Raw genomic sequence first — 72,089 nt, 5'->3', positions numbered from 1 at the left:
CATATTTCTGTTTTTCTTCATAAATAAACGAACGTAATATCTAAGAAATTTTACCACTAACATGAAGTAAAATATGTCATGAAAAAACAATCTCAAAATCAGCAGGATCCGTTAAAGCATTCCAGAGTTATAACCTCATAAAGTGACAGTGGACAGATTTGTAAAAATTGGCTCGGTCATTAAGCTGCAAATTGACTCAGTCACTAAGGGGTTAAATTTGTTTGTGATCTGAATCATTTAAGTATGACAAACATGCAAGAGAATAGGAGATCAGAAATCTATGCATGTGCCACCTCCGTTGTACATGACAAGGGGTTACATACAAAATAAAAATTCCGGTGAACAAACTAACAAAGACTGGTAAAGAAGGAAAGTAGTAAAGAAAGTAGAGTGCCCTGCCCCTGCTGGCTTACATTTTACAGGATAATGGGAAAGGAGACAGTAGGTTAGGGGATTGCGGCAGCTTGGGTGGTGGTGAGGTGACGAAGGGTCATTACAGGCTATAAACTTTTTTGAAGAGACAGGTTTTCAAGCTTTGTCAGAAAGTTCTGAGTGTGGCAGATAATTGGATGTGTTGCAGCACAGAATTCCAGAGAATGGGGGATACTTGGGAGAAGTCTTGGAGGCGATTGGGTTAGAAACATATAGGTATGGAGAAGAGATGCATGTCATGTTAGGACCACACATTGCTTGTTGAAAGATATCGGAAGATTAGTTCAAAGATACTGTACATGTAGTAGACATCTAGATTATGGATGGCTTTATAGGTCAGTGTTAGCAGTTTGAACTGCATACGTTGGGGAACTATGAGCCAATGAAGGGATATTCATAGGGGATAAGCAGAGGAATAGCTTGGAGAGAGGGGGATTAGTTGGTCAGCAGAGTTAAGGACAGACTGGAGGGGTGTGAGAGTGTTAGCAGGGAGACCACAGAGGAGGATATTGCAGTAGTCAAGGCAGGAGATGATGAGGGCATGCACTAACATTTGATTAGATTCAGGATTGAGGAAAGGACTGATTCTGGAAATAGTTTTGAGATAGAGGTAGCAGGAGGTGGCAAAGACGAAGGTTACTCTGAGGCAATGGACTTCTAGTACTGCAGAGAGTTTGGTGTCATTGATTGTGTTAGATAGATTGGGTTAGACAGTTTGGTGAGATAGAGGAAAGATAATGAGTTTAGTTTTGTCCACATTGAGTTTTATGACGTGAGAGGAGATGAAGGAGGATTTGACTGATAAACGCTCTGTGATTTTGGATAGCAGAGAAGTGACATCTGGTAATGGAAGCCATGGGACCATATGAGTTATCCCAGGCAAAAGGTGTAGATTAAGAAGAATAGTGGTCCCAGGACAGAGCCTTGAGCCTTGAGGGACATCAACAGAGAAAGGGCAGGATGAGGAGGTAGTGTGGGAGAATCTTTCTAAATGTACATTTTTGGGGTTTGTTTGAAATTATGTCCAATTTGCCTCTTTTTCTCTTTTTTTATGTTGCTCCAATACACTGAAAGGAAATAAGCATGTGTCTATCAAAATGTGTAATTGCAATAATTTTCTGATAAAAAATACTTCATTTTCTGCAGCAATTTTCAAGATTGCCAACACTTTCGGCCATGACTGTATAATATACTAAGGTTCAAGGTAATTAAAAAAAGAAAATAAAGTAGAACAATAAATATTATAGCAATAACAAATATAAATACAAATAATTATAAATATTACCAAAATGACTGCAAAAAAACAAGAATGGATGCTAAAGGAGATTATGAGGGTATGTGATAACCCCATGCATATTGTCACAAGTGTAACTTCCTCAGGGGTATTGCACAGTATTGCAGTATATAGTATGAAGCTAAGCAAATACGGTAACTGAGTGATTTAAATAGTAAGACAGCAGTGATCAGCTAGGACCAAGCGTTGCTGTTTCACGCAGCTGCTATATTTGTATTAAGGCTGAAAGCTGCCCTGGATGGAGCATGCATAGCTCCTTAGCTGGGTACATACATGCGTACTTTGATTGTGACGTACAGCTACGTGATAATTAATGTTACAATATCTGGCATTCTGATTGATGATGATTTGTCAAAGAATGCTACCAATGGGATAGAATGATTGGACATTCTATTCTTCGACATCTGCAAAGTAGCAGAGCAAATGGGTAGGCTACAACTGTATCTGCACAAAGGTTAAATGCACATAACACGAAAAACGCTAATAATACACATATTCCACATTGTGGTTTACCATAGAAAGTTAGCAGTAAAATGTCAGGAGAAACTTTTTTCATTCATGCTGGATCCTTTTTTTGGTAAATGGGAAATAAGTAAAATGAAACATAAAGACTCTGATGGTGAATTGTTTTAAGGTACCTTCACACTAAGCGACGCTGCAGCGATACAGACAACGATGCCGATCGCTGCAGCGTCGCTGTTTAGTCGTTGTGTGGTCGCTGGAGAGCTGTCACACAGATGGCTCTCCAGCGACCAACGATGCCGAAGTCCCCTGGTAACCAGGGTAAACATCAGGTTACTAACCCAATGTTTACCCTGGTTACCATTGTAAAAGTTAAAAAAAAAACACATACTCCCATTCCGGTGCCCGGCGTCCGCTTCCCTGCACTCCTCCTGCATCCTGTGTCAGCGCCGAACATCTCCGGCATCTCCCACAGAGCAGAGCGGTGATGTCACTGCTCTGCTTTACGGCCGGCACTTACACAGGATGCAGGAGGAGTGCAGGGAAGCAGACGCCGGGCACCGGAATGTGAGTATGTGGTTTTTTTTTTTACTTTTACAATGGTAACCAGGGTAAACATCGGGTTACTAAGCACGGCCCTGCACCGATTCAGCGATGTCAGCGGGAGATCCAGCGACGAAATAAAGTTCTGAACTTTCAGCAACGACCAGCGATCTCACAGCGGGATCCTGATCGCTGCTGCCTGTCAAACACAACGATATCGCTATCCAGGACGCTGCAACGTCACGGATCGCTAGCGATATCGTTTAGTGTGAAGGTACCTTTAGAATTCTGGCATTAGACTTCCTGTGCTTGACAATTATTCAAGCAGAAGTAAAACGTTATCCCAGAAGAGATTTTTTACGAAGATGATGTGGATTGAATCGAAAAACTAGGTCAAAGGATCAAGTCAGTTTGCAGAGATTCTAAGAAAGAAATGCTTCTTTTGTGCTGTAGAAAATATTTATTTAAAAGAAGACATACGTAAATGATCATGTACAGTCATTGTAAAGCTTCTTAACCTGAGCTTACGCTGCCTTATGGAAGCAATGCTACTGCACTCCATTACTACAATGCATGGTACGAGTCAGCTATCCTGTTAAGCTTAAAGGGTAACATGTTATGAGGATTAGTTTTATTTACATAAGGGCCTTTATCCATGTCCTATTAAAGCTGAGCTAATAAGTGAAATACATTTATTAAATGGTTCTAGAAGAATCCATCATGGAGACTGAGGATGTAATGCCAGAGTTGCAATCTAAGCTTCTGCTCGAAACTGCTCTCAACATAATCATTCATGGTATCACATCATAGTTTTCTTTCCATTAAGAGTGCAAATTTATGTGAAGTGTTAGTGTGCTACCCAATTTTTTTTTTAAGTGTGTCCTATTCTGATCCTTAAAATTGGATCAGAACAGATCATGCTCTAAGTTTCATGGATCTCATGCTCGGATCCGTCGTTTTAACCATGTCTGAATAAATCCACGAGTCCGTGTGCTCTCCGATAAAAAATCAGGCAGCACTTGGACATTTCAAATGTTGTGTGAATGCTGCCTTAGGGTGAATAGTCAAATTTTAAGTGTGGCATGATTGTGAGTAGAAAAAATGTTAGGTAGGTGATGTATATTATATTTGGTTCAACTTGACACCGCCATTTTCCAATAACCCGGTCTATGAGCTCTTGGTACATGTACACTGTATTTATGACTTAATTTCCACTTCCTTGTTCATTAAGAAAGCAGCAACTGTGGTTCTTACTATCAATAAAAATCTAAATAAGACCAATCAAATAAGTCCTTAAGAGGCTTCATAGACAAGGCATTGGCTTTTCTTTGATACATAATATGGTTTAAAAAAAAAAATAGAAACACTGAATACTAACATCATTGGGAAAATAAGATCGGCCAGGACTAGGAGGTGAAAGCAGCAGTAGTACTCAGTAAATAGAAAAAGAGACAATATAATAATGAGAGAGAATAAATTACAGCAGTCATCAAAACTGTCTTTATTTCCAAAATAAATGCATATCATGGGAGAGAGTTACCTGGTGAAGGGCTGGGGAACAGTCGTTCTGCGTTCACTTCAACTGACCCAGGGATTTCACTGAAGCATGCTTGACTATTTTTCAAACTGCAATGGACACTTGTTGACTTTCCATTGACTTTGTCCTTATACAAGAGCTTTTTCTTTATATAGGTCTATTGAACATTTATCATAGATAAAATTTTGCCCTCAAAATTCGGTATTGACGTAATTTGCTAAGTTCAAGAAATCCAAAACAAATGTACAGTTGATGTACTTTATATCATAAAAAGGAAAAGATGAGCACTAGCACTAATATATACCCATGGACAACATGAATTGAACATAAAACAACCAAAAAAAACATTGAGTTGTGAGCTGCCCCTTCTGGTTTTAAATTAAATAGTTAATACAGTAGATTCACCCCTTTGTTATGCAATTGTGCACAGAGAAAAGGTCTAGAAAATTGCATTTATAAATACGAGTGGGATAAGAAAAATTACTTTTTTTGGTAATAAGTGACCTGACAATTCTCCATAGAATGTAAACTCAAATACACTACTTATTTTATTGTCACGCTGCTGTCAGGTCACCAAAATGTAATATAATAGCTCGGCCTTAGTCCAGGAATCATGATAACGAAGTTTTGAGGTCCTAAAGCATCTCAAAAATTTAAACTATAAAAACTACTAGCAATGTGAATGCCTGCTGTTTACTGCACAGGTGTAACATTTCAGAAAGACACTTCAAGGGAAGCTATCATCAAAAAAAAGACCTATTCTTTATATCAGGCTTTTGTGATTGCTAGTGATGAGCAAGTGTGCTCGTTACTCGAGATTTTCGGGCATGCACGGTTGATCTCCGAGTATTTTGGACATGCTCATACATTATGTTTGTGTCGCCGCCGCAGCATGATTTGCGGCTGGTAGACAGCCTGAACACATGGATGGTTGTTTGTTAAGCAATCCCCACATGTATTCAGGCTGTCTAACAGCCGTAAATCATGCAGCTGTGGCGACACACACATAATCTGCAAGCATGCTCAAAATGTTCGGAGATCACCCGAGCATGCTCAGAAATCCCGAGTAACGAGCACAATCGCTCATCACTTGTGCTTGCATTTCATGTATTTTTTTTACCAAAAAATTGTTAGTCTTTTTTTCAATGTCATGATCGTATTAAAAAAAATAAAATTTGTAGCCTCACAATTTTCACACTGACTTTCTTAAACTCATATTTGCTGTCATTTCGAGAAAGGTTTACAGCAAGATATAGGAAAACAATGACTGGTAGCACCGAGATACTCAGCTGATAACAAAGGATCCACCACTCACAATAGGTGATTTTATGCCTAAGGCTGGAGTCACACTAGCTTTCCTGCAAAGTTGCAGGAGTGTAATGCAAGTGTCATGTGTTTCTCATGGGAGAACAAAACGATTTTTAACACCCAGCATCCAATTTACATCCGAATGCAGTGCGATTGATATCTGATTGCAATGCGATTTTAACATTACTTTTCTAAAAAAAAATGTAGTGGGCTCCTGCATACTTTTCTTAACCAGCAGAGCCAAAGCTGACAGCTGGGTGCAGATGTTGAAAGTCTGGGAAGGGGGTAATACCCATGGAGCTTCACAAGCTATTAATATCAGCTCACAGCTGTATAATTGGCCTTTACTGGCCATTAAAATGGGGGACCCCCAAATGACGTAGGGTTCCCCTATAATTAGACTGTGCAGACAACTGTCGGCTAATATTAATAGCCTAAGAAAGGGCCCTTGATACTGCCCCCCAGGTTAAAAACATCAGCTCTCAGCCACCCCAGGAAAGGCAAATCTATAAGATGTGTAAATTCTTGCACTTAGCCTCACTCTTCCCACTTGCCCTGCAGCAGTGGCAAGTGGGGTGATAGTTGGGGGAGTTGGTGTCACCTTTGTATTGTCTGTATTGTCATGTGACATCAAGCCCCAAGGTTAATAATGGAGAGGCATCTATAAGACACCCTCATTACTAACCCAATAGTCATATTGTATAAACACACACACACACACACACACACACACACACAGAAAAAAGTCCCTTAATTGAAAGAATGACACAGACTCCTTTAATAAATCTTAATAAAACCATACTTACATCATTGCTCATTCCAGAGACGCTATTGTCTCCTGCAAAAGAGTTAAAATAACAAACAACAATATTCCTCACCTTTTCGCAGAGAAGATGATAATCCAATTGTCCCACAATTGGTCTAGGTCTGCTACATCTAGATGGAAGGCTGCATGGCTGCATGATAAAACCATACAGCCTGCCATCCAGCAGAGACACTAAGATACCGCTGCCGCGTGTCTCCCTGTGAACTCCTATTACTTGTCTGACTGCACCACAAGCGTGAGAAAGTTCTCATGCTCACGGTGTCATCAGAAAGGTTCTGGAAGTTCACAGCCAACAAACTCACTTCACCTATCTCATGTCAGCACGAGTGCCGTGGGAAAATTTCTGTTCTGAGTTTGTCACTCCCAGCAGGTATAAGAACCATCCTTCTTGCTTCTGACTTTGCCAGTGATAGTTACCACTACCTAGTCTGAACTTGAAGGAGAGAGTTCAGTGTTTGGAGTAATCAACAAGTAAAGTATCACTCTGTATAATTAGCCTTTACTGGCTATTAAAATGGGGGACCCACAAAAAGTGACGCAGGGTCCCCCTATAATTAATAACCAGCAAAGACTATGCAGACAACTGTGGCTAATATTAATAGCCTAGGAAGCGGCCCTGGATACTGCCCCACAGGCTAAAAACATCAGCTCTCAGCCACCCTGGGAAAGGTGAATCTATAAGATGTGTCAATTCTGGCACTTAGCCTCACTCTTCCCACTTGCCCTGCAGGGGTAGCATAACCTTTGTTGGTTGTTAATGATAGGTTAACCCTACATCATTTTTTTTTAGGGTCCCCCATTTTAATAGCCAGTAAAAGGCTAAGTATACAGTTGTGAGCTGATATTAATAGCCTGGGAAGCTCTATGGGTATTACCCCCTTCCCAGGCTATAAACATCGGCCCCGGGCCATTGGCTTTCCCTTTGCTGGTTACGAATATTGCATGGGAACCCACACCATTTGTTTTCTAAAAATAATATTTTATTAATTAAATACATGTACAGCAAGCTGCACAAACTTTACTAATTGTATTTGTCACATACATCTGTATATCTACCTATTCTATTTGTATTTATTGTTTGTAACCCATCTATTCTATCCTGTTGGCTCCTGCAGTGATTTTACACTACGAGGCTGCTGAATTGCCGGCTTTTCTTCTATCTATCTATGTAATATATATATACATATATATGTGTGTGTGTCACTGACATTTATATATCTATGTAGTCTATGTGTATACATCTATTCTATCTATTCTATTGTAACCTGTCACTCTGTGATTTTACTGAACGTGGCACATGAATTGCTGGCTTTTATTCTATCTTTTACCGAATGTTACCGACTTTTTCTGATTTTATGAAAAATGCTTGTGTTATCAATCACGAATCCGAATGTACCATATTTATGACAAATTTATGCTTGGCTATCATTTTCCGAACATATTAGCTCATCTCTAGTCCTAAGTAGAGTTGAGCGAATATGTTCGGAATCGGTCTCCAAATCTGAATTTGCCATATTCATGCCATATTGGTACCCTATTCATGCCAAATTTATATTTGACGATCGATTCCAAACATATTTGTTCATTTCAACTCCCATTGACTCCAATGACGTTCAGCTGTGTTCGGTGAATATTGCAAAAACAATATTCTCAGCCGATCGTAATCATAAACAAATTTTGATAAATTCGCTCTACTCTAGTCCTAAGGCTATAATATTGGGCTTTGATGATGGCCTTTACATAGAGTTAATTGAAAGGAGGTTTCAATAATTTCTTCTATCCCTAAGTAAAGAATTCAACATGCAAAACTTATGCTAATAACATTAGACATAATGTTAGAGAGATACTGCTCCTTGGGAGCTTACAGTTCTTTAACACACAACAACCTTAAATTAAACAACTTTTACAAAAAGAAGAGAAAAACATAGTAAGATTGCTCTCCCTTAAATGCACTGTATAAGGACAAATAATCTTTATATGATTGAACATAAAGCTTTTGAGAGCCTTGTGCGGAAATAATACAGGTGGTACACTTAAATTGCAGATACGTACATTTTCTCAATGGCTACTGTAATTTTACTTCAGCAGAAACAGGAAAATACTTAATTATTTTCTTTTCTATGTGCATGCTGTTGTTTATAAGAGCACAACAAGTGGAGAATATGGCTTTGATTTACAGATACATTTTTTTGTGACTTCTTATTGATAAAAAAGTGGACAAGTGAGCTTTTATGTACTTAAAGGGAATTTTCCACCTAAATGCAACAATTTTATATTTAAAGCTAATTAATTTGTTCTAAAAGTAATGCTTCATTTTATCTTTAACATATTTTAAAATTTGGGTCTCTTAGAACCGACTGGTAAGTCCTTCACAATTTACATTATGGTCTTGAAGTTGGACAACAGAAATTTTCTACAGAGTGCCTTAAATAAGTGACTAAACAATAATGTTCCTGCTGTGGGGCATGACGTGAATATCAGCTTCCTTGAGAAGTAAAGTGTTATCTCCAAACATTGTTATTTAAGAGAATATTCAAGTTGCATTAAAAATGGAATCAAGTCTTTTTCAATTAATGTTACCACCTTAACTTTAACAAAAATGAAATGAAAATTAAAGGTACTCATATTATCGTCTTAAGTTATTAATAAAAAATAATCTGATTGTTAGTTAACTGCCTTAATCCCAAGACTTAAATACAGAATGGAAATTGTAATTTAATGTTCAATTTATTATTTCATATACTAATACATACGGCTGTGTGTTGTATTAAAAGTTAAAACCAAACAATTTGTACTAAGTAAAAAAAATTATATGTGTAATGTATAAAGTTTTTCCAACACTGCTTACTTTCACTCTAGCTTGTTACGTAGGACAAGTGTACGCTACCTGCCAATTGTATATGTACCTGTACAGACATGGTCAAAGGTTTCAAGACTGAAACAAATTTTGGTTTTCACAACATTTGCTGCTTTAGTGTTTCAATGTTTTGATCACCGTGCCACTTAGTTATCACTTTTGCCTTGTGATATGGTCTCCATCATGCTAGAAAAAGCATTGTTCATTACCACATTCCTACTAGATTGTTGGGAAAAGTTGCACTTGGAGGAAGCCTAGACACCATTCTTCATCCATAGCAGTTTTCCTAAAGAGAACCTATCAGCACGATTTTGTAATGAAAAGAAAAGACATGGCTGTAACGGTGCTGTTATACAGATTACTTTGAAACCTTTGGTGAAGAAATCCATTTTGTTGTTCTTCTTTAATGCAATTTCCCCAGCTCATCTGCCTACTCCCGGTCTGTGTCTGATCTGCCTCCTCAGTGTGAAATCTCAGCACTGACCTGTCATGCAAAGACCAGAGGCAGGTAGAGGGGCTGAGGACTCATAGACAGGGAGGAGAATACCGAGTGCAGTGTGCGGCAAAATCTAATTAGAAGAAAACTTCAAATGTTGATTAAAGAACAACAAAGCGGACTTTCTTCACCAAAGGTATCAATGTAATCTGTATTAAAGCCATGTCTTTAATTATCATAACAAAATCACACTGACAAGGTTTGTTTAAGCAAAATTGCAAGTGAGCCCAAGCTATGGACCCTCCCCCACATGAGTGGTGTCAGGATTTTTTACTGCTGGTATGACTCGGGATTTATTGTAGTGCTCACCTTTTCTTTTCTGGACAATGATAATCCTTCCAAATGTCTTAAGAAGTATGAAGGGGACTTCATCATATAAAATGCATTTACCCCAGTCCTCTGAAATCCCTGTTCTTCCAGAAAAGTTATTTTTTTTCTGGTGAAGCCCCCTTCAGACTGTTTGGAACATCTGCACAATTCATTTTCCAGAAAATAAAAGGTGAGTGCTGCCATGAGTTCTATTCCAAGCCAACAGAAAAGCATTCGATTCCTGAGACCATTCATTGATCTAGGAGAAATTTGATGATGAACAATGTTTTTACCAGCATGAAGGAGCACCAAGTCACAAGGCAAAAATCATAACCCGGTTAGTCAGGGAACAAAACATTAAAATATTAAGTCCAGAGCCAGGAAAGTCCCTAGTTCTTAATCCCATTGAAAACCTGTGACCAATCCTCAAAACATTGGTGGGTGAACAAAAAACTACATCATTCAAAGATGTGTGTTCTTAGTCATGGCTACCATCACTAAGAAAGTTGCTTTTGAAACATGTCATTTATTTTGTCTGTATACTCATTTTAATGATGGGGTTTTAAATTAAAATTGGAATAAATTTTATCCTCAAGATCTGGAACTTTTTCACTTTCCCTCTTGCTGTGAGTTAAACTTGATCACTGCAGGCTCTGTTAAACTGAGGCTTACATCGTATACACAATGAAAGTGAGCTGGTTATGTGCTCCATTTTTTCTTTTGGGACAAACAAAAACACAGATATTGTAAAAACCTTCAAGCACTGATTAGGCAAAAATGGGTTGCCATCAGACAGGATTTGGCCTATTATCTGGTATTTAGCTGCAAAGGGCCGAAGTCTTGAAAAATAAGAGAGAACACTATAAATCTTGAGTCTTTGCATAGACTTGATGTATTTGTCAATACGAATGTCAGATTCATGAAATACTTGTAATTGTACATCGGTAACCATAGCAGCATCTGACTAAAACATCTAAAACCACTGAAGCAGCAACACTTGTGAAAAACAAAATTTGTGTCAGTCTCAAAACGTAGACATCACATCACTCTCGATATTGAAGTGAACGGTGTCGGCATAACAATATAAGTACTATATGAATCTCAGAGTTGCCTCCTTTTCGTAAAAAAATGTATGTACTGCATACAACCTTAAAAAAACTGTCTACTCATGTTCAGTAATTGCCATGCATGTATGTCGTGGGTCTTTGTTTTTTATAAAATGTGAATGCTATAATGAATTGTTTTATGTTGTACGGTGACCCAGACTGTGTATACTTTAATGACTATGGTGTCATTGATTGACTAGTCTCAGGATGCAGCACAGCAAAATACTGATGGGGCAACCACTCACAAAGCTACCAATTCATGGAGGGGTTGGTTGCCTAGTATTAAAAATGCACACACTTGAGGCTGGCATAGGGCACCAGTCACACAGATACGTGTGACGCAGTGTCTGGCTTACAGCCTATTGATGACACCCATAATATTAGATCAGACAGGCTGCCCAGCACTATATAAGTGCATTCCTCAAGACTGACACACCTATTAACCAAACCAGCACTAAACAGCCTGTCAGCATCCTGTGAAAAAAAATGGAAAAATATCAAATAAAAAAATGTAAGATGATGTATAAAATATGGCCAAAATATGAAAGCTTGCAACCCACGTCATACTTGCAAGTCCCTTAACTAAATTCAAAAACATCTCACATAGGACATGAACTCAAGCAAAACAGAAAAACAGGCTTATCAACTCCAGGTCAGATTATCAATGCACAAACAGGATGCAGGAGACCCCCATGATAAATGCAGTGTCAGCACAAGTGCAAAACACTGATGGAGCAACCATTCACAAACCGACCAGTTCATGGAGGGGGTGGTTGCCTAGAATTGAAAATGCACACAGATGAGACTTCCATAGGATGCCAGTCACACAGATACGTGTGATCCAGAGTGTCTGGCTTACAGACTATTGATGACGCCCATACTATTAGATCGGGCAGGCTGGCCAGTTCTATGTTAGTGCACCCTAGGCAATCAGCCGCTCCATAAATTGGTAGATTTGTGAGTGGTTGCTCCATTAGTATTTCGCACTTGTGCGTCCGCCTTTATCATGGGCGTCTCCTGCATCCTGCTAGTGCATTGGTAATCTGACCTGGAGTTGGAAAGGCTGTTTTTTTCTGTGTTTTTTCAAGAACAGATTACAGGCACCATATTGCTTTTGCAAAACCCCTGAGGTGCCAAAATAACAAAAGTTCTCTCCCCCCAAATGTGACTTCATTTTTGAATCTATACCCATCAATGAATTAATTTAGGGGTGTAATGAGCATGTTGACAACACAGGTGTCTCAGTATTTATAGCATTGGGTCATGAAAATTGAAAAAAATCACCATTTTTTGGGGGAGCGGTAATAAGAGAAAATGGACATGAGGGCCCCACAACTTGTTGCACAATTTTTACCAAACACGTTGTAACTAGTGTTGAGCATTCCGATACTGCAAGTATCGGGTATCGGCCGATATTTGCGGTATCGGAATTCCGATACCGAGATCCGATACTTTTGTGATATCGGGAATCGGTATCGGGATCGATATTAATGTGTAAAATAAAGAATAAAAATAAAAAATATTGATATACTCACCTCTCCGACGCAGCCTGGACCTTACCGATGTAACCGGCAGCTTCCGTTCCTAAGAATGAGCGCTTGAAAGACCTTAGATGATGTCGCGGCTTGTGATTGGTCGCGTTTCCTCTCCTTCAGACCCTGGGAACCATACAGGATACCTTCCGATACTTGGTGTCCCATTGACTTGTATTGGTATCGGGTATCGGTATCGGCGATATCCGATACTTTTCGGGTATCGGCCGATACTATCCGATACCGATACTTTCAAGTATCGGACGGTATCGCTCAACACTAGTTGTAACCCCATATGTGATCAAAAACTCCTATTTTGGCTCATGACTGGGCTCTGAAGAGAACACGCTAATTGACTTTTGCAGCATAAAACCAGTTGAAGTAGTTTGTAGATGAAATTTGCAGAGTCCCCAAAGTGCTAGATTGCTCTCAGATTACATAGCAAAAACCTGCTGACAGATTCCATTTAAGGCAGCATGCTTTGCCTGCCAACAACCAAAAAGCCAGGCGGTAGAAGAGGGATGAGCTCCTGAAGATAGATAATGAGAAAACTCCTACAATGTTAAATATAACTTGTATAAAACATTTTGCAGTTCTAAGACCCATTGTGATACATTATAATGCAGTGTAACAACTCTTAAATGTATGTCGTTCCTCTCTGACCTTTGATTTTCATATTCTGCAGGAATGGGTACTTTTTATGAGATGCACTGATAATTTCCTTTGAGTTTTCCTGCTGGTTTTGACATTCATTTTGAAACTACAGTATAGCCACAGGGAGCCGACAAAGTCCATTTTCTCATTATAAAAGCCAAGACTTCTTCCAGTACGATAAAAATATACATGGTTGTCAAGCTGACATCAATAACCAAGGTTCACATTTTTCGGACATGTACGTTAAATGATTCATATGGCTGCTACTCTTCTCACATTCAAGTAAAAAAAAGAAAAGAAATATAAAGTGTTGGCAACTAGGCATGAGCGAGTATATTCGCAAGTATTCGGTACTCGGCGAGTAATACGGTACTCATAGTACTCGGAATATAGCAAGTATTTCACTACTCGCCTCGCAATATTCGGATCTACTGCCCGGTATGTTAGCCAAATTATATATATACTAGCTGTACTACCCAGCTTCGCCCGGGGTAATAACTGCTGTTAGCAAAATAGAATGTGTTAACAAAAATTTATTCTGCACAAAAAAACCACAAAACAAATAGAAATGTAATTATTAAATGGCAAAAACTAAGCTAATAGAAGCATTTCACAACATATATTTCAACACCAGAGATATTCCACACAGATTTAACTAAATTAACCAAGTAATGTGAAGTAATCTTCTACTACTTATTCGAGAGCCTTTTGATAAACGACATTCTTAGTTTTTCCTTCAGGTGCAAAGACAAACAGATTTTTGGCTGTTCCAACTCTTGAACAGGCCAAATAAAGTTGACCATGAGAAAAGCATGGAGATTGTAAATCTAAGCTAGCTGAAGAGCCCGGCGTTGCCTGGGCATAGTAAATATCTGTGGTTAGTTATAGCACCTCACTTCTCTTATTTTCCCATCACGTCTCTCATTTTCCCCATCACATCTTTCATTTTCCCCCTCACATCTCTCATTTTCTCCCTCACACCTCTCATTTTCCCCCTCACTCCTCTTATTTTCCCCCTCACTCCTCTCATTCCCCCCTAACACTTGTCATTTCGACCTCACATCTGTCATTTTCCGATCACTCCACTATTTTCCCTCACTCCTCTCATTTTGCACTCACACCTTTTCATTTTCACCTCACACCTCTCATTTTCACCTCAGTATATACATGTTTGTCATCTCCCTTATATATAGTATACACCTATATGTCATCTCCTGTATATAGTATATACCTGTATGTCATCTCCCCTGTATATAGTATATACCTGCTGTGTGTCATCTCCCCTGTATATAGTATATACCTGTATGTCATCTCCTCCTATATATAGTATATACCTGTATGTAATCTCCTCCTGTATATAGTATATACCTGTGTGTCATCTCACCTATATATAGTATATATCTGTGTGTCATCTCCTCCTGTATATAATATATACCTGTATGTCATCTCCTCCTATACATAGCATATACCTGTATGTCATCTCCTCCTGTATATACTATATACCTGTAGGTAATCTGCTCCTGTATATAGTATATACCTGTGTGTCATCTCCTTCTGTATATAGTATATACCTGTATGTCATCTCCTGCTGTATGTAGTATGTACCTGTATGTCATCTCCTCCTCTATATAGTATATACCTGTGTGTCATCTCTCCTGTATATAGTATATATCTGTGTGTCATCTCCTCCTGCATATAGTATATACCTGTGTGTCATCTCCCCTGTAAATAGTATATACCTGTGTGTCATCTCCTCCTGTATATAGTATATATCTGTATGTCATCTCCTCCTGTATTAGACCTCGCTCACACGTTATTTGGTCAGTATTTTTACCTCAGTATTTGTAAGCTAAATTGGCAGCCTGATAAATCCCCAGCCAACAGTAAGCCCACCCCCTGGCAGTATATATTAGCTCACACATACACATAATAGACTGGTCATGTGACTGACAGCTGCCGGATTCCTATATGGTACATTTGTTGCTCTTGTAGTTTGTCAGCTTATTAATCAGATTTTTATTTTTGAAGGATAATACCAGACTTCTGTGTGTTTTAGGGCGAGTTTCGTGTGTCAAGTTGTGTGTGTTGAGTTGCGTGTGGCGACATGCATGTAGCGACTTTTGTGAGATGAGTTCTGTGTGGCGACATGCGTGTAGCAACTTTTTGTGTGTCGAGTTGCATGTGACAGGTTAGTGTAGCAAGTTGTGTGTAGCAAGTTTTGCGCATGGCGAGTTTTGCGCGTGGCGAGTTTTATGTGTGGTGCCTTTTGAGTATGTGCAAGTTTTGTGTGAGGCAACTTTTGCATGTGTTGCAACTTTTGTGCATGTGGCAATTTTTCCGCGTGTGCAAGTTTTGCGTGTGGCGAGTTTTCCATGAGGTGAGTTTTGCACGTGTGGCGAGTTTTGCATGTGGAGAGTTTTGCGCGTGGCGAGTTTTGAGCGGCGACTTTTGTGTTTCAACTTTTATGTGGCGAGGTTGGTGTATGTGTGGTGAAATGTGCTCTGAGGGTGGTATATGTGTTCGAGCACGTGGTAGTGTGTGGCGCATTTTGTGTGTGTGTTCATATCCCCGTGGTGGTGTGGTGATTATCCCATGTCGGGGCCCCACCTTAGCAACTGTACAGTATATACTCTTTGGCGCCATCGCTCTCATTCTTTAAGTCCCCCTTGTTCACATCTGGCTGCTGTTAATTTGCCTCCAACACTTTTCATTTCATTTTTTCCCCATTATGTAGATAGGGGCAAAATTGTTTGGTGAATTGGAAAGCGCGGGGTTAAAATTTCACCTCACAACATAGCCTATGATGCTCTCGGGGTCCAGATGTGTGACTGTGCAAAATTTTGTGCCTGTGGCTGCGACGCCTCCAACACTTTTCCTTTCACTTTTTCCCCATTATGTAGATAGGGGCAAAATTGTCTGGTGAATTGGAAAGCGCGGGGTTAAAATTTCACCTCACAACATAGCCTATGACGCTCTCGGGGTCCAGACGTGTGACTGTGCAAAATTTTGTGGCTGTAGCTGCGACGGTTCAGATGCCAATCCCGGACATACATACACACATACATACACACATTCAGCTTTATATATTAGATATACAGTACAGACCAAAAGTTTGGACATACCTTCTCATTTAAAGATTTTTCTGTATTTTCATGACTATGAAAATTGTACATTCACACCAAAGGCATCAAAACTATGAATTAACACATGTGGAATTATATACTTAACAAAAAAGTGTGAAACAACTGAAATTATCTCTTATACTCTAGGTTCTTCAAAGTAGCCACCTTTTGCTTTGATGACTGCTTTGCACTCTTGGCATTCTCTTGATGAGCTTCAAGAGGTAGTCACCGGGAATGGTCTTCCAACAATCTTGAAGGAGTTCCCAGAGATGCTTAGCACTTGTTGGCCCTTTCGCCTTCACTCTGTGGTCCAGCTCACCCCAAACCATCTCGATTGGGTTCAGGTCTAGTGACTGTGGAGGCCAGGTCATCTGGCGCAGCACCCCATCACTCTTCCTGTTGGCCAAATAGCTCTTACACAGTCTGGAGGTGTGTTTGGGGTCATTGTCCTGTTGAAAAATAAATGATGGTCCAACTAAACGCAAACCGGATGGAATAGCATGCCGCTAAAAGATGCTGTGGTAGCCATGCTGGTTCAGTATACCTTCAATTTTGAATAAATCCCCAACAGTGTCACCAGTAGTGTTGAGCATTCCGATACCGCAAGTATCGGGTATCGGAATTCCGATACCGAGATCCGATACTTTTGTGGTATCGGGTATCGGTATCAAAACAACATTAATGTGTAAAATAAAGAATTAAAATAAAAAATATTGCTATACTCACCTCTCCGACGCAGCCTGGACCTCACCGAGGGAACCGGCAGCGTTCTTTACTTAAAATGCGCGCGTTTACTTCCTTCCGTGACGTCACGGCTTGTGATTGGTCGCGTGCCGCCCATGTGGCCGCGACGCGACCAATCACAACAAGCCGTGACGTAATTTTCAGGTCCTCAATGCCTAATTCTAGGCATTCAGGATTTTAAAATTATGATCCGGCTTGTGATTGGTCGCGTCGCGGTCACATGGGCGACGCGACCAATCACAAGCCGTGACATCACGGGAGGCAGGAAAAGCGCGCATTTTAAAATTACGTCACGGCTTGTGATTGGTTGCGTGCCGCCCATGTGACCGCGACGCGACCAATCACAGCAAGCCGTGACGTAATTTCAGGTCCTCAATGCAGAATTAGGCATACAGGACCTGAAATTACGTCACGGCTTGCTGTGATTGGTCGCGTCGCGGTCACATGGGCGGCACGCAACCAATCACAAGCCGTGACGTAATTTTAAAATGCGCGCGTTTCCTGCCTCCCGTGACATCACGGCTTGTGATTGGTCGCGTCGCCCATGTGACCGCGACGCGACCAATCACAAGCCGGATCGTAATTTTAAAATCCTGAATGCCTAGAATTAGGCATTGAGGACCTGAAAATTACGTCACGGCTTGCTGTGATTGGTCGCGTCGCGGCCACATGGGCGGCACGCGACCAATCACAAGCCGTGACGTCACGGAAGGAAGTAAACGCTCGCATTTTAAGCAAAGAACGCTGCCGGTTCCCTCGGTGAGGTCCAGGCTGCGTCAGAGAGGTGAGTATAGCAACATTTTTTATTTTAATTCTTTATTTTACACATTAATATGGATCCCAGGGCCTGAAGGAGAGTTTCCTCTCCTTCAGACCCTGGGAACCATCAGGGATACCTTCCAATACTTGAGTCCCATTGACTTGTATTGTTATCGGGTATCGGTATCGGATTAGATCTGATACTTTGCCGGTATCGGCCGATACTTTCCGATACCGATACTTTCAAGTATCGGACGGTATCGCTCAACACTAGTCACCAGCAAAGCACCCCCACACCATCACACCTCCTCCTCCATGCTTCACGGTGGAAACCAGGCATGTAGAGTCCATCCGTTCACCTTTTCTGTGTCACACAAAGACACGGTGGTTGGAACCAAAGATCTAAAATTTGGACTCATCAGACCAAAGCACAGATTTCCACTGGTCTAATGTCCATTCCTTGCGTTCTTTAGCCCAAACAAGTCTCTTCTGCTTGTTGCCTTTCCTTAGCAGTGGTTTCCTAGCAGCTATTTTACCATGAAGGCCTGCTGCACAAAGTCTTCTCTTAACAGTTGTTGTAGAGATGTGTCTGCTGCTAGAACTCTGTGTGGCATTGACCTGGTCTCTAATCTGAGCTGCTGTTAACCTGTGATTTCAGAGGCTGGTGGCTCGGATAAACTTATTCTCAGAAGCAGAGGTGACTCTTGGACTTCCTTTCCTGGAGCGGTCCTCATGTGAGCCAGTTTCTTTGTAGAGCTTGATGGTTGTTGCCACTGCACTTGGGGACACTTTCAAAGTTTTTCCAATTTTTCGGACTGACTGACCTTCATTTCTTAAAGTAATGATGGCCACTCATTTTTTTGTTACTTAGCTGCTTTTTTCTTGCCATAATACAAATGTTAACAGTCTATTCAGCAGGACTATCAGCTGTGTATCCACCAGACTTCTGCACAACACAACTGATGGTCCCAACCCCATTTATCAGGCAAGAAATCCCACTTATTAAACCTGACAGGGCACACCTGTGAAGTGAAAACTATTCCCGGTGACTACCTCTTGAAGCTCATCAAGAGAATGCCAAGAGTGTGCAAAGCAGCCATCAAACTAAAAGGTGGCTACTTTGAAGAACCTAGAATATAAGACATAATTTCAGTTGTTTCGCACTTTTTTGTTAAGTATATAATTCCACATGTGTTAATTCATAGTTTTGATGCCTTCAGTGTGAATGTACAAATTTCATAGTCATGAAAATACAGAAAAATCTTTAAATGAGAAGGTGTGTCCAAACGTTTGGTCTGTACTGTCTATCTATATATCTTTATATTTCATAGAGAGTTAGATAGCAGAATAACCAATAATTCAATTTTCAGGTTCTGTAAAATCATTGCAGAACCCGATATGAGACATGGTTTACATACAGTAAACCATTGCATATCCGTTAGATTTATATATGTCCCTGACTAATAATGTTAGTAGTGTGTGTGTAAAATTTTGGAGCTGTAGGTGTTAAATGAAAGGATTAATTCACGGAAAAAACTGGCGTGGGCTCCAGAGCAATTTTCTCTGCCAGAGAGCGAAAGCCAGTGACTGAAGGCAGATATTAATAGCTTAGAGAGGGACCATGGTTATTGCACCCCCAGGCTAAAAACATCTGCCCCAGCCACACCAGAAAAGGCACATCTTTAAGATGCTTCTATTCCGGCACTTAGCCTCTCTCTTCCCATTGCCCTGTGGCGGTGGCATATGGGGTAAGAAGGGGTTAATGTCACCTTGCTATTGTAAGGTGCCATTAAGCCTGGTCAATAATGGCGAGAGGTATCTATAAGACACCTATCCATTATTAATCCAATAGTATGAAAGGGTTAAAAATACACAGACATTAAGAATAAAGTCTTTTAATGAAATAATGAAACACACAGGTTTAACATCTTTATTGTACTCTCAATCCAAGCGAAGCCCTCATTCTTCTGTAAAAAAAAATCCAAAATAAAAAAGAAACAATATCCCATACCTGTCCACCGTACAGTCAAGTTCCAAGCTGCAATCCATCTCAAGGGGTTAAATTGTTAGGTAATGCTACCGGCTGGGCTGTAAACCACAGAGGAATGAATGAAAAGCTGCCTGCGAAGCCTCCCCGCCTAACCGGACATGAACTCATTAGCATGGGAAAGTTTCTGAACATTTTCCCACGCTGTCAAGTTCTTCGTGTCAGACAGGGAGTCAGCACAGCCTAAGTGACGTCTTTTTACAGAAGAACGAGGTTTTCACTTGGACTGAGAGTATAATAAAGATGTTAAACCTGTGTGTTTCATTGTTTTATTAAAATACTTTATTCTTAGTGTCTGTGTGTATTTTTAACCCTTTCATTCTATTGGATCAATAATGGAGAGGTGTCTTATTGACACCTCTCCATTATTAACCAGGCTTAATGTCACCTTTAAATAGCAAGGTGACATTAACCCCTTATTACCCCATATGCCACCACCACAGGACAATGGGAAAAGAGAGGCTAAGTGCCGGAATAGGATACCAATGCACCTTTTCTGCAAAATTTGCTGGAACAATTGACGGATGCCATGTCGCATTTGGAGAGCCCCTGATGTGCCTACACAGTGAAAATCCCCCATAAATGACACCATTTTGGAAACTAGATCCCTCAGGGAACTGATTTAGATGTGTGATGAGCACATTGAACCCTCAGGTGCTTCACAGAAGTTTATAATGTTGAGTCGTAAAAATTAAAAAAAAAATCAAATTTTCCCCACAAATATGAATATGCGCTCCATGCCTGTGGGAGTGGAGACGCATACATATTCATTACCTTAATGAGCGGTACCACGTAACCGCTGAACAGAGGAGAAGAGAGCTGTTGGCGCTGGGACAACATAGATACAAGGACTTGCAGCGACCGTGCGAGGAAGGTGAGTATGTCACAGCCGCCGGTTCCAGCCGCTGCTCCCCCTCCGGCTTTCTGAACAATGACTCGTGTATAAACCAAAGGAGGCGTTTTCGGCACACAAAATGTGCTGAAAATCTCGGCTTATATATGAGTATATACGGTAAGTGAAATGGGGAACAGGGCGAACTAGGGCACCCCTAGCGTTAGGGACAGGGAAGGAGCCCTTGGTCCCGGATCACCCGACAACAGAGTTGTGACACCAGTATTGTAAAACGATCACTTTTATTATATACAAACATATCAATATATACATAAAGGAAAAACCCTATGGGCTTTTCAATGTTCTTAACACATCAGGAGTGGTGAGTTCTTTGGTGATGATTTTTTTTAGAGCTCGCTCACACGGCTGTATAACACAGCCGAGTGGTATGCGATGCTATAATGGATAGCCCTCGAACCAATGTTATACTATGGGTCAGCTCAGATCTGTAATTTTTTTTCTCATGCCACTTTGGCATGAGAAAACAATTGCAGTGTCCTTTGAGTGGGTGTGAGACTCGTCTCACATGTGACACATCAGACTGCACTCGGATATCATCAGAGTGCAGTGCGTACCCTGACACAGGCAGTGGAGTAGATGGAGAAATAGATTTTTTCTGTGTTTTGTGCACCTGTGCTCCGATTCTCTCATAAGACAGTGTTTAAACCGAGAGTATCTGCATAATAGCCCCAAACTCTCTCACCCCAACACTCTCGCATTAGAGAATCGATGGGCGTGTGACCCCTGCCTTAACCTATTTTACTGAAGATTTTTAGGGTTTTTTATTGCTCCCTGGGACTCTGGAATATCTGAGACTTGATGATTGTGGGTACTTTAAAGGTTTATTGATGTAGTGCTTTTTTTTTTTAGTTTGTATTTATAACACTGCACAACAAATTTCAGGGAAGTTCTTGTCCCCTGAGAAAATTTTATTGTATCTTATAGATTTAGATATGCTGAACATGAATATGTGCTCCAAAAGTCTGTATCACATAAGGTTTTTAACCCCTTCATGATCTGAGCTTTTTTTTAGATTTTTCGTTTTTCGCTCCCCTTCTTTCCAGAGCAATAATTTTTTTTTTATTTTTCTGCCAATATGGCCGTGTGAGGGCTTATTTTTTGCAGGACGAGCTGATGTTTTTAATGATAACATGATTGTGCAGATACGTTCTTTTGATTGCCTGTTATTACATTTTAATGCCATGTCGCGGTGACCAAAAAACGTAATTCTGGCATTTTGATTTTTTTATTGCTACACCGTTTAGCAATCATGTTAATTCTTTTTTTTATTGATAGATTGGGTGATTCTGAATGCAGCGATACCAAATATGTGTAGGTTTGATTTTTTTTTATTGTTTTATATTGATTGGGGTGAAAGGGGAGTGATTTGAACTTTTATGTTTTTTCAATTTTCTTTTATATTTTTAAACACTTTTTTTTTTTTTTACTTTTGCCATGCTTCAATAGCCTCCATAGGTGGCTAGAAGTTGCCATAGCGCGATCGCCTCTGCTACATAGAGGTGATGCTCATATCACCTCTATGCAGCAGAATTACAGGCTTGCTATGAGCACCGACCACAGGGTGGCGCTCATAGCAATCTGTCATCAACAACCATAGAGGACTTGAGGAGACCTCTGGTTGTGATGGCAATGCAGCGATGACCCCTCAATCACGTGACGGGGGTATTCACTGCGTGTATTTCCAGGCCGGAAGTGCATTTAAATGTCCACTGTCAGAGTTTGACAGTGGCATTTAACTACTTAATAGGTGTTAAAAACAACTGACATGTCGCGGCTTTGAGGTGGGCTCACCGCCGGAGCCCATCTGAAAGCGGGGGATACTGCCAGCTGATGTACTATTCCGTCAGCAGGCAGTAAGGGGTTAAGAAACAACAGTTTATAGCCTACATTATGATGTCTGAGACACTACATACATGTGCATCGATGTCAGTAGCAAAAGCAATTGTTCAAAAGTGTTTTGATGACGACTTTCGTTTATAATCCATGTCAGATGCTTTTCACATAAGATTCCAGCAATAGTTAGCCATTATTGACGTACTCCACTTTCCCTGGTATCTTTTCTCCACCAGCACAATGTCTTGGTGAAATCTTTCATCGTGTTCATCGCTAACGGCACCAAGATTGGCTGGAAAAAAGTCTAAGTGAGAATGTAGAAAATGCATTTTTAGTGACATATTGCATTTCATCAACTGATATGCTGTTGACATGTTGTCCACGAGTTGTATAAAGTTTGGTGCCCTGCTGTTGCCAAGGACGTGGGGTATAGGGGTTAAAAACAGTCAGTGAATACCTGACAAAATAAATCCTCAGCGATCCCCTGCTGTAATGTCAGTATTGTCTTTTGATTCCTCCCCTGCTCAGGAGATGTGGTATGCTTTGTACACAGTCAGCTGAATGATTCACTGCGCCTGCGCGGAATTCGCATAAGTGCTTGCATATGTGTACATCAGCAATTTATGTTATTTCAGTGGAAAATTCAGAATATACTGTTTCAGAAAAGTTCATATATGAGTTTTTAGAATTATAACAGAATATTATAATGTTTCGCATCATTTCTCAAAACTTTACGTGATAGGAAAAATCTGAAGTCATTTCTGAAATCAAAATGAAAAAATCTATCAGGAACACTCAAAATTGTCTGAGGGACAAAACCTTTGTAACACAGTGAAATTGGTCCATACAGTCTCGAATCTACAGTGGGGAATATAAGTATTTGATCCATTGCTGATTTTGTAAGTTTGCCCACTGACAAAGACATGAACAGTCTATAATTTTAAGGATAGGTTAATTTTAACACTGAGAGATAGAATATCAAAAATAAAATCCAGAAAATCACATTGTATAAATTATAGAAATTTATTTGCATCTTGCAGTGAGAAATAAGTATTTGATCCTTCAGGCAAACAAGACCTAATACGATGTGACAAAACCCTTGTTGGCAAGCACAGCAGTCAGATGTTTTTTGTAGTTGATGATGAGGTTTGCACACATGTCAGGAGGAATTTTGGTCCACTCCTCTTTGCAGATCATCTCTAAATTATTAAGATTTTGAAGTTGTCGCATGGCAACTTGGAGCTTCAACTCCCTCCATAAGTTTTCTATGGGATTAAGGTATGGAGACTAGCTAGGCCACTCCATGACCTTAATGTGCTTCTTTTTTAGCCACTCCTTTGTTGCCTTGGCTGTATATTTGGGGTCATTGTCTTGCTTGAAGACCCAGCCATGACTAATTTTTAATGTCCTTACGGAAGAAAGGAGGTTGTCACTCAGAATTTTACGGTACATGGCTCCATCCATTCTCCCATTGATGCGGTGAAGTAGTCCTGTGCCCTTAGCAGAGAAACACCCCCAAAACATAAGGTTTCCACCTCCATGCTTGACAGTGGGGACAGTGTTCTTTGGGTCATAGACAGCATTTCTCTTCCTCCAAACACAGTAAGTTGAGTTAATGCCGAAGAGCTTAATTTTTGACTCATCTGACCACAGCACCTTCTCCCAATGACTCACAGAATCATGTAGGTGTTCATCGTCAAACTTCAGATGGGCCTGCACATGTGCCTTCTTGAGCAGGGGGACCTTACGGGCACTGCAGGATTTTAATCCTTTACGGCGTAATGTGTTACCAGTGGTTTTCTTGGTGACTGTGGTCCCAGCTGCCTTGAGATCTTTAACAAGTTCCCCCTGTGTAGTTTTAGGATGATCTCTCACCTTCCTCATGATCAAGGATACCCCACGAGGTGAGATTTTGCATGGTGCCCCAAATTGATGTCGATTGACATTTCAATAAACTGACCGTCACATCCAAACATAGGCTAAGTGTGAACAGGTGCTGAACCTAGAGTCACCAACTCATATACAGTCAAGTAAATAAGGCAGTGCTGAAACATGCAAACATGAAACATGAAAACTGAACTGCATTACTGCACTAGAAATATGGAAAATGAGAGCGTTTAGCGCATAAAAATGGCCAATTTTATGTGTACCTGGTAGCCACTTTAGGGCATGTCTCGTATACCAGGTCCTACGCTTTCCTTTCCTCGCTGAGAATAAACGTCTCCATCTGAATGGGTACCTATGAAACCTCTTCTTAGACTAACATTCTCTCTCTCTGTGGAGGGGTTATGGACCTGTTGTGATTAAAACACCTGTGGCTAGGAGGCAGAGTGCTCGGTCAGAAGGCTAAAGAATACATTTCAAAAAACTGACCGTCACATCCAAACATAGACTAAGTGTGAACAGGTGCTGAACCTAGAGTCACCAACTCATATACAGTCAAGTAAATAAGAAGCAACTTATATAGCCAATTATCATGGTAACATTTAATATCTCAAAAATCTGTACCAATAGTAACTAGTGTTGAGCATTCCGATACCGCAAGTATCGGGTATCGGCCGATACTTGCGGGTATCGGAATTCCGATACCGAGATCCGATACTTTTGTGGTATCGGGAATCGGTATCGGGATTAATATCAATGTGTAAAATAAAGAATTAAAATAAAAAATAGGGATATACTCACCTCTCCGGCGGCTCCTGGACTTTACCGCCGTAACCGGGAGCCGTTGTACCTAAGAATGCGCGCTTGAAGGGCCTTAGATGAGGTCACTGCGCTCTGATTGGTCCGTAGCGGTCGCGTGACCGCTACGCGACCAATCACAAAGCAGTGACGTCACCTAAGGTCTTTCAAGCGCTTGAAATACCTTAGAAGACGTCACTGCTTTGTGATTGGTCGCGTAGCGGTCACGCGACCGCTACGCGACCAATCAGAAGCTGCGGATGTCTTCTAAGGTATTTCAAGCGCTTGAAAGACCTTAGGTGACGTCACTGCTTTGTGATTGGTCGCGTAGCGGTCACGCGACCGCTACGGACCAATCAGAGCGCAGTGACCTCATCTAAGGCCCTTCAAGCGCGCATTCTTAGGTACAACGGCTCCCGGTTACGGCGGTAAAGGCCAGGCTGCGTCGGAGGGTGAGTATATCCCTATTTTTTATTTTAATTCTTTCTTTTACACATTGATATGGATCCCAGGGCCTGAAGGAGAGTTTCCTCTCCTTCAGACCCTGGGAACCATACAGGATACCGTCCGATACTTGGTGTCCCATTGACTTGTATTGGTATCGGGTATCGGTGTCGGATTAGATCCGATACTTTGCCGGTATCGGCCGATACTTTCCGATACCGATACTTTCAAGTATCGGACGGTATCGCTCAACACTAATAGTAACAAAGACTTAAAAGACCTATCATCAGCTACATGATACCAACACAAGAAAAAAGATGACACATGGTCAGAAAAAGCATTATACAAAAATATACTTTATTGATAACAATTAAAACAAGTGTGAGGAAGGAAAAATGGCTACACTTAGGAGACGCTGTAAAGACTAACGGGAGGCACGTAGACAGGATGGTAGTCCTTAATGATTATATCTTAATCATATACTAATAATATATTACCGGTAGAAGAAATGAACAAAATGTGCAAAACAACCTAAAAAATAAACAAACCCAAGGAAAAAATAGAAGTATGAATGGAATAATCCATTGAAGGTGGGACATTGAGCTGAAGGCAGCAGTCAGAAGCAATCTCCCAGCACCGTAACAATATAGACACTAATACATTAGCTATGCCCCAATATAACACTCCCAGTTTACAAGATAATAATTACGGAGATATTGAAAAACAAGCCGCCGCAGCAAGGTACCCACCGCAATAAGGACTGAAGATCCTGGGGACGTGCCTCCGCCCCAACGCGCGTTTCGGTGGTCACACCTTCGTCAGGGGGCATTAAACATGTGTGCACACAAGGTATAAAAAGGAGAGGCCCTGGGAATGTAAGTAAGCAAAAACCAGAAGTGGTCACACCGCGCCATGGCAACCATCGCGTCGGCACGCTCCGAGGAAGGCAGGAGGACGCCAGAGATCACAGGGGCCCCATGTGACCAAGAGCATCCAACCACCACCCCAGAGACGCGCAGGCGCAGAGGAGCGCAACGGCAAATACATCCCCACCATAACCGGATGACATAAACATAGATCACGTAAGTAAAGCCCATCAACAGCCCATTACATACAATAGATGTTTACCAAAGCAGCAACAAATATATATCACACTAATTTAGCAAGATAACTAGAGAGCTAAAAAGTCCGTGTAAAAAATTGGTACAATCGTCATGGTAACCAAGACTACTAAGGAAGAAACAACAAGGACAATACAGGTATACACTGTCAAAGGTATCAAGACATAATCACAAAGGCGCAAAACATTACAGATAATTACAAATGAGGAGTGCACAGTGTGAAAGCTACAATATGCCCGTTATATTCAAATATATCGCATTATGCGTAACCATATAGGGCAATACATATACAAAAACAAAAAGCACACTGGGCCTACAGCCCAATAATTAACCACTCGCTATCAATAATGTCAGCAAATTAACAACATTATAGGCCCTACAACAGTATGCAGTTATTGTATGTATTAATCATAAGTATTAATCCTAAGACAGCAACATATGATGGAAAGCATCCGTTCTTGCTGGTTCTTCTAATAGATAAGTCCAGATTCCTAAATGACGTTGATTAGATGCTGAAGGAAACTTGACTGAAGATTTGCACCGTGTGAAATATGCAGCTATCACGGGGTCAGAATACACTAAAAAAAAAAAAAACCTGTTAAAAACAATTAAAACCAATACAACGACCCCAAAGTGGCTCAAACCCGCAAAGGAGATCAATGACCACAAATACTTACAAGAAGGGGGCATAACTGATGTTATCATTCAGTCCCGCAGGTTGGACCGTGTTCAACGTCCAAATCCACCTGGACTCAACACGGGCCAACCGCTGAAACGTGCCCCCTCCTCCTCTGCGCCTGCGTGTCTCTGGGGTGGTGGTTGGATGCTCTTGGTCACATGGGGCCCCTGTGATCTCTGGCGTCCTCCTGCCTTCCTCGGAGCGTGCCGACGTGATGGTTGCCATGGCGCGGTGTGACCACTTCCGGTTTTTGCTTACTTCCATTTCCGGGGCCTCTCCTTTTTATACCTTGTGTGCACACGTTTAATGCCCCCTGACGAAGGTGTGACCACCGAAACGTGCGTTGGGGCGGAGGCACGTCCCCAGGATCTTCAGTCCTTATTGCGGTGGGTACCTTGCTGCGGCGGCTTGTTTTTCAATATCTCCGTAATTATTATCTTGTAAACCGGTAGTGTTATATTGGGGCATAGCTAATGTATTAGTGTCTATATTGTTACAGTGCTGGGAGATTGCTTCTGACTGCTGCCTTCAGCTCAATTTCCCACCTTCAATGGATTATTCCATTCATACTTCTATTTTTTCTTTGGGTTTGTTTATTTTTTAGGTTGTTTTGCACATTTTGTTAATTTCTTCTACCGGTAATATATTATTAGTATATGATTAAGATATAATCATTAAGGACTACCATCCTGTGTACGTGCCTCCCGTTAGTCTTTACAGCGTCTCCTAAGTGTAGCCATTTTTCCTTCCTCACACTTGTTTTAATTGTTATGAATAAAGTATATTTTTGTATAATACTTTTTCTGACCATGTGTCATCTTTTTTCTTGTGTTGGAGTCAAGTAAATAAGGCAGCACTGTTGTGAATTCCGTTCTGGAGCTCCCTCCTGTGGTTGCTAATGGTATTTTTGTGAGTTCTGCCCTTGGGCTCCCTCTGGTGGTTTCGAGTGGAACTGCTGCTCCTTTAGGTAGCTGTGGCAGCTGCCTTCACTAATCCCCTTGCTTGGGTTTGTTATTTAAACCTGCTCTGGGCTTTAGTTTATGCCAGCTGTCAATGTTCTTGGTTGGATTTGGTTCTCTCCTTGGATTTCTCATATGGCCTGTCCTTGTCAGCAAAAGATAAGTTTTTGCTAAGTTTTTGTTTGTCCATTTGCCTGGACTCCATTGCTCTGCAGATATGTCTCTTTTTGTCCAGCTTGTCACTATGTCTTATTCTGGCTAGCTGGCAGCTCTGGGAAAGCAGATTTGCCCCTCCACACCGTGAGTCGGTGTGGAGTTCATTTTTGTAAACTCTGCGTGGATTTTGTAGTTTTTAATACTGACCTCACAGTATCCTTTTCTCTCTGTCAAGTTTAGTATTGGCCTCCTTTGCTGAAATCTGATTTCATTTCTGTGTACGTCATTTCCCTCTTCACTCACAGTCAATATTTGTGGGGGGCTGTCTTTCCTTTTGGGGTTTTCTCTGAGGCAAGATAGCTTTCTATTTCCTTCTTTAGGGGTAGTTAGTTCTTAGGCTGTGAAGAGGTGTCTAGGGAGAGTCAGGAACATCCCACGGCTATTGCTAGTGTTGTTGTTAGGATTAGGGACTGCGGTCAGTAGAGATACCACCTTCTCAGAGCTCGTTCCATGTTGCGTTTTAGCCACCAGGTCATATCAGTGTGGCCTCTTAACCACCAGGTCATAACAGTACAGCTGGCCAACAATGTGTTAAATGCATCTCAAAAGAGGGAAAAGAAAGTTCTGAGTCTTTTTTTTTTTCCTTTGTAGCTTGTTTTGTCTTTTTTTCCCCTTAATCTCTGGGTGGTTCAGGATTTTGGTGCTGATATGGAGGTTCAGGGTCTGTCCTTGCGCGTGGATCAACTCGCTGCAAGGGTACAGAGTATCCAAGATTATGTTGTCCAGACTCCGGTATTAGAGCCTAGAATTCCTATTCCTGATTTATTTTCTGGGGATAGATCTAAATTTTTGAACTTTAAAAATAATTGCAGATTGTTTTTTGCTCTGAGACCCCGTTCCTCTGGTGACCCCATTCAGCAGGTGAAGATTGTTATTTCTTTGCTGCGTGGCGACCCGCAGGACTGGGCATTCTCCCTTGAGCCAGGAAATCCTGCATTGCTCAATATTGACGCATTTTTTCAAGCGCTCGGATTGCTGTATGACGAACCTAATTCTGTTGATCAGGCGGAGAAAACTTTGCTGGCTCTGTGTCAGGGTCAGGAAGCGGCAGAAGTGTACTGCCAGAGATTTAGAAAGTGGTCTGTGCTCACAAAATGGAATGAGTATGCCCTGGCAGCTATTTTCAGAAAGGGTCTTTCTGAAGCCCTGAAAGATGTTATGGTGGGGTTTCCTACGCCTGCTGGTCTGAATGAGTCAATGTCTTTGGCCATTCAGATTGATCGGCGCTTGAGCGAGCGCAAGGTGGTGCACCATAAGGCAGTGTCCTCTGAGCAGAGTCCTGAGCCTATGCAATGTGATAGGATTTTGACTAGAGCAGAAAGGCAGAAATTCAGACGTCAGCATGGCCTGTGTTTTTACTGTGGTGATTCTGCTCATGCTATTTCTGATTGCCCTAAGCGTACTAAGAGGGTTCCTAGGTCTGTTACCATTAGTACTGTACAGCCAAAATGTCTCTTGTCTGTTACCCTGATTTGCTCATTGTCGTCCTTTTCTGTTATGGCATTTGTGGATTCTGGCGCTGCCCTGAACTTAATGGACTTAGAATTTGCCAAGCGCTGTGGTTTTTCCTTGGAGCCTTTGCAAAGCCCTATTCCCTTAAGGGGGATTGATGCTACGCCATTGGCCAAGAATAAACCTCAGTACTGGACACAGTTAACCATGTACATGGCTCCAGCACATCAGGAAAATATTAGCTTTTTGGTGTTGCATAATTTGCATGATGTTGTTGTGCTGGGTTTTCCATGGTTACAGGTACATAATCCAGTGCTGGATTGGAGATCTATGTCTGTAACTGGTTGGGGTTGTCAGGGGATACATAGTGATATTCCTTTGATGTCCATTTCCTCGTCCCCTTCTTCTGAAGTTCCTGATTTTTTGTCGGATTTCCAGGATATATTTGATGAGCCCAAGTCCAGTTCCCTGCCTCCTCATAGGGACTGCGATTGTGCCATTAATTTGATTCCTGGCTGTAAGTTCCCTAAGGGCCGACTTTTCAATCTGTCTGTGCCAGAGCATGCCGCTATGCGGAGTTATGTAAAGGAGTCCTTGGAGAAGGGGCATATTCACCCGTCTTCGTCACCGTTGGGAGCGGGATTCTTTTTTGTTGCCAAGAAGGATGGCTCCTTGAGACCCTGTATAGATTATCGCCTTCTCAATAAGATCACTGTCAAATTCCAGTACCCTTTGCCTTTACTTTCTGATTTGTTTGCTCGGATTAAGGGTGCCAGTTGGTTTACTAAAATCGACCTTCGAGGGGCGTATAATCTCGTGCGTATTAAACAAGGTGATGAATGGAAAACAGCATTTAATACGCCCGAAGGCCATTTTGAATATCTTGTGATGCCATTCGGGCTCTCTAATGCTCCATCGGTATTTCAGTCCTTTATGCATGATATCTTCCGGAATTATCTGGATAAATTCATGATTGTGTATTTGGATGATATTTTGGTTTTCTCCGATGATTGGGAGTCTCATGTGAAGCAGGTTAGGATGGTATTTCAGGTCCTTCATGCTAATGCGTTGTTTGTGAAGGGGTCTAAGTGCCTCTTTGGAGTTCAGAAGGTTTCTTTTTTGGGTTTCATTTTTTCTCCCTCGGCTATTGAAATGGACCCTGTTAAAGTCCAGGCCATTCATGATTGGACTCAATCTACATCTGTAAAGAGCCTTCAGAAATTTTTGGGCTTTGCCAATTTTTATCGCCACTTTATTGCTAATTTTTCTAGTGTGGTGAAGCCTCTGACCGATTTGACGAGGAAGGGTGCTGATGTGATGAATTGGTCCTCTGCGGCTGTTGAGGCCTTTCAGGAGCTTAAACGTCGTTTTACTTCTGCCCCTGTGTTGCGTCAGCCAGATGTTTCTCTCCCTTTTCAGGTTGAGGTTGATGCTTCTGAGATTGGGGCAGGGGCCGTTTTGTCTCAGAGAAATTCTGATGGCTCTTTGATGAAACCATGTGCTTTCTTCTCCAGAAAGTATTTGCCTGCTGAGCGTAATTATGATGTCGGCAATCGGGAGTTGTTGGCTATGAAGTGGGCATTTGAGGAGTGGCGACATTGGCTTGAGGGAGCCAAGCATCGCGTGGTGGTCTTGACTGATCATAAGAATCTGATTTACCTCGAGTCTGCTAAGCGGTTGAATCCTAGACAAGCTCGGTGGTCTCTGTTTTTCTCACGTTTTGATTTTGTGGTCTCGTATATTCCGGGATCTAAGAATGTGAAGGCTGATGCCCTTTCTAGGAGTTTTTTGCCTGATTCTCCGGGAGTTCTTGAGCCGGCTGGGATCCTCAAGGAGGGGGTGATTCTTTCTGCCATCTCCCCTGATTTGCGGTGGGTACTTCAGGAGTTTCAGGCTGATAAACCTGACTGCTGTCCAGCAGAGAAACTGTTTGTTCCTGATAGATGGACTAGCAGGGTAATTTCTGAGGTTCATTGTTCGGTGTTGGCTGGTCACCCTGGGATTTTCGGTACCAGAGATTTGGTGGCTAAGTCCTTTTGGTGGCCTTCCTTGTCGCGGGATGTGCGTTCGTTTGTGCAGTCCTGTGGGACCTGTGCTCGGGCTAAGCCTTGCTGTTCCCATGCCAGTGGGTTGCTTTTGCCTTTGCCTATTCCTGAGAGGCCCTGGACGCATATTTCCATGGATTTTATTTCTGATCTTCCTGTTTCTCAGAAGATGTCTGTCATCTGGGTGGTTTGTGACCGGTTTTCTAAGATGGTCCATTTGGTACCGTTGCCTAAGTTGCCTTCCTCCTCTGATTTGGTTCCATTATTTTTTCAGCATGTGGTTCGTTTGCATGGTATTCCGGAGAATATTGTGTCTGACAGAGGTTCCCAGTTCGTTTCTAGGTTTTGGCGGTCCTTTTGTGCTAGAATGGGCATTGATTTGTCTTTTTCTTCAGCATTCCATCCTCAGACAAATGGCCAAACGGAGCGAACCAATCAGACCTTGGAAACCTATTTGAGATGCTTCGTGTCTGCTGATCAGGATGATTGGGTGACCTTTTTGCCATTGGCCGAGTTTGCCCTTAATAATCGGGCTAGTTCGGCTACCTTGGTTTCGCCTTTCTTTTGTAATTTTGGTTTTCATCCTCGTTTTTCTTCGGGGCAGCTTGAGCCTTCTGACTGTCCTGGTGTGGATTTTGTGGTGGACAGGTTGCAGCAAATTTGGACTCATGTGGTGGACAATTTGACGTTGTCTCAGGAAAAGGCTCAACGTTTTGCTAACCGTCGTCGGTGTGTTGGTCCCCGGCTTCGTGTTGGGGATTTGGTCTGGTTGTCTTCTCGTCATGTTCCTATGAAGGTTTCTTCCCCTAAGTTCAAGCCTCGCTTTATTGGGCCTTATAAGATTTCTGAAATTATCAATCCGGTGTCTTTTCGTTTGGCCCTTCCAGCTTCCTTTTCCATTCATAATGTGTTCCATAGATCTTTGTTGCGGAGATATGTGGTACCTATGGTTCCCTGTTGTGAACTGTGTTTCTGGGCTCCCTCTGGTGGTCACTAACGGTATTGTGTTAGGTATGTCTTGTTGCAGGCCTGAGCTCCAGCTGTGTCGTTAAGCAGCGGGTGTTTCCTATTTGAGTCTCCTCTGGACTCAGTCTCTTGCCTGGCATCGTTGTATCCAGACCTATTTGGTCTCCTCCGGATTCCTTTCAGTCTGCCTCATGCAAGAAAAGCTAAGTCTGTTTTGTACAATTTGGATCGTTTGCATTATTCAGTGTTTTTATCCAGCTTGCTTTACATTTGATTTCTGACTCGCTGGAAGCTCTAGGGGGCTGATATTCTCCCTCCACACCGTCAGTCGGTGTGGGGGTTCTTGAATGTTCAGCGTGGATGTTTTGTAGGGTTTTCTGCTAACCGCATAGTCCACTATCTATTTTCTGCTATCTAGACTATTGGGCCTCACTTTGCTGAATCTAGTTCATCTCTACGTTTGTGTTTTCCTCTTGCCTCACCGTTATTATTTGTTGGGGGCTTTCTATATCTTTGGGGTTCAATTTCTCTGGAGGCAAGCGAGGTCTTATTTTTTCCCTCTAGGGGTAGTCAGTTCTCTGGCTGGCTCGAGACGTCTAGAACCAACGTAGGCACGTTCACCGGCTACTTTTAGTTGTTTGTGTCAGGATCAGGTATGCAGTTAGCCCAGTTTCCACCTCCCTAGAGCAGTATTTATATTTTTGCTATCTTGCCGGAATATCAGAGATCCTCTGCCATTGGGATCATAACAGAATGCCAGGCCAAAAGAAAATGTTTAATGCATCGCAGAAGCGGGATTAAAAAGAAGTTCTGAGTTGTTTTTTTTTTTTTTTGCTGCAGTTTGCCTAGCTTCTTCCATCCCCTTTTTCTCTGAGTGGCTGAAACTCTGCTGCAGATATGAATGTCCAGACTTTGACTTCTAGTGTGGATCAGCTTGCTGCTAGGGTGCAAAGCATTCAGGATTTTGTTATCCATAGCCCTATGTCTGAACCAAAAATACCTATTCCTGAGCCGTTTTTTGGAGATAGATCTAAATTCCTGAATTTTAGGAATAACTGTAAATTGTTTCTGTCTCTGAAACCTCGTTCCTCTGGTGATTCCGCTCAGCAAGTTAAGATTGTTATTTCCTTCTTGCGCGGCGACCCTCAGGATTGGGCCTTCTCTCTGGCGCCAGGAGATCCTGCATTGGTGAATGTTGATGCGTTTTTTCTGGCACATGGTTTGCTTTATGAGGAGCCTAATCTTGAAAATCAGGCTGAAAAAATGTTGCTGGTTATCTCTCAGGGTCAGGACGAAGCTGAGGTATATTGCCAAAAATTTCGGAAATGGTCCGTGCTTACTCAATGGAATGAGTGTGCACTGGCCGCAAATTTCAGAAATGGTCTTTCTGAAGCCATTAAAGATGTGATGGTGGGGTTTCCTATCCCTACAGGTCTAAATGATTTAATGGCTCTAGCCATTCAAATTGATCGACGTTTGCGGGAGCGCAAATCTGATAATCCTTTGGCGGTGCTGTCTGAACGGTCACCTGATTCTATGCAATGTGACAGAATTCTGACCAGAGCCGAGCGACAAAATCATAGACGTCAAAATGGGTTGTGTTTCTACTGTGGTGATTCAACACATGTTATCTCAGCATGCTCTAGACGTTTAAAGAAAAAAGTTAATCCTGTCACCATTGGTACTTTTCAGCCTAAGTTTATTTTGTCTGTGACTTTAATTTGTTCATTATCTTCTTACTCAGTTATGGCTTTTGTGGATTCTGGTGCTGCTTTAAGTCTGATGGATTTGTCGTTTGCCAAGCGCTGCGGTTTTGTCCTGGAGCCTTTGGAAAATCCTATTCCTCTTAGAGGAATTGATTCTACGCCATTGGCAGAGAATAAACCTCAGTATTGGACGCAGGTGACCATGTGCATGACTCCTGTACATCAGGAGGTGATTCGTTTTTTGGTACTGCATAAAATGCATGATGTTGTCGTTTTGGGTCTGCCATGGTTACAGGTCCATAATCCAGTTTTAGATTGGAAAGCTATGACTGTGTCTAGCTGGGGGTGTCAGGGGATTCATGGCGATTCTCCATTGGTGTCTATTGCTTCTTCTACTCCTTCTGAGATCCCTGAGTTTTTGTCAGACTTTCAGGATGTATTTAATGAGGCCAGGTCCAATGCCCTTCCTCCTCATAGGGACTGTGATTGTGCTATAGATTTGATTCCTGGTAGTAAGTTTCCTAAGGGACGACTCTTTAATTTATCTGTGCCAGAGCATGCCGCGATGCGGAGTTATATAAAGGAGTCTTTGGAGAAGGGACATATTCGCCCATCCTCGTCCCCTCTTGGTGCTGGATTCTTTTTTGTGGGCAAGAAAGACGGGTCTCTGAGACCTTGTATTGATTATCGTCTTCTGAATAAGATCACTGTTAAATTTCAGTATCCTTTGCCATTGTTGTCTGATTTGTTTGCTCGGATTAAGGGATCCAGTTGGTTCACCAAGATAGATCTTCGTGGTGCGTATAACCTTGTGCGCATAAAGCAGGGAGATGAATGGAAAACGGCATTTAATACGCCTGAGGGTCATTTTGAGTACCTGGTGATGCCTTTCGGATTATCTAATGCTCCTTCTGTGTTTCAGTCCTTCATGCATGACATCTTCCGGAAATATCTGGATAAATTTATGATTATTTATCTGGATGATATTTTGTTTTTTTCTGATGATTGGGAGTCCCATGTGAACCAGGTCAGGATGGTGTTTCAGGTTTTGCGGGAGAATGCTCTATTTGTGAAGGGCTCAAAATGTATCTTTGGGGTACAGAAGGTTTCTTTTTTGGGTTTTATTTTTTCCCCTTCTACTGTGGAGATGGACCCAGTTAAGGTCCGTGCCATTCATGACTGGACTCAGCCCACGTCTGTTAAGAGCCTGCAGAAGTTCTTGGGCTTTGCTAATTTTTACCGTCGTTTTATCGCTAATTTCTCCAGCGTGGTTAAACCTTTGACGGATATGACCAAGAAGGGTTCTGATGTTGTGAATTGGTCTCCTGCGGCTGTGGAGGCCTTTCGGGAGCTGAAGCGTCCGTTTACTTCAGCGCCAGTCTTGTGCCAGCCGGATGTCTCTCTTCCCTTCCAGGTTGAAGTTGATGCTTCTGAAATTGGTGCAGGGGCTGTTTTGTCGCAAAAAAGTTCTGATGGCTCCGTGATGAAGCCATGCGCCTTCTTTTCAAGGAAATTTTCGCCTGCTGAGCGGAACTACGATGTTGGTAATCGGGAGTTGTTGGCCATGAAGTGGGCATATGAGGAGTGGCGACATTGGCTCGAGGGAGCTAGACATCGTGTGGTGGTCTTGACTGATCATAAAAATCTGATTTACCTCGAGTCTGCCAAGCGCCTGAATTCTAGACAGGCCCGTTGGTCGTTGTTTTTCTCCCGTTTTGACTTTGTGGTCTCGTACCTGCCTGGTTCGAAGAACGTGAAGGCTGATGCACTTTCTAGGAGTTTTGTGCCTGATTCTCCGGGAGTCTCTGAGCCGGCTGGTATTCTCAGAGAGGGAGTAATTTTGTCTGCCATTTCCCCAGATTTACGACGAGGGCTGCAAAAATTTCAGGCTGATAGGCCTGATCGTTGTCCACCAGAGAGATTGTTTGTCCCTGATGGATGGACCAACAGAGTTATTTCTGAGGTTCATTCTTCGGTGTTGGCGGGACATCCTGGGATTTTTGGTACCAGAGATTTGGTGGCCAGGTCCTTTTGGTGGCCTTCCTTGTCGTGGGATGTGCGTTCTTTTGTGCAGTCCTGTGTGATTTGTGCTCGGGCTAAGCCTTGCTGTTCTCGTGCCAGCGGGTTGCTTTTGCCCTTGCCTATCCCAAAGAGGCCTTGGACGCACATTTCCATGGATTTCATTTCGGATCTTCCGGTGTCTCGGAAGATGTCTGTCATCTGGGTGGTGTGCGATCGTTTTTCTAAAATGGTCCATTTGGTGCCCTTGCCTAAGTTGCCTTCCTCCTCTGATTTGGTTCCTTTGTTCTTTCAGAATGTGGTTCGTTTGCATGGCATCCCTGAGAATATTGTATCTGACAGAGGATCCCAGTTTGTGTCCAGATTCTGGCGATCCTTTTGTGCTAAGATGGGTATTGATTTGTCTTTTTCGTCGGCTTTTTATCCTCAGACTAATGGCCAGACCGAGCGAACTAATCAGACGTTAGAGACTTATTTGAGATGTTTTGTTTCTGCTCATCAGGACGACTGGGTTACCTTTTTGCCACTGGCCGAGTTTGCCCTTAATAATCGGGCTAGTTCTGCCACCTTGGTTTCACCCTTTTTCTGCAACTCTGGTTTTCATCCTCGTTTCTCCTCGGGTCAGGTTGAACCTTCTGACTGTCCTGGGGTTGATTCTGTGGTGGATAGGTTGCAGCGGATTTGGAACCATGTGGTGGACAATTTGAAATTGTCACAAGACAAGGCCCAGCGGTTTGCCAACCGCCGCCGCGGGGTGGGTCCCCGACTTCGTGTTGGGGATTTGGTTTGGTTGTCTTCTCGGCATGTTCCTTTGAAAGTCTCCTCTCCTAAGTTCAAGCCTCGCTTTATCGGTCCTTATAAGATTTTGGAAATCCTTAACCCGGTGTCTTTTCGCTTGGACCTTCCAGCGTCTTTTGCTATTCATAATGTGTTCCATAGGTCCTTGTTGCGGCGGTACGTGGTGCCTATGGTTCCTGCTGTTGAGCCTCCTGCCCCGGTTTTGGTTGAGGGCGAGTTGGAGTACGTGGTGGAGAAGATTCTGGATTCTCGTATCTCTAGACGGAAACTCCAGTATTTAGTTAAGTGGAAAGGCTATGGTCAGGAGGATAATTCCTGGGTTGTCGCCTCTGATGTTCATGCGGCTGATTTGGTTCATGCCTTTCACGCTGCTCATCCTGATCGCCCTGGGAGTCTTGGTGAGGGTTTGGTGACCCCTCCTCAAGGGGGGGGTACTGTTGTGAACTGTGTTTCTCGGCTCCCTCTGGTGGTCACTAACGGTATTGTGTTAGGTATGTCTTGTTGCAGGCCTGAGCTCCAGCTTTGTCGTTAAGCAGCGGGTGTTTCCTATTTGAGTCTCCTCTGGACTCAGTCTCTTGCCTGGCATCGTTGTATCCAGACCTATTTGGTCTCCTCCGGATTCCTTTCAGTCTGCCTCATGCAAGAAAAGCTAAGTCTGTTTTGTACAATTTGGATCGTTTGCATTATTCAGTGTTTTTGTCCAGCTTGCTTTACATTTGATTTCTGACTCGCTGGAAGCTCTAGGGGGCTGATATTCTCCCTCCAAACCGTCAGTCGGTGTGGGGGTTCTTGAATGTTCAGCATGGATGTTTTGTAGGGTTTTCTGCTAACCGCATAGTCCACTATCTATTTTCTGCTATCTAGACTATTGGGCCTCACTTTGCTGAATCTAGTTCATCTCTACGTTTGTGTTTTCCTCTTGCCTCACCGTTATTATTTGTTGGGGGCTTTCTATATCTTTGGGGTTCAATTTCTCTGGAGGCAAGAGAGGTCTTATTTTTTCCCTCTAGTGGTAGTCAGTTCTCCGGCTGGCTCGAGACGTCTAGAACCAATGTAGGCACGTTCACCGGCTACTTTTACTTGTTTGTGTCAGGATCAGGTATGCGGTTAGCCCAGTTTCCACCTCCCTAGAGCAGTATTTATATTTTTGCTATCTTGCCGGAATATCAGAGATCCTCTGCCATTGGGATCATAACAGTTCCCTCCGTTGATCCTCCTGCTCCGGTGTTGGTTGAGGGGGAATTGGAATATGTGGTGGAGAAAATTTTGGATTCTCGTTTTTCGAAGCGGAAGCTTCAATATCTGGTCAAGTGGAAGGGTTATGGCCAGGAGGATAATTCTTCGGTTGTTGCCTCCGATGTTCATGCTGCCGATTTGGTTTGTGCTTTCCATTTGGCTCGTCCTGATCGGCCTGGGAGCTCTGGTGAGGGTTCGGTGACCCCTCCTCAAGGGGGGGGTACTGTTGTGAATTCCGTTCTGGAGCTCCCTCCTGTGGTTGCTAATGGTATTTTTGTGAGTTCTGCCCTTGGGCTCCCTCTGGTGGTTTCGAGTGGAACTGCTGCTCCTTTAGGTAGCTGTGGCAGCTGCCTTCACTAATCGCCTTGCTTGGGTTTGTTATTTAAACCTGCTCTTGGCTTTAGTTTATGCCAGCTGTCAATGTTCTTGGTTGGATTTGGTTCTCTCCTTGGATTTCTCATATGGCCTGTCCTTGTCAGCAAAAGATAAGTTTTTGCTAAGTTTTTGTTTGTTCATTTGCCTGGACTCTATTGCTCTGCAAATATGTCTCTTTTTGTCCAGCTTGTCACTATGTCTTATTCTGGCTAGCTGGAAGCTCTGGGAAAGCAGATTTGCCCCTCCACACCGTGAGTCGGTGTGGAGTTCATTTTTGTAAACTCTGCGTTGATTTTGTAGTTTTTAATACTGACCGCACAGTATCCTTTTCTCTCTGTCTATCAAGTTTAGTATTGGCCTCCTTTGCTGAAATCTGATTTCATTTCTGGGTACGTCATTTCCCTCTTCACTCACAGTCAATATTTGTGGGGGGCTGTCTTTCCTTTTGGGGTTTTCTCTGAGGCAAGATAGCTTTCTATTTCCTTCTTTAGGGGTAGTAAGTTCTTAGGCTGTGAAGAGGTGTCTAGGGAGAGTCAGGAACATCCCACGGCTATTACTAGTGTTGTTGTTAGGATTAGGGACTGCGGTCAGTAGAGATACCACCTTCTCAGAGCTCGTTCCATGTTGCGTTTTAGCCACCAGGTCATATCAGTGTGGCCTCTTAACCACCAGGTCATAACACAGCACACTGCAGCGCTGAAACATACAAACTCCGCCTCCTAGCCACAGGTGTTTTAATCACAACAGGTCCATTACCCCTCCACAGAGAGAGAGAATGTTAGTCTAAGAAGAGGTTTCATAGGTACCCATTCAGATGGAGAAGTTTATTCTCAGCGAGGAAAGGAAAGCGTAGGACCTGGTATACGAGAGATGCCCTAAAGTGGCTACCAGGTACACATAAAATTGGCCATTTTTATGCGCTAAACGCTCTCATTTTTCATATTTCTAGTGCAGTAATGCAGTTCGGTTTTCATGTTTCATGTTGGCATGTTTCAGCGCTGCAGTGTGCTGCCTTATTTACTTGATGTCGATTGACAGTCATTTTGTATTTCTTCCATTTTCTTACTATTGCACCAACAGTTGGCTCCTTCTCACCCGGCATCTTACTTATGGTTTTGTAGCCAATTCCAGCCTTGTGCAGGTATATGATCTTGTCCCTGACATCCTTAGAAAGCTCTTTGGGCTTGCCCATGTTGTAGTGTTTAGAGTCTGACTGATTAATTGAGTCTGTGGACAGGAGTCTTTTATAAAGGCGACTATGTAGACAGCTGTCTTTAATGCAGGTACAGTAACAAGTTGATTAGGAGTGTCTAACTGGTCTTTTGGAGCCAGAACTCTTAATCGTTGGTAGGGGATCAAATACTTATTTCTCACTGTAAAATGCAAATAAATTTATATAATTTATACAATGTGATTTTCTGGATTTTATTTTTAATATTTTACCTCTCAATATTAAAATTAACCTACCCTTAAAATTATAGACTGTTCATGTCTTTTGTCACTGGGCAAACTTACAAAATCAGCAAGGGATCAAATACTTATTTCCCTCACTGTATGCCTTTTTTAACTATTTTTACCCTTGATTATATCGTTATATGCCAGGTTTTTACTATTATTGTGTGTACTACACTACATTAGTATCCTCCTTGAATTTTGTCTCCTCAAAGTGTGGATTTCTCATTTTTTTGTGTTTATATAGACTTACATCATTTTTTTTCCTTCTTGTACATTTTACTTCTTCATGCATTTTAAACAAAGAAATTAAGATATGCCGATGTCATGATCCGTTCCAGGGTTTATTAGTGTCTGCCCTTTTTTCTGGACGGATCATGTCAAGGGTTAACTTTGCTCTGCCTCATTCTGGGTTCAGGTTTGCTATTTAGCTCCCATGAATCTTGTTGGCAGTGTCAGTTATAGTTCTGCCTTCAGCGTGTTAACCTGACCCTGCTGGTAGCTCTTGATTTGCCTTGCTGTGAACCCTGACTTGTCCCGTGTTTGTTAACTCCCTCTGTCTGCACTTTTCCCAGTATTTCTCTGTCTGTTTGTCTGCTTGATTCTCCGGTTCTGATCTTCTGGCTTGGTTATTTACTTAGTTGCTGTTTGTCCCTTTTGTACCGTATTTGCCCATTCTGGTTTACTGATCTCTGGCTATGTTCTGACTATCCATCTGTCTTATCCTATTATACTGTCATGCTATCTAGTGTTTTTTTGAGTCGGCTTGTCTGACCACTCTCTCGCCACTTGGTGGAGTCTGTTCTGCTGTCCTGTGAGTGCAGTCTTACTTTCCTCCCAAGCCCCCTCTGGTGGAGGTTGCGCTGTACTGCACTGCAGCAGCCTGACATTATAACTGACCCATACATTTAAAGGGATTTCTGCATTTTTTTTCCTCTGCTCTGTTTGCTATGGATCCGCTCCATAACTTGATGGATCAAATGGACAGTTTGACAACTATGTTACAAGACCTGTTTGTGGAACAGAGGGCCTTGTCCTCATCTCATAACCACCTGCAAAGGGAGCTTTCTGACACAGTTAAATTGTTGCAGACTGCCTGTAAGCACTCTGACACTGTGGATGTTTCTTTGCACTCTCCCGAACCTACTGTCAAGCTCCCAGATACCTTCTCTGGGGAGAGAGAGAGATTTCATACTTTTAAGCAGAATTGCAAGCTTTTTTTTTCTCTTAGACCCAGATCTTCTGGAGATGAGAGTCAGCGGGTGGGGACAATTATTTCCTTACTGCGGGAGGGACCTCAATCATGGGCTTTCTCTTTACCTGCTTCTGCCCCTGAACGTGTGTCTGTGGATAGATTCTTTGAGGCTTTGGGACTCATTTATGACGAACCGGACCGGGTCAGGGTTGCAGAGGACATGATCGTGAGTCTCTCCCAGAAAGAACTCACTGCTGAACAGTATTGTTCTGAGTTTAGGCGGTGGTCCGTTGAGGTGTCTTGGAGTGACTCTGCTCTGAGGCGCTTGTTTGAGAGAGAACTTTCTGATCATCTTAAAGACGCGCTGGCCCTTCACACGCCTCCCAGTTCCCTGGTGGAGGCCATGACTCAGGCCATTCATATGGACCGGAGATTACGGGAGAGATTTATCCAGCGTGAGATTCCTGTTTTGCCTGCCAAGTCTGAGGTGATGTCATTCAAGGAGACTATGGAAGTTGGTACCATCAATTTCAAGGAGAAGGAGAGGAAACGGCGACGTGATGGGAAATTATGTTTTTACTGTGGAGATCCGGGACATTGGAAGAAGGACTGCCCCTCTTGTCCATCGAGTAACAAGCTACCGAGTCTGGATGATGGTCTAGGAGGTCATCCAGACTCACAGGTACCTTTTTCGTCATTTCAAAAAGTTTTGTTAGAGGTGGAACTGTATTATGGAGGTGTTTTTGCATCCACTTCAGCGTTTGTGGACTGTGGATCTTCCATGAACTTCATTGACTATAGTCTGGTGTTAAAGTTAGGGACAGTTAGGCTAGAGACTCCCATCCATATCGTTGCCATTGATAAGACACCGTTGGCTCAAAATGTCCTTAAATTTGTCTCTGAGGAGTTCCTCCTCAAGGTGGGTGCATTGCACCAGGAACGAATTTCATGTTATGTTATGAATAATTTTCCTGCGGGACTGGTGTTGGGGTTCCCCTGGTTGCAGAGGCATAATCCTGTTATAGACTGGGGATCTCGTGATATTGTTAAATTGGGTCCTAATTGTTCCAATGGTTGTCTTTCTGCTGTGTTTGTGTCCACCATTAGTCCGGAGGGTATTGCGGTGTACCTAAAGGACTTTGGTGATGTGTTCTCCGAAAAAGAGGCTGAGGTCTTCCCACCCCATCGTCCTTATGATTGTACCATCAATCTTATTCCGGGTTCTAAATTGCCCAAAGCCCATTTGTACAATCTTTCTGGCCCGGAACGTACTGCTATGAAAAACTATATCTCTGATAGTCTACGCAAAGGTCACATCCATCTCTCTGTCTCACCTGTGGCCGCAGGTTTTTTTTTGTCAAGAAAAAAGATGGTGGTTTACGCCAATGCCTCGATTTCCGGGAACTAAATAAAATTACGGTGAGAAATACCTACCCTCTCCCACTCATTCCTGATCTCTATAACCAATTGTCTGGGGCTAAGTGGTTTTCCAAACTCGGTCTTAGGGGAGCATATAACCTTATCCGCATTCAGGAAGGGGATGAGTGGAAAACGGCATTTCTCACCTCCGAGGGCTTGTTTGAAAATTTGGTCATGCCCTTTGGTCTCCCAAACGCGCCTGCAGTTTTTCAGAACTCCATGAATGATGTATTTTCTGATTTTATCGGGTGCTTTATGGTTGTATACCTGGATGATATCCTTGTTTTCTCACCTGACAAGGAATCTCACATTGGTCATTTACGTGCTGTTCTTCAACGGTTTCGGGAAAATTCTTTGTTTGCTAAACCAGAGAAATGTTTGTTTTGTGTCCAGGAGCTTTCTTTTCTTGGGATCATCCTTTCTGCGAATGGGTTTTGGATGGATCCCGGAAAGGTACAGGCCATTGTTGATTGGGTGCAACCCAGAGACCTCAAGGGGTTGCAGCGTTTTCTGGGTTTTGCCAATTATCGGAAATTCATCAAAGGGTTTTCTCAGATAGTCAAGCCACTCACCGATCTCACTTGCAAGGGGGCTGATCTCAAAGTTTGGTCATCCTTGGCAGTTGAAGCATTTATTACATTAAAAAAATGTTTTATGTCTGCTCCTGTATTAGTTCAGCCCGATCCATCTAAACCATTCATTGTAGAGGTGGACACTGTTGTGAATTAGACTTTTTGGCTCCCTCTGGTGGTTACTAGTGATATGACTCTGGGATTTTCTTCCCTCAGTTTGCACCCACCTGGGTCGTTAGTCCAGGGGTGTTGCTATATAAACCTCTTGGATCCTTAGTCCAGTGCCTGGCATCGTTGTAATCAGATCCTTTTTGTTTGCTCCTATCTGCTGGTCCTGGTTCGTGCAAAATTAAGCTAAGTCCTGCTTCTTTGTTTTTTCAGTTATTTACTTGCTCTCATTTTTGTCCAGCTTGTACTAAATGTGATTCCTGACCTTGCTGGAAGCTCTAGGTGGCTGGTGTTCTCCCCCCGGGCCGTTAGACGGTTCGGTGGTTCTTGAATTTCCAGCGTGGATATTTTTGATAGGGTTTTTGCTGACCATATAAGTTATCTTACTATATTCTGCTATTAGCTAGTGGGCCTCTCTTTGCTAAATACCTAGCTCATTCTTACGTTTGTCTTTTCCACTTACCTCACCATTATTATTTGTTGAGGGCTTGTATCCAACTTTTGGGGTTCTTTTCTCTGGAGGCAAGAAAGGTCTGTCTTTTCCCTTCTAGGGTTAGTTAGTTCTCCGGCTGGCGCGAGACGTCTAGAATCAACGTAGGCACGTCCCCCGGCTGCTGTTATTTGTGTGCTAGGATTAGATATATGGTCAGCCCAGTTACCACTGCCCTATGAGCTGGTTTTTGTGTTTGCAGACTTAGTAACTATTTCTGAGACCCTCTGCCATTGGGGTCATAACAGTATGCCAGGCCAACATTGAATGTTAATGCATTGCAGAAGTGGGATAATAAGAAAGGAAATTCTGAGGGTTTTTTTTTTTTTCCTCTCTTCCTCCCCTTTACCTTTGAGTGGCTTGTGCTTGCTGCAGACATGAATGTCCAGACCTTGATTACAAGTGTAGACCAGCTTGCTGCTCGTGTGCAGGGCTTACAAGATTTTGTTACCAGTAGTCCTATGTCTGAACCTAAAATACCTATTCCTGAACTGTTTTCTGGAGACCGATTTAGGTTTAGGAATTTCAGGAATAATTGTAAATTGTTTCTTTCTCTGAGACCCCGTTCATCTGGAGATTCAGCTCAGCAAGTTAAAATTGTTATCTCTTTTTTACGGGGCGACCCTCAGGATTGGGCTTTCTCGCTAGCGCCAGGAGATCCGGCATTGGCAAATATTGATGCGTTTTTTCTGGCGCTCGGATTGCTTTACGGGGAACCCAATCTTGAAGTTCAGGCAGAAAAAGCCTTGCTGGCTATTTCTCAGGGCCAGGATGAAGCTGAAGTGTATTGCCAAAAATTTCGGAAATGGTCCGTGCTTACTCAGTGGAATGAGTGTGCTCTGGCCGCAAATTTCAGAAATGGCCTTTCTGAAGCCATTAAGAATGTGATGGTGGGTTTCCCCATTCCTACAAGTCTGAATGATTCCATGGCGCTGGCTATTCAAATTGACCGGCGTTTGCGGGAGCGCAAAACCGCTAATCCTCTGGTGGTGTTGTCTGAACAAACACCTGATTTAATGCAATGTGATAGAATTCAGACTAGAAATGAGCGGAAAAATCATAGACGTCAGAATGGGTTGTGTTTTTACTGTGGTGATTCTACACATGTTATATCAGCATGCTCTAAACGCCTAACAAGGGTTGTTAGTCCTGTCGCCATTGGTAATTTGCAACCTAAATTTATTTTGTCTGTGACTTTACTTTGCTCACTGTCCTCCTACCCTGTTATGGCGTTTGTGGATTCAGGTACTGCCCTGAGTCTTATGGATCTGTCATTTGCCAAGCGCTGTGGTTTTGTTCTAGAACCGTTGGTAAATCCTATTCCTCTTAGAGGTATTGATGCTACGCCATTGGCGGAAAATAAACCGCAGTTTTGGATGCAGGTAACCATGTGCATGACTCCTGAACATCGGGAGGTGATTCGTTTTCTTGTTCTGCATAAAATGCATGATTTGGTCGTTTTGGGTCTGCCATGGTTACAGACCCACAATCCAGTCTTGGATTGGAAGGCAATGTCTGTGTCAAGTTGGGGCTGTCAGGGAATTCATGCTGATTCCCCGCCGGTGTCTATTGCTTCCTCTACTCCTTCGGAAGTTCCTGAGTATTTGTCTGATTATCAGGATGTATTCAGCGAGTCCAGATCCAGTGCTCTGCCTCCTCATAGGGACTGTGACTGCGCCATAGATTTGATTCCAGGTAGTAAATTTCCTAAGGGAAGATTATTTAATCTGTCTGTACCTGAGCATGCCGCAATGCGTTCGTATATCAAGGAGTCTCTGGAGAAGGGGCATATCCGTCCATCCTCTTCCCCTCTTGGTGCGGGATTCTTTTTTGTGGCCAAGAAGGACGGATCTTTGAGACCTTGTATTGACTATCGGCTTCTGAATGAAATCACTGTTAAATTTCAGTATCCTTTGCCTCTGTTGTCGGACTTGTTTGCCCGGATTAAAGGTGCCAAGTGGTTCACCAAGATAGATCTACGTGGTGCGTACAACCTTGTGCGCATTAAGCAAGGAGATGAATGGAAGACTGCATTTAATACGCCCGAAGGTCATTTTGAGTACTTGGTGATGCCTTTTGGGCTCTCTAATGCTCCCTCAGTGTTTCAGTCCTTTATGCATGATATTTTCCGGAAGTATCTGGATAAATTTATGATTGTTTATCTGGATGATATTCTGGTTTTCTCTGAAGATTGGGACTCACATGTGGAGCAGGTCAGGATGGTGTTTCAGGTTTTGCGTGAGAACGCGTTGTTTGTTAAGGGCTCAAAGTGTCTCTTTGGAGTACAGAAGGTTCCCTTTTTGGGGTTTATTTTTTCCCCTTCTGCTGTGGAGATGGACCCAGTCAAGGTCCGAGCTATTCATGATTGGACTCAACCCACGTCAGTTAAGAGTCTTCAGAAGTTCTTGGGTTTTGCTAACTTCTACCGTCATTTTATCGCTAATTTTTCTAGCGTTGTTAAGCCTTTGACGGATATGACCAAGAAAGGTTCTGATGTTGCTAACTGGGCTCCTGCAGCCGTGGAGGCGTTCCAAGAGTTGAAGCGCCGGTTTACTTCGGCGCCTGTTTTGTGCCAGCCTGATGTCTCACTTCCCTTTCAGGTCAAAGTGGATGCTTCTGAGATTGGGGCAGGGGCCGTTTTGTCACAGAGAGGCCCTGGTTGCTCGGTAATGAGACCATGTGCTTTCTTCTCTAGGAAGTTTTCGCCTGCTGAGCGGAATTATGATGTTGGCAATCGGGAGTTGCTGGCCATGAAGTGGGCATTTGAGGAGTGGCGTCATTGGCTCGAGGGTGCTAAGCATCGTGTGGTGGTCTTGACTGATCACAAAAATTTGATGTATCTCGAGTCTGCTAAACGCCTGAATCCTAGACAGGCCCGCTGGTCATTGTTTTTCTCCCGTTTTGACTTTGTGGTCTCGTATTTACCAGGTTCAAAGAATGTGAAGGCTGATGCTCTTTCAAGGAGCTTTGTGCCTGACTCTCCTGGAGTCGCAGAACCTGTTGGTATTCTTAAAGAGGGAGTTATCTTGTCAGCCATTTCTCCTGATTTGCGACGCGTGTTGCAGAGATTTCAGGCTGGTAGACCTGACTCTTGTCCACCTGACAGACTGTTTGTTCCTGATAAGTGGACCAGCAGAGTCATTTCCGAGGTTCATTCCTCGGTGTTGGCGGGTCATCCGGGAATTTTTGGAACCAGAGATCTGGTGGCTAGGTACTTTTGGTGGCCTTCCTTGTCACGGGATGTGCGGTCATTTGTGCAGTCCTGTGGGACTTGTGCTCGAGCTAAGCCTTGCTGTTCTCATGCCAGCGGGTTGCTCTTGCCCTTGCCTGAAAATACATTTCCATGGATTTCATTTCTGATCTCCCGGTGTCTCAGGGCATGTCTGTCATCTGGGTGGTATGTGATCGCTTTTCTAAAATGGTCCATTTGGTGCCTTTGCCTAAGCTGCCTTCCTCTTCCGATCTGGTTCCTGTGTTCTTTCAGAATGTGGTTCGTTTACACGGCATTCCTGAGAATATTGTGTCTGACAGAGGATCCCAGTTTGTTTCCAGGTTCTGGCGATCCTTTTGTGCTATGATGGGCATTGATTTGTCATTCTCATCTGCCTTTCATCCTCAGACTAATGGACAAACGGAGCGAACTAATCAGACTCTGGAGGCTTATTTGAGGTGTTTTGTTTCGGCAGATCAGGATGATTGGGTGACCTTCTTGCCGTTGGCTGAGTTTGCCCCCAATAATCGGGCTAGTTCCGCTACTTTGGTTTCGCCATTTTTCTGCAACTCTGGTTTCCATCCTCATTTTTCCTCGGGACATGTGGAGCCTTCTGACTGTCCTGGGGTGGATTCTGTGGTGGATAGGTTGCAGCAGATCTGGAATCATGTGGTGGACAACTTGAAGTTGTCACAGGAGAAGGCTCAGCGTTTTGCCAACCGCCGCCGCGGTGTGGGTCCCCGACTTCGTGTTGGGGATTTGGTATGGCTGTCTTCTCGATTTGTTCCTATGAAGATCTCCTCTCCTAAATTTAAGCCTCGCTTCATCGGTCCTTACAAGATATTGGAAATCCTTAATCCAGTTTCCTTTTGCTTGGATCTTCCGGTGTCGTTTGCCATTCACAACGTGTTCCATAGGTCTTTGTTGCGGCGCTACGTTGTGCCTGTGGTTCCTTCTGTTGAGCCTCCTGCTCCGGTGTTGGTTGAGGGCGAGTTGGAGTACGTGGTGGAGAAGATCTTGGATTCTCGTCTCTCCAGACGGAGGCTTCAGTATCTGGTCAAGTGGAAGGGCTATGGTCAGGAGGATAATTCCTGGGTGGTTGCCTCTGATGTGCATGCGGCCGATTTAGTTCGTGCCTTTCACGCTGCTCATCCTGATCGCCCTGGTGGTCGTAGTGAGGGTTCGGTGACCCCTCCTTAAGGGGGGGGTACTGTTGTGAATTAGACTTTTTGGCTCCCTCTGGTGGTTACTAGTGATATGACTCTGGGATTTTCTTCCCTCAGTTTGCACCCACCTGGGTCGTTAGTCCAGGGGTGTTGCTATATAAACCTCTTGGATCCTTAGTCCAGTGCCTGGCATCGTTGTAATCAGATCCTTTTTGTTTGCTCCTATCTGCTGGTCCTGGTTCGTGCAAAATTAAGCTAAGTCCTGCTTCTTTGTTTTTTCAGTTATTTGCTTGCTCTCATTTTTGTCCAGCTTGTACTAAATGTGATTCCTGACCTTGCTGGAAGCTCTAGGGGGCTGGTGTTCTCCCCCTGGGCCGTTAGACGGTTCGGGGGTTCTTGAATTTCCAGCGTGGATATTTTTGATAGGGTTTTTGCTGACCATATAAGTTATCTTACTATATTCTGCTATTAGCTAGTGGGCCTCTCTTTGCTAAATACCTAGCTCATTCTTACGTTTGTCTTTTCCACTTACCTCACCGTTATTATTTGTTGGGGGCTTGTATCCAACTTTTGGGGTTCTTTTCTCTGGAGGCAAGAAAGGTCTGTCTTTTCCCTTCTAGGGTTAGTTAGTTCTCCGGCTGGCGCGAGACGTCTAGAATCAACGTAGGCACGTTCCCCGGCTGCTGTTATTTGTGTGCTAGGATTAGATATATGGTCAGCCCAGTTACCACTGCCCTATGAGCTGGTTTTTGTGTTTGCAGACTTAGTAACTATTTCTGAGACCCTCTGCCATTGGGATCATAACAGGACGCATCAGAGGTGGGAGTAGGGGCAGTGTTGTCTCAGGGACCCGTTACTTTGACCAACTTGAGACCATGTGCCTTTTTCTCCCATAAGTTTTCTTCTGCTGAGAGGAACTATGATGTTGGGAACCGGGAGTTATTGGCAATAGAATTGGCTTTTGAAGAATGGAGGCATTTTTTGGAGGGGGCGGTTCATCGGATCACGGTGATTACAGACCACAAGAATTTGTCTTATATTGAAACCGCCAAACGGTTAACTCCAAGACAGGCAAGGTGGTCGCTTTTTTTCTCTCATTTTGATTTTTCAATCACTTTTCGGCCTGGTTCCAAGAATGTCAAGGCTGATGCCTTATCTCACAGTTTTGATCCGATATCACCCCCCGAACCTCCTTCCTCCATTCTTCAGCACGGGGTGGTTGTTGCGGGGGTATCCTCTGAATTGGAGCAGGAGATTCGAAAGGCTCAGTCTCTTGCTCCTCCCTCTCTGCCTGACAATAAGCTTTTTGTCCCAGTTCAGTACCGATTGAGGATCCTCCGGGAGTTCCACGATTCTGCTCTTAGTGGTCACCCGGGGATCTCTGCCACCCGGAAAGCTATTGCTAGGCTGTTTTGGTGGCCCTCCATGAACTCTGATATCATTGAGTTCGTGTCTGCTTGTGATACCTGTGCCCGTGCTAAGAGCTCCCATAACCGGCCGGCCGGGGAATTGATGCCATTGTCAATTCCAGATTGACCTTGGACTCATTTGTCCATGGATTTTATCACTGATCTCCCTCCTTCCAATGGCAAAACTGTAATCTGGGTAGTGGTCGACAGATTCAGTAAGCAAGAACAATTTTGTACCTCTGGCAGGATTGCCTAATGCTGAGACACTATCTAGATTGTTTGTTGAGCACATTGTACGGTTGCATGGCGTGCCTTTGAGTGTGGATTCTGATAGAGGGGTACAATTTGTGTCCAAATTTTGGAGGGCATTCTGTAAAAGATTGGATATTTGTTTGACCTTCTCTTCTGCTTACCATCCTGAGACCAACGGGCAGACGGAGAGGACCAATCAGTCACTTGAACAGATTTTGAGGTGTCTTGCTACGTCTCAGCAGGATGATTGGTGTTCTTCATTGCCCGTGGCTGAAATTGCATTTAATAATCGGATTAACCAGTCCATGGGCACCTCTCCATTCTTCTGTAACTATGGGTTTCACCCCCATTTTAGTGAATTTTCTAGGCTGGATTCAGGATGTCCAGGGGCTGATACGGCAGTGCAACGATTGGGGGAGGTGTGGAGGGAGGTCCAGAAAAACATTGGGAAGGCTCAGGGCAAACATAAACTTTTTGCTGATAAGCGACGGTTTATAGGACCTATATTTCTAGTAGGAGATAAAGTGTGGTTGTCTACCAAGAACATTCGTCTAAAGATTCCTTCTGCTAAGCTTGGTCCCAGGTTTATTGGTCCTTACGAGATCATTGAGGTGGTCAATCCAGTTGCCTTTCGGTTACGCCTTCCTCAGTCGCTTCGGATCCCCAATGTGTTCCATAAATCCCTTCTTAAGTCCTTTGTACCATCTTCCGCTGGGCCTCCATCCCCTCCGCCTCCTGTCTCTGTGGATGGTCAGACCGAGTTTGAAGTAGAACGGATTGTGCACTCTCGCATGGTCCGTAGTTCTCTTCAGTATTAGGTCCATTGGAGGGGTTATGGTCCTGATGATCGATCTTGGGTCCCGGCGCGATCTGTCCATGCTGATCGATTGGTCCGGGCATTTCATGCACGTTATCCTGGGAAACCTGGGGGTCCGGTGGCCCCCCCTTGAGAGGAGGGTACTGTCATGATCCGTTCCAGGGTTTATTAGTGTCTGCCCTTTTTTCTGGACGGATCATGTCAAGGGTTAACTTTGCTCTGCCTCATTCTGGGTTCAGGTTTGCTATTTAGCTCCCATGAATCTTGTTGGCAGTGTCAGTTATAGTTCTGCCTTCGGCATATTAACCTGACCCTGCTGGTAGCTCTTGATTTGCCTTGCTGTGAACCCTGACTTGTCCTGTGTTTGTTAACTCCCTCTGTCTGCCCTTTTCCCAGTATTTCTCTGTCTGTTTGTCTGCTTGATTCTCCGGTTTTGATCTTCTGGCTTGGTTATTTACTTAGTTACTGTTTGTCCCTTTTGTACCGTATTTGCCCGTTCTGGTTTACTGATCTCTGGCTATGTTCTGACTATCCATCTGTCTAATCCTATTATACTGTCGTGCTACCTAGTGTTTTTTTGACTCGGCTTCTCTGACCACTCTCTCGCCACTTGGTGGCGTCTGTTCTGCTGTCCTGTGAGTGCAGTCTTACTTTCCTCCCAAGCCCCCTCTGGTGGAGGTTGCGCTGTACTGCACTGCAGCAGCCTGACAGCCGACATATATGAGAAATGTATTAAAACAGTTGTTACTGGGCTCCTGCTTGAGTGGCGACAGCCAACGCCAGCTCCAATTTCACCTGGCTTTTCCTCCTCGGATGCACATTCAGAAGAAATGTATTGTGGAGCAGATACCCACTGGTTTCTTGCACTGCAATACACACTTCCAGCTAATCAGAGGCAGGTAACAGACATCAGGATGGTGCATGGCAGTGACTTCTGCAGAGGCTATAGAAAAAGATGCCGCATGTTGTGGGAGTGGGGAAGGAAAGAATAATCATTTGTTTCTTTGTAAAAAAAAAAAAAAGGCTAAACTAAAATGGATGGGGCCCAGGATGATGGCATTATGCCAAGATGGGAGCAATTGTACCAAGATGGGGGATATAACACCAGGACAAGGTCCAGTAAGTGGGACATTATTACTGGGAGGACCCAGTATGCAACATTATTACTGGAAGTTGACCCGGATGGAGGACACTATTGTAGGAATGGGCGAGGATGTGGGATATTATTACACTAAGATCGCAGGATGGAGGAAATTATTACATTATGGGGAACATTATACCAGGATGACTAAGGAGCGTAGGATTGGGGAAATTATACCAGGAAGGGTCCAAGTCATAGCATGGGGTCCAGGATGGACGACATTATTAATTTGAAGGGCTTATTACGGGGGAGCATTATTGTTGGAAGGAGCCAGGATGGGGGAAATTATTCCTGGAAGGGGGCTTATGACCATTTCTTTCTTTCTTCATTGTGATGTTTGTCTTTTGGTTAGCCATCCTCCTAGGCATACCCTTAAGTATTTAGTCACTTGACTTTCTATTTTAGTCAATATATACACTCCATTCTTGCACATCTTTTAGGGTTTTGTCAATTACTTTTTGTAATTTATTCTTCATGCATAACAGACTGTTACTAATGGATGTATTTATTGATAACATTTGAGCAATAAAAAAAGTTGGGTAACCTCTTTTTAAATGCCAGAGCTTAAAGAAACCCTAACAGCTGCCTGTATGATCTCAGCCAGATATGTTTGACTCTGAAATGCTGCAGTGTTTCAGAGAAAAACATACTCCTTCCCACTTGTTACATACACACGTAAGCTGAGACCTGTTAAACCAGGCCATTGTATGGGGAGAAGTCGCCATGGACCCGCCTGTTTAATTGGAATATATTAGCGCCAAATTTTGCAACTTTTTAAAAAAAATCAGCCATAGAGATCTGGAAAATAAAAACCCCACTCAAGGTGGCGATCATCAAAAAAACAAATTAACAAATATGTTAGGCTTTTAAAAAGGTGCAAATAAAAGGATGAATTAGGCGAAAATGAAGAATAGTCAAAAAACAAAAACTACACATAAAAATGGCACAAATTCAGTAATGAATTGTCCCAATATTTAGTAAAAAAGAATAAGTTAATATACTCTAAAGTCAGACAGAATAATGTTCTTTCAATTATCATGTTAAAAATATTAACTTAATAGGAGATAATGGAATTTTTGCAACAATTCACAAGACATCAAAGCTGAAATAGTTTATATATTACTCCCTTAATATTCTCTCTGGAAGACAGACATCCTTATTTAATGCACACAACCAATTATCCATTTATGCTTATGCTTTACCAAGGCATGGAAAAATAAAATAAAACCTACTTTGTAAAAGAAAGGGTCACAACACCAGCATTGTCCTCAATGCTGAACATCACTGTGAATACTGAATAATACAAGACAAACACTGACCTACTTTAGCGCAGCAGATGAAAAAGGAAAGAGACAGGGTCATATGACTGCAAAAAAGGGAACCATGGAAACAGGAAAAGGTAGCTGGTAGGCTTACATTAGTTTGGCCAAAATGATCAGAGAGTTGGGCTTTGAGCTCCAGGGTTTCAGCTTCTTTCAACTTCTTCATAGTCCATCTGCATGTCACATGATGCTGGCCACTTCTAGGAGAATTCCATTGTGAAGTTCTCTTGACTCATCAATGAAAGGCATTGGCAGTCTTAACAGACGGAATCTTTGATCATGTTTATTCTATATTGTACACCTATCAGAGGCATTCACAACTTAAGAAAGCGGACCGATGGAAATAAATGGAATGCATACATGATACAGGTACAGGTGTTACAAATCCATCCTTTTTCTAAGGCAACGTCAGTCAAGTCCAACCTTTCTGTGTCATCAAAACATGACTTTTCCTTTAGTTGAACAAATGTGAGCTATAGATTACTTTCTGATTTCCAAAGCTCTGCCCCTTATGTGGCACAGTGTTTCCCATTCTTTATGTACTGGAGATGAGTGGATGAGGCAAAATTCAAGTTCCCCTATTCTTGTAGATTTTCCCAGAAAATGTAAATTTGCAGAGAAAATAGTCTATGCAAATTTATTGTCCCTTATTATGTTTTGGGGTCTCATCAGAACCCAACATCATAGAAAACATAATATATTAAAAACACAATAGATCTTTATACTCACCTCACCATTCACTTCTCTGGAACTTTCACTCTTAACATCACCTATCTAAACTTCGCCCCATTTTCTGATTCCCATCACTCGTGCTGAAATTCAGAGACCTGTCAGAATGGACCAGGAATCTCAGTTCTAATGAGGAACAAGAGGGTTTTGTGCAAGTGCACGAAAGGCCATGACGTCATGACATGTTTCTTGACCTTCTGCGCCATAAGATCCGTGTCAGGAAGTCCAGATGTGAGATGTCTGAGGATTTCAGTGCAAGCGGCAGGGATCAGAAGATGCGCCGAGGACCGAATGGGTGTTGGTGTGAAGCAGAGAGGTCAGAGAAGTGAGCTCTGAGGTGAATATTTGGATTCTTTTATTTTTTTAACCTTTTGATGGCCTTTTATGGTTCGACAAAATGGCTACTAGTGGCCGCCATCTTGCCAAATCTGCGCTGAAGCAAATCTGCATTCTGGTGAATGAGAATTTTTGTAAAATATGAGTAGAATTCAATTCTACTCAAATTTATTTGTTTATCTCAGACATGTGCCGCCACTAACAGCCGAGGGAGGAATCGTGATCTTCTCGTGGCTGTTAACCTGTTAAATGCCGCTGTCAAATGCTGACGGTGGCATGTAACATGCATTTCTAGCAACTGTGCCGGAAATTCGCCCATCGGTGACCCCGTCACATGATCGCACGTCATCGATGGGTTGACTTTACAACCAGAGTTCTCCTAGAGACCTCTATGGTTGTCACAACCGAATTGCAATGATTGCCACCTGGTTGTTGGTGCTCATAGCATGTGAGGTAGTCTGCTACATATAGGTGATCTGATCATCACCTGTATGTAGCAGGGCCGATCGGGTTATGGCAGCCTCTAGTCTCCCATGGAGACTATTGAAGAATGCCAAATGTAAAAAAAAGTTTTAAAAATTATAAAAAAATTAAAAATATATAAAAGTTCAAATCATCCCCCTTTCGCCCCATTTAAAATAAAACAATTAAAAAAAAAATCCAACATACACAAATTTGGTATCGCCGAGTTCAGAATCGCCCGATCTATCAATAAAAAAAAGATTAACCTGACCGCTAAACGGCGTAGCGAGAAAAAAGTCAAAACGCTAGAATTAAGTTTTTTGGTCACCACGACATTGCATTAAAATGCAATAACGGGTAGTGTTGAGCGATACCGTCCGATACTTGAAAGTATCGGTATCGGAAAGTATCGGCCGATACCGGCAAAGTATCGGATCCAATCCGATACCGATACCCGATACCAATACAAGTCAATGGGACTCAAGTATCGGACGGTATTCCTGATGGTTCCCAGGGTCTGAAGGAGAGGAAACTCTCCTTCAGACCCTGGGATCCATATAAATGTGTAAAATAAAGAATTAAAATAAAAAATATTGCTATACTCACCTGTCCGACGCAGCCTGGACCTCAGCGAGGGAACCGGCAGCGTTGTTTGTTTAAAATTTGCGCTTTTACTTGGTTACGTGAAGTCCCGGCTTCTGATTGGTCAGGGCGGCCATGTTGCCGGGACGCGGACCAATCACAGCAAGCCGTGACAAAATTTTAAAATGGGCACGTGTCCAGCCTCCCGTGACGTCCCGGCTTGTGATTGGTTGCGGCGCGGTCAACCAATCACAAGCCGGGAGGCTGGACACGCGCGCATTTTAAAATGCGTTTTAAAATGCGCGCGTGTCCAAATTGTACACTTATTTATATGTATACAGAAGTATGATGTTTTCAACCCTGTAGTTTGGCTTAGCTTGGCACTTTTTGATGTATTGCGAGGCTCAGGTCTTGATTGTGAGCTTGGTACACACTTGTGATTGGTTGACCGCGCCGCAACCAATCACAAGCCGGGACGTCACGGGAGGCTGGACACGCGCCCATTTTAAAATGCGCGCGTGTCCAGCCTTCCGTGACGTCCCGGCTTGTGATTGGTTGCATCGCGGTCAACCAATCACAAGCCGGGAGGCTGGACGCGCGCATTTTAAAATGTGCGCGTGTCCAGCCTCCCGTGACATCCCGGCTTGTGATTGGTCGCGGCGGCCATGTTGCCGGGACGCGGACCAATCACAGCAAGCCGTGACGTAATTTCAGGTCCTGCAGGATTTTAAAATTACGTTCCGGCGTTGTGATTGGTCCGCGTCCCGGCAACATGGCCGCCGCGACCAATCACAAGCCGGGACGTCACGGGAGGCTGGACACGCGCGCATTTTAAAATGTGCGCGTGTCCAGCCTCCCGTGACGTCCCGGCTTGTGATTGGTTACGTCGCCCATGTGACTACGACGCGCCCAATCACAACGCCGGAACGTAATTTTAAAATCCTGCAAGGACCTGAAATTACGTCACGGCTTGCTGTGATTGGTCCGCGTCCCGGCAACATGGCCGCCGCGACCAATCACAAGCCGGGACTTCACGTAACCAAGTAAACGCGCGAATTTTAAACAAACAACGCTGCCGGTTCCCTCGCTGAGGTCCGGGCTGCGTCGGAGAGGTGAGTATAGCAATATTTTTTATTTTAATTCTCTCTTTTACACATTATTACATTAATGTTGTTTCGATACCCGATACCACAAAAGTATCGGATCTCGGTATCGGAATTCCGATACAGCAAGTATCGGCCGATACCCGATACTTGCAGTATCGGAATGCTCAACACTAATAACGGGTGATCAAAAGATCGTATCTGCACCAAAATAGTATCACTAAAAACATCCTCTCGGCACACAAAAATTAAGCCCTCACCCGAATCGAGATCATGAAAAATGGAGTCGCTACCAGTATTTCAAATGGTGCAATGTTTTTTTTTTAAGTTTGGAAATTTTTTCACCACTTAGATAAAAAGAACCTAGACATGTTTGGTGTCTTTGAACTTGTAATAACCTGTAGAATCATAATGGCAGGTCAATTTTAGCATTTAGTGAATCTAGTAAACAAAGCAAAACAAGAAAAAACTGTGGGATTGCACTTTTTTGCAATTTCACCGCACTTTTTTCCCATTTTTCAGGACATGGTATGTTGAAACCAATGGTGTCTTTCAAAAGTACAACTCGTTCTGCAAAAAATAAGCCCTCATGTGGCCATATTGACAGAAAAATAAAAAAGTTATTGCTCTGGGAAGAAGGGGAGCGAAAAATTAAAATGCAAAACCAAAAATACCTCCAGTGATGAAGGGTAGGGTTGAGCGAAACGGGTCGATCATTTTCAAAAGTCGCCGACTTTTGGCTAAGTCGGCGTCTCATGAAACCCGATCCGACCCCTGTGCTTGTCGGCCATGCGGTACGCGACTTTCGCGCCAAAGTCGCGTTTCAATGACGCGAAAAGCGCCATTTCTCAGCCAATGAAGGTGAACGCAGAGTGTGGGCAGCGTGATGACATAGATCCTGGTCCCCACCATCTTAGAGAAGGGCATTGCAGTGATTGGCTTGCTGTCTGCGGCGTCACAGGGGCTATAAAGGGGCGTTCCCGCCGACCGCCATCTTACTGCTGCTGATCTGAGCTTAGGGACAGGTTGCTGCCGCTTCGTCAGAAGCAGGGAGAGCGTTAGGCAGGGTCCACTAACCACCAAACCGCTTGTGCTGCAGCGATTTCCACTGTCCAACACCACCTTCGGTGTGCAGGGACTGTGGAAGCTATTTTTTTTTTTTTTTCCCCTCAGCGCTGTAGCTCATTGGGCTGCCCTAGAAGGCTCCGTGATAGCTGTATTGCTGTGTGTACGCCACTGTGGAAACCAACTGCTTTTTTCAAAGCACATATCCTCTTGTTCCTTCCTTTCTGCACAGCTATCTTTTTTGTTTGTCCACACTTTTTATTTAATTTGTGCATCAGTCCACTCCTATTGCTGCCTGCCATACCTGGCTTACATTACTGCAGGGAGATAGTAATTGTAGGACAGTTTTTTTTTTTTTTTTGTTTTTTTTGTGGGAGATTAAGATTGGCATTTCTGCTACAGTGCCATCCCTGTATGTGCCATCTCTCACTGAGTGGGCCATAGAAAGCCTATTTATTTTTTCCGTGATTTGTGTTCTAAATTCTACCTCAACACAAAAACACTACATCAATCAGTGGGAGAAAAATATTGGCCTCAGTCAGGGCTTGTGTGCCACTGCTGTGTGTGCTATCTCTCATTCAGTGGGCTATAGCAAGCCTATTTTTTTTTTTTTTTTTTAATATTATTTGGTTTCTAAAGTCTCCCTGAAAAAAAAAAAAAAAACCTAAAAAAACAGTGGGAGAGTAATATTGCCCTTTCAGCTTGTGTGCCAGTCTTGACTCCTGGGTGTGCCACCTCTCTCCCTCTCATTCAGTGGGCCATAGAAAGCCTATTTATTTATTTTTTTAAATATTATTGGGTTTCTAAAGTCTCCCTTAAAAAACAAAAAATACATAAAAAAACAGTGGGAGAGTAATATTGCCCTTTCAGCTTGTGTGCCAGGCTTGACTCCTGGGTGTGCCACCTCTCTCCCTCTCATTCAGTGGGCCATAGAAAGCCTATTTATTTTTTTTTTAAATATTATTGGGTTTCTAAAGTCTCCCTTAAAAAACAAAAAATACATAAAAAAACAGTGGGAGAGTAATATTGCCCTTTCAGCTTGTGTGACAGTCTTGACTCCTGGGTGTGCCACCTCTCTCTCTCATTCAGTGGGCCATAGAAAGGCTATTTTTTTTTTGGTTTTTTTAATATTATTTGGTTTCTAAAGTCTCCCTGAAAAAAAAAAAAAAACATACAAAAAACAGTGGGAGAGTAATATTGCCCTTTCAGCTTGTGTGCCAGTCTTGACTCCTGGGTGTGCCACCTCTCTCCCTTTCATTCAGTGGGCCATAGAAAGCCTATTTATTTTTTTTTTTAAATATTATTGGGTTTCTAAAGTCTCCCTTAAAAAACAAAAAATACATAAAAAAACAGTGGGAGAGTAATATTGCCCTTTCAGCTTGTGTGCCAGTCTTGACTCCTGGGTGTGCCACCTCTCTCCCTTTCATTCAGTGGGCCATAGAAAGCCTATTTTTTTTTTTTTTTTAATATTATTGGGTTTCTAAAGTCTCCCTTAAAAAACAAAAAATACATAAAAAAACAGTGGGAGAGTAATATTGCCCTTTCAGCTTGTGTGCCAGTCTTGACTCCTGGGTGTGCCACCTCTCTCTCATTCAGTGGGCCATAGAAAGCATTTTTTTTTTTTTTTCCTTGATTTGTGTTCTAAAATCTACCTCAACACAAAAACACTACATCAATCAGTGGGAGAAAAATATTGGCCTCAGTCAGGGCTTGTGTGCCACTGCTGTGTGTGCTATCTCTCATTCAGTGGGCTATAGAAAGCCTATTTTTTTTTTTTTTTTTTTTAATATTATTTGGTTTCTAAAGTCTCCCTGAAAAAAAAAAAATACCTAAAAAAAAAAACAGTGGGAGAGTAATATTGCCCTTTCAGCTTGTGTGCCAGTCTTGACTCCTGGGTGTGCCACCTCTCTCCCTTTCATTCAGTGGGCCATAGAAAGCCTATTTATTTTTTTAAAAAATATTATTGGGTTTCTAAAGTCTCCCTTAAAAAACAAAAAATACATAAAAAAACAGTGGGAGAGTAATATTGCCCTTTCAGCTTGTGTGCCAGTCTTGACTCCTGGGTGTGCCACCTCTCTCCCTTTCATTCAGTGGGCCATAGAAAGCCTATTTATTTTTTTTTTTAAATATTATTGGGTTTCTAAAGTCTCCCTTAAAAAACAAAAAATACATAAAAAAACAGTGGGAGAGTAATATTGCCCTTTCAGCTTGTGTGCCAGTCTTGACTCCTGGGTGTGCCACCTCTCTCCCTTTCATTCAGTGGGCCATAGAAAGCCTATTTTTTTTTTTTTTTTAATATTATTGGGTTTCTAAAGTCTCCCTTAAAAAACAAAAAATACATAAAAAAACAGTGGGAGAGTAATATTGCCCTTTCAGCTTGTGTGCCAGTCTTGACTCCTGGGTGTGCCACCTCTCTCTCATTCAGTGGGCCATAGAAAGCATTTTTTTTTTTTTTTCCTTGATTTGTGTTCTAAAATCTACCTCAACACAAAAACACTACATCAATCAGTGGGAGAAAAATATTGGCCTCAGTCAGGGCTTGTGTGCCACTGCTGTGTGTGCTATCTCTCATTCAGTGGGCTATAGAAAGCCTATTTTTTTTTTTTTTTTTTTTAATATTATTTGGTTTCTAAAGTCTCCCTGAAAAAAAAAAAATACCTAAAAAAAAAAACAGTGGGAGAGTAATATTGCCCTTTCAGCTTGTGTGCCAGTCTTGACTCCTGGGTGTGCCACCTCTCTCCCTTTCATTCAGTGGGCCATAGAAAGCCTATTTATTTTTTTAAAAAATATTATTGGGTTTCTAAAGTCTCCCTTAAAAAACAAAAAATACATAAAAAAACAGTGGGAGAGTAATATTGCCCTTTCAGCTTGTGTGCCAGTCTTGACTCCTGGGTGTGCCACCTCTCTCTCTCATTCAGTGGGCCATAGAAAGGCTATTTTTTTTTTGTTTTTTTTAATATTATTTGGTTTCTAAAGTCTCCCTGAAAAAAAAAAAAAAACCATACAAAAAACAGTGGGAGAGTAATATTGCCCTTTCAGCTTGTGTGCCAGTCTTGACTCCTGGGTGTGCCACCTCTCTCCCTTTCATTCAGTGGGCCATAGAAAGCCTATTTATTTATTTTTTTAAATATTATTGGGTTTCTAAAGTCTCCCTTAAAAAACAAAAAATACATAAAAAAACAGTGGGAGAGTAATATTGCCCTTTCAGCTTGTGTGCCAGTCTTGACTCCTGGGTGTGCCACCTCTCTCTCTCATTCAGTGGGCCATAGAAAGGCTATTTTTTTTTTGGTTTTTTTAATATTATTTGGTTTCTAAAGTCTCCCTGAAAAAAAAAAAAAAAACATACAAAAAACAGTGGGAGAGTAATATTGCCCTTTCAGCTTGTGTGCCAGTCTTGACTCCTGGGTGTGCCACCTCTATCCCTTTCATTCAGTGGGCCATAGAAAGCCTATTTATTTTTTTTTTTAAATATTATTGGGTTTCTAAAGTCTCCCTTAAAAAACAAAAAATACATAAAAAAACAGTGGGAGAGTAATATTGCCCTTTCAGCTTGTGTGCCAGTCTTGACTCCTGGGTGTGCCACCTCTCTCTCATTCAGTGGGCCATAGAAAGGCTATTTATTTTTTTGGTTTTTTTAATATTATTTGGTTTCTAAAGTCTCCCTGAAAATAAAAGAAAAAAAAACTTAAAAAAACAGTGGGAGAGTAATATTGCCCTTTCAGCTTGTGCGCCAGTCTTGACTCCTGGGTGTGCCACCTCTCTCTCTCTAATTGTGGGCCATAGAAAGCCTTTTTTTTTTTGTTGTTTTTTTAATATTATTGGGTTTCTAAAGTCTCCCTTAAAAAACAAAAAATACATAAAAAAACAGTGGGAGAGTAATATTGCCCTTTCAGCTTGTGTGCCAGTCTTGACTCCTGGGTGTGCCACCTCTCTCCCTCTCATTCAGTGGGCCATAGAAAGCCTATTTATTTATTTTTTTAAATATTATTGGGTTTCTAAAGTCTCCCTTAAAAAACAAAAAATACATAAAAAAACAGTGGGAGAGTAATATTGCCCTTTCAGCTTGTGTGCCAGTCTTGACTCCTGGGTGTGCCACCTCTCTCCCTCTCATTCAGTGGGCCATAGAAAGCCTATTTATTTTTTTTTTTAAATATTATTGGGTTTCTAAAGTCTCCCTTAAAAAACAAAAAATACATAAAAAAACAGTGGGAGAGTAATATTGCCCTTTCAGCTTGTGCGCCAGTCTTGACTCCTGGGTGTGCCACCTCTCTCATTCAGTGGGCCATAGAAAGCTTTTTTTTTTTTTTTCCTTGATTTGTGTTCTAAAATCTACCTCAACACAAAAACACTACATCAATCAGTGGGAGAAAAATATTGGCCTCAGTCAGGGCTTGTGTGCCACTGCTGTGTGTGCTATCTCTCATTCAGTGGGCTATAGAAAGCCTATTTATTTATTTATTTTTTTTCTTATTATTTGGTTTCTAAAGTCTCCCTGAAAAAAAAAAATACATAAATTAGGTGGGAGATTAATATTGACATTAGTGCTTGAGTGACAGTCCTGCGTGTGTGTCATCTCTGTGATTTTGTGCCACAGAAAACAGAGTGTGTAACATTGTGCCTGATTTTCCTTGTGGTCTCACCAACCTGTTAAGGGATATTGAAATCATACTGAAGTTATAGCTCACCGTGTAAGTTGTTTGACAGCAACAAATAAAGTTACTTTGGTTAAGATTTTAAAACAATGAGGAAGTCTGGTGCAAGAGGTCGTCGTGGGCGTTCATTGTCAGCTGGTAATGATGGTAGTGGTAGTGGAGCATCAGGTGGTCGTGGGGATAAAAATATTCCACCTAAGTCTGGAGCTGTGGAGCCAGTTTCGTCGTCAGGCTACACAAGGCCTCGAACGCTCTCTTTTCTGGGAGTAGGAAAACCGCTTTTAAAGGCGGAGCAGCAACAGCAAGTTTTGGCTTACATTGCAGACTCAGCCTCTAGCTCTTTTGCCTCCTCTTCCGAAACTGGTAAATGTAAAAGCAGCGCGTCGCTTGTGGATGTTCACGGTCAGGGACAAGTCGCTTCCTTGTCCTCCTCAGCAAAAACTACAACAAGAGAGAAGGATGCAGCTGGCGACACAACGGGTCACTCCATGGAGCTCTTTACACATACCGTCCCTGGCTTAGAAAGTGAAACATTTAACAGGCCATGCCCATTACAAGTATATTCTGACATGGAGTGCACTGATGCACAGCCACAGCCAGAGTACTATGCTGCTCCTTTGACTCAGACCACCACATTGCCCTCTCAGGGTACAGATCCACAATCAGACCCTGATGAGACTATGTTGCCCCGCCACGAACGCTATACCACCGACCGACACAGTGACACAGACGAAGTTGCACACGAGCTCAAAGAGGAGGTAATAGATGACCCAGTTATTGACCCCGATTGGCAGCCATTGGGGGAACAGGGTGCAGGCGGCAGTAGTTCAGAAGCGGAGGTGGAGGAGGGGCCGCAGCAGGCATCAACATCGCAACAGGTTCCATCTGCCGGGCCCGTATCTGGCCCAAAACGCGTGTCAAAGCCAAAACCTGTTGGAGCACAGCGTTGCCATCCGGTTAAAGCTCAGTCTGCAATCCCTGAAAAGGGATCCGAGTCTAGGAAGAGTGCAGTCTGGCATTTTTTTAAACAACATCCAACTGATCAGCGCAAAGTCATCTGTCAAAAATGTTCAACTAGCTTAAGCAGAGGTCAGAATCTGAAAAGTCTAAATACTAGTTGCATGCATAGACACTTAACCACCATGCATTTTCAAGCCTGGACTAACTACCAAACGTCCCTCAAGGTTGTAGCACCCTCGGCCAATGAAGCTAGTCAGCAACGCAACATCCCTTCCGTCACTGTAAGGCCACCATTTTCCGCACCACCGGCAGTATCTGTGCAGGTTTCTTTGCCAGCCAAAAGCAGTCAGGGTCAGGGAATCACCAGTTTTGTAGGAGGAAATATTGCATCTAGGGCACCGGCGGAAACAATACCGTCTCCAACCGTCTCTCAGTCTGCCATGTACACCGGCACACCCGAAAGTTCCACGATCTCCAGCTCTCCAGTCCAGCTCACCCTACATGAGACTCTGGTTAGAAAAAGGAAATACTTATCCTCGCATCCGCGTACACAGGGTTTTAACGCCCACATAGCTAGACTAATCTCGTTAGAGATGATGCCCTACCGGTTAGTTGAAAGCGAAGCTTCCAAAGCCCTGATGGAGTACGCTGAACCACGATACGAGCTACCCAGTCGACACTTTTTTTCCAGAAAAGCCATCCCAGCCCTGCACCAGCATGTTAAACAGCGCATCGTCCATGCACTCAGGCAATCTGTGAGTACAAAGGTGCACCTGACTACAGATGCATGGACCAGTAGGCATGGCCAGGGACGTTATGTGTCCATCACGGCACACTGGGTGAATGTGGTGGATGCAGGGTCCACAGACGACATCAATTTAGGGACAGTTGTGCCTAGCCCACGGTCTAGGAAACAGTTGGCTGTAGGCGTTCGCACCCCCTCCTCCTCCTCCTCCTCGTCCTCCTGCAGAAGCTACAGCTCTTCCACAGAACGCAGTCTGCCAACCACTCCATCGGCAGATGACACTGTTGCACACCAGTTGTCCCATTATGGGCCAGCTACTGCCAAGCGTCAGCAGGCTGTATTGGCTATGAAGTGCTTGGGCGACAACAGACACACCGCGGAAGTTCTGTCCGAGTTCTTGCAACAAGAAACACAGTCGTGGCTGGGCACAGTAGATCTTGAGGCAGGCAAGGTAGTGAGTGATAACGGAAGGAATTTCATGGCTGCCATCTCCCTTTCCCAACTGAAACACATTCCTTGCCTGGCTCACACCTTAAACCTGGTGGTGCAGTGCTTATTGAAAACTTATCCTGAGTTCTCCGACCTGCTCCTCAAAGTGCGTGCACTTTGCTCACATATCCGACGTTCGCCTGTACACGCCAGCCGTATGCAGACCTATCAGCGGTCTTTGAACCTTCCCCAGCATCGCCTAATCATAGACGTTGCAACAAGGTGGAACTCAACACTGCACATGCTTCAGAGACTGTGCGAACAGAGGCGTGCTGTTATTTATTTGTGGGAGGATACACGGGCAGGCAGTAGGATGGCAGACATGGAGTTGTCAGGTGTGCAGTGGTCTAAGATACAAGACATGTGTCAAGTCCTTCAGTGTTTTGAGGAATGCACACGGCTGGTTAGTGCAGACAACGCCGTAATAAGCATGAGCATCCCCCTAATGCGTCTGCTGATGCAAAGTTTGACGCACATAAAGGAGCAGGCGTCTGCACCAGAGGAAGAGGAAAGCCTTGATGACAGTCAGCCATTGTCTGGTCAGGGCAGTGTACAGGACGAGGTAGCGGGCGAAGAGGAGGTGGAGGACGAGGAGGATGATGGGGATGAGTATATTTTTAATGCCGAACCTTTCCCGGGGGCACAGGAAATTGGTTGCGTGTCACGGCCGGGTTCTGGTTTTTTGAGGGACACAAGTGACGTAGATTTGCCTGCAACTGCCCCTCAACCAATCACAACCGAAGATTTGACAACTGGAACTTTGGCCCACATGGCGGATTATGCCTTACGTATCCTAAAAAGGGACACACGCATTACGAAAATGATGAACGATGACGATTACTGGTTGGCCTGCCTCCTTGATCCACGCTATAAAGGCAAATTGCAAAATATTATGCCACATGAGAACTTGGAACTAATATTAGCAACCAAACAATCAACTCTTGTTGACCGTTTGCTTCAGGCATTCCCAGCACACAGCGCACGTGATCGTTCTCACACGAGCTCCCGGGGGCAGCAGACTAGGAGTGTTAGGGGTGCACACATCAGAAGTGGCGTTGGACAGAGGGGTTTTCTGACCAGGTTGTGGAGTGATTTTGCTATGACCACAGACAGGACAGGTACTGCTGCATCAATTGAAAGTGACAGGAGACAACATTTGTCCAGTATGGTTACTAACTATTTTTCATCCCTTATCGATGTTCTCCCTCAACCGTCATTCCCATTTGATTACTGGGCCTCCAAATTAGACACCTGGCCAGAATTGGCAGAATATGCATTGCAGGAGCTTGCTTGCCCGGCAGCAAGTGTCCTATCAGAAAGAGTATTCAGTGCTGCAGGTTCAATATTAACTGAAAAAAGGACTCGTCTGGCTACCCAAAATGTTGACGATCTAACATTCATTAAAATGAACCACAACTGGATTTCGAAATCTTTTGCCCCACCTTGCCCGGCCGACACCTAGCTTTCCTATGAAAAGCTCTTGCCTGTGAATTACTTTTCTAATGTCTAATTTGCTGCAGCTGATTGTACAGCATACGACATGTTTACACCTCCCTAAATGGCAAAACTCCCCACACGGGGCCGTGGTATCGCGACTTGGCGCAAGCACCCGTGAGACTGCTGTTTGTCTGAAGAGGTGGGTGTGCTCGCTTTTGGTTGACGGCATTGCTACTGGGTCCCTCATAGTACAATGTAGTGTCTCTGGCGGTGGTGGTGCGCACCCAACGTCAGACACACCGTTGTAACATGAGGGGCCCTGGGGCGGTCCCGCCGGCCTCAAGAGAGTTCCCCCCTACCCCAGCTCAAAATGTGCTCTACCACGTCCAAAATTATGTCGCACAGCTCCACCAATCTTTAGTCTATTCGCTGACATCATTCAATGTCTGGCACTGACAATACAAATTTGTAGACATCTATGATGCAACTTAAAGTAGTCTGTGTCTGTGTCCTATATTGGCACCATTAAATAGTTACTGCCAAATTACTATGTCAGAAACTCAGTAGATGAGCCCACCCCTGTACCTAAGTATGCCACCTTTTTTTTTGTTTTGGTTGATTTGCGAGACATTAACATCTATTTATATTTTGGGAGTACTGGGACAGACACTCCTTGCACTACTCCTCCACTCACCACCAAGCTGCCTGTGTATCCAGGTAACCGCTGTAAAGCTGCCATGAGCCTATTGTTTGTTATTTTAGGCCTTTGATAGCCTGTCTGCGGTCCCTACTTTAAATACTCCTCCACTGACCACCAAGCTGCCTGCCCGTGTATCCATGTAACCGCTGTAAAACTGCCATAAGCCTATTGTTTGTTATTTTAGGCCTTTGATAGCCTGTCTGCGGTCCCTACTTTAAATACTCCTCCACTCACCACCACCAAGCTGCCTGCCCGTGTATCCATGTAACCGCTGTAAAACTGCCATGAGCCTATTGTTTGTTATTTTAGGCCTTTGATAGCCTGTCTGCGGTCCCTACTTTAAATACTCCTCCACTCACCACCACCAAGCTGCCTGCCCGTGTATCCATGTAACCGCTGTAAAACTGCCATGAGCCTATTGTTTGTTATGTTAGGCCTTTGATAGCCTGTCTGCGGTCCCTACTTTAAATACTCCTCCACTGACCACCAAGCTGCCTGCCCGTGTATCCATGTAACCGCTGTAAAACTGCCATAAGCCTATTGTTTGTTATTTTAGGCCTTTGATAGCCTGTCTGCGGTCCCTACTTTAAATACTCCTCCACTGACCACCAAGCTGCCTGCCCGTGTATCCATGTAACCGCTGTAAAACTGCCATGAGCCTATTGTTTGTTATTTTAGGCCTTTGATAGCCTGTCTGCGGTCCCTACTTTAAATACTCCTCCACTCACCACCACCAAGCTGCCTGCCCGTGTATCCATGTAACCGCTGTAAAACTGCCATAAGCCTATTGTTTGTTATTTTAGGCCTTTGATAGCCTGTCTGCGGTCCCTACTTTAAATACTCCTCCACTCACCACCACCAAGCTGCCTGCCCGTGTATCCATGTAACCGCTGTAAAACTGCCATGAGCCTATTGTTTGTTATTTTAGGCCTTTGATAGCCTGTCTGCGGTCCCTACTTTAAATACTCCTCCACTGACCACCAAGCTGCCTGCCCGTGTATCCATGTAACCGCTGTAAAACTGCCATGAGCCTATTGTTTGTTATGTTAGGCCTTTGATAGCCTGTCTGCGGTCCCTACTTTAAATACTCCTCCACTCACCACCAAGCTGCCTGCCCGTGTATCCATGTAACCGCTGTAAAACTGCCATAAGCCTATTGTTTGTTATTTTAGGCCTTTGATAGCCTGTCTGCGGTCCCTACTTTAAATACTCCTCCACTGACCAGACCACTGCTGCCCGTGTACCCCTGGAACCAATTATAAAGTGCCTACAGCCAGCCCATTTTCTTATGTTAGGCCTTTGAAGCCTGTCTGCGGTCCCTACTTTAAATACTCCTCCACTGACCACCAAGCTGCCTGCCCGTGTATCCATGTAACCGCTGTAAAACTGCCATGAGCCTATTGTTTGTTATTTTAGGCCTTTGATAGCCTGTCTGCGGTCCCTACTTTAAATACTCCTCCACTCACCACCACCAAGCTGCCTGCCCGTGTATCCATGTAACCGCTGTAAAACTGCCATGAGCCTATTGTTTGTTATTTTAGGCCTTTGATAGCCTGTCTGCGGTCCCTACTTTAAATACTCCTCCACTCACCACCACCAAGCTGCCTGCCCGTGTATCCATGTAACCGCTGTAAAACTGCCATGAGCCTATTGTTTGTTATTTTAGGCCTTTGATAGCCTGTCTGCGGTCCCTACTTTAAATACTCCTCCACTCACCACCACCAAGCTGCCTGCCCGTGTATCCATGTAACCGCTGTAAAACTGCCATGAGCCTATTGTTTGTTATGTTAGGCCTTTGATAGCCTGTCTGCGGTCCCTACTTTAAATACTCCTCCACTCACCACCAAGCTGCCTGCCCGTGTATCCATGTAACCGCTGTAAAACTGCCATAAGCCTATTGTTTGTTATTTTAGGCCTTTGATAGCCTGTCTGCGGTCCCTACTTTAAATACTCCTCCACTGACCAGACCACTGCTGCCCGTGTACCCCTGGAACCAATTATAAAGTGCCTACAGCCAGCCCATTTTCTTATGTTAGGCCTTTGAAGCCTGTCTGCGGTCCCTACTTTAAATACTCCTCCACTGACCACCAAGCTGCCTGCCCGTGTATCCATGTAACCGCTGTAAAACTGCCATGAGCCTATTGTTTGTTATTTTAGGCCTTTGAAGCCTGTCTGCGGTCCCTCCTTCCACTAGTCCTCCACTGACCAGACCACTGCTGCCCGTGTACCCCTGGAACCAATTATAAAGTGCCTACAGCCAGCCCATTTTCTTATGTTAGGCCTTTGAAGCCTGTCTGCGGTCCCTACTTTAAATACTCCTCCACTCACCACCAAGCTGCCTGCCCGTCTATCCATGTAACCGCTGTAAAACTGCAATGAGCCTATTGTTTGTTATTTTAGGCCTTTGATAGCCTGTCTGCGGCCCCTACTTGCAATACTCCTCCACTGACCACAATGCTGCCTGGAGTGCCTGCCTGTGTATCCATGTAACCGATGTAAAACTGCCATGACTGCCTACTGTTTGTTATTTTAGGCCTTTGATAGCCTGTCTGCAGCCCCTACTTGCAATACTCCTCCACTGACCACACCAATGCTGCCCGTGTACCCCTGGAACCTATTTAAAAGTTCATAGAGCCTAGTTATATATTTTATTTACTATTAATAAGGCCATGATGGACTACGCTGTACCACGCTACAAGCTAACCAGTCGACACTTCTTTTGCGAGAAAAGCCATCCCAACCCTCCACCAGCATGTAGAAGACCGCATTGTCCATGCACTCTGGCAATCTGTGAGTACAAAGGTGCACCTGACAACAGACGCATGGACCTGTAGGCATGGCCACGGAAGATTACGTGTCCATTACGGCGCAATGGGTTAATGTGGTGGATGCATGGTCCACAGGGGACAGCCTACTAAGTCTGTCTGCAGTCCCTAATTCAAATTGTCCTCCACTGTCTAAATCGGAGCTTCCACCTTCTGGCTTTCGGCCTATAGTATCAGAAATTAAACTGCATTTGGCCTTCAACTTTGGTTAGGGCCTACTAACGGCTTCTGCCCCTCCCTGGTGTTGCCCTCAACTAAATAAAGCTGAGCTTCAACCTTCTGCTCCAAATTACCATTTTGAAAAATGCAATAGGCTTTTCCGGCCTACTAAAGGTGTCTGTCTGTGTGCCCCTGCCTGGTGTTGTCCTCAACTAAATAAAGCTGAGCTTCAACCTTCTGCTCCAAATTACCATTTTAAAAAATGCAATAGGCTTTTCCGGCCTACTAAAGGTGTCTGTCTGTGTGCCCCTGCCTGGTGTTGTCCTCAACTAAATAAAGCTGAGCTTCAACCTTCCGGCTCTCATTAAGTGGTTTTTAAAAAAAAAATGGTGGTTAGGGCCTACTAACGGCTTCTGCCCCTCCCTGGTGTTGCCCTCAACTAAATAAAGCTGAGCTTCAACCTTCTGCTCCAAATTACCATTTTAAAAAATGCAATAGGCTTTTCCGGCCTACTAAAGGTGTCTGTCTGTGTGCCCCTCCCTGGTGTTGCCCTCAACTAAATAAAGCTGAGCTTCAACCTTCTGCTCCAAATTACCATTTTGAAAAATGCAATAGGCTTTTCCGGCCTACTAAAGGTGTCTGTCTGTGTGCCCCTGCCTGGTGTTGCCCTCAACTAAATAAAGCTGAGCTTCAACCTTCTGCTCCAAATTACCATTTTGAAAAATGCAATAGGCTTTTCCGGCCTACTAAAGGTGTCTGTCTGTGTGCCCCTGCCTGGTGTTGCCCTCAACTAAATAAAGCTGAGCTTCAACCTTCTGCTCCAAATTACCATTTTGAAAAATGCAATAGGCTTTTCCGGCCTACTAAAGGTGTCTGTCTGTGTGCCCCTGCCTGGTGTTGTCCTCAACTAAATAAAGCTGAGCTTCAACCTTCCGGCTCTCATTAAGTGGTTTAAAAAAAAAAAATGGTGGTTAGGGCCTACTAACGGCTTCTGCCCCTCCCTGGTGTTGTCCTCAACTAAATAAAGCTGAGCTTCAACCTTCCGGCTCTCATTAAGTGGTTTTAAAAAAAAAAAATGGTGGTTAGGGCCTACTAACGGCTTCTGCCCCTCCCTGGTGTTGCCCTCAACTAAATAAAGCTGAGCTTCAACCTTCTGCTCCAAATTACCATTTTAAAAAATGCAATAGGCTTTTCCGGCCTACTAAAGGTGTCTGTCTGTGTGCCCCTGCCTGGTGTTGCCCTCAACTAAATAAAGCTGAGCTTCAACCTTCTGCTCCAAATTACCATTTTAAAAAATGCAATAGGCTTTTCCGGCCTACTAAAGGTGTCTGTCTGTGTGCCCCTGCCTGGTGTTGTCCTCAACTAAATAAAGCTGAGCTTCAACCTTCCGGCTCTCATTAAGTGGTTTTTAAAAAAAAAAATGGTGGTTAGGGCCTACTAACAGCTTCTGCCCCTCCCTGGTGTTGCCCTCAACTAAATAAAGCTGAGCTTCAACCTTCTGCTCCAAATTACCATTTTAAAAAATGCAATAGGCTTTTCCGGCCTACTAAAGGTGTCTGTCTGTGTGCCCCTGCCTGGTGTTGTCCTCAACTAAATAAAGCTGAGCTTCAACCTTCCGGCTCTCATTAAGTGGTTTTAAAAAAAAAAATGGTGGTTAGGGCCTACTAACGGCTTCTGCCCCTCCCTGGTGTTGTCCTCAACTAAATAAAGCTGAGCTTCAACCTTCCGGCTCTCATTAAGTGGTTTTAAAAAAAAAAAA

Source organism: Ranitomeya variabilis, chromosome 4 (genome assembly GCF_051348905.1).
Source record: "Ranitomeya variabilis isolate aRanVar5 chromosome 4, aRanVar5.hap1, whole genome shotgun sequence".
In the NCBI taxonomy this organism is placed as follows: Eukaryota; Metazoa; Chordata; class Amphibia; order Anura; family Dendrobatidae; genus Ranitomeya; species Ranitomeya variabilis.
This window is presented reverse-complemented; position numbering follows the sequence as displayed.